General features: G+C 38.0%; 4 protein-coding genes and 3 pseudogenes across 4 annotated transcripts; 2 read left to right on the top strand and 5 right to left on the bottom strand.

Moving 5' to 3' along the window:
* Window positions 1-274: 274 nt before the first annotated feature.
* LOC130684841 (olfactory receptor 10AG1-like) lies at window positions 275-1,240 on the bottom strand. The gene has a single exon (XM_057507087.1). The coding sequence runs from the start codon at window positions 1,238-1,240 to the stop codon at window positions 275-277; it is 966 nt and encodes a 321-aa protein (XP_057363070.1).
* A 13,097-nt stretch (window positions 1,241-14,337) lies between these two features.
* Window positions 14,338-15,330, top strand: LOC130685016 (olfactory receptor 5T1-like). Its single transcript, XM_057508183.1, has one exon. It carries the CDS (start codon window positions 14,338-14,340, stop codon window positions 15,328-15,330), a length of 993 nt encoding a protein of 330 aa, XP_057364166.1.
* Window positions 15,331-17,538: 2,208 nt separating this feature from the next.
* LOC130685015 (olfactory receptor 10AG1-like) lies at window positions 17,539-21,765 on the bottom strand (annotated as a pseudogene).
* A 1,137-nt stretch (window positions 21,766-22,902) lies between these two features.
* LOC130684844 (olfactory receptor 5F1-like) lies at window positions 22,903-23,847 on the bottom strand. The gene has a single exon (XM_057507089.1). The coding sequence runs from the start codon at window positions 23,845-23,847 to the stop codon at window positions 22,903-22,905; it is 945 nt and encodes a 314-aa protein (XP_057363072.1).
* A 14,166-nt stretch (window positions 23,848-38,013) lies between these two features.
* LOC118908072 (olfactory receptor 1052-like) lies at window positions 38,014-38,946 on the top strand. The gene has a single exon (XM_036877135.2). It carries the CDS (start codon window positions 38,140-38,142, stop codon window positions 38,944-38,946), a length of 807 nt encoding a protein of 268 aa, XP_036733030.2. The 5' UTR covers window positions 38,014-38,139.
* An 11,970-nt stretch (window positions 38,947-50,916) lies between these two features.
* On the bottom strand, window positions 50,917-51,794 carry LOC130684849 (olfactory receptor 8H1-like; annotated as a pseudogene).
* Window positions 51,795-61,011: 9,217 nt separating this feature from the next.
* LOC130685014 (olfactory receptor 1102-like) lies at window positions 61,012-64,109 on the bottom strand (annotated as a pseudogene).
* Between the last annotated feature and the right edge of the window lie 7,980 nt (window positions 64,110-72,089).

Here is a 72,089-nt window from a genome sequence, read left to right as displayed (position 1 = left end):
AATTAAGTTTATTATATCAACCCTTATCAAAAGTTCTCACCGAGAGAAAACATCACACACTAAAATTACAGAATTACCAATGAAATGACTTGTTATTGATGACATGCACACAAATGTAAAAATAAAGACATTACAACATTATAGGTAATATACAATTTGGAAAAACTACAAGTGTATAGGCAGAAAAAGAGTATAAAATAAATATTTGTTGACATTTCAGTATCAACAGGAAGGAATCAATTCCTGCAAGTGACTCATTTTGTAAAGAAGTAAATTATTTCTGTAACAATTTTCTCAGGGCCATGGTGACATCCTTGTTCCTTAGACTGTATATCATGGGGTTAAACATGGGAGTCACGATGGTATAGAAGAGAGAAAGCACTTTACCAGTTCCTGCTGAATGGCTGGTCTTGGGTCGTAAATAGGTAATAGTGGCTGATCCATAGAACAACGCTACAACCATGAGATGAGATGAGCAGGTGGAGAAGGCTTTGGCCCGACTTGTGGCTGATGGCAATTTAAGGATTGTGGAGATGATTTTGGTATAGGAGATAAGGATCAACAGAAATGGAACCATAACAAATAATACAGCAACTGTGCATACCATCATTTCATTCAAAAAGGTGTCCCCACAGGCCAGGCTGAGTACTGGGGGGATGTCACAGAAGAAGTGGTGGATTAAATGAGACCCACAAAAGTGCAGAGAGAAAATCTGGCATGTCTGCCCTATCTGGACTGTGATTCCACTGATCCAGGAGCCAACCACCAGCTGGACACACACTTTGTGGTTCATGACTAGAGGATAGTGCAGAGGGTTACAAATGGCCATGTAGCGGTCATAGGCCATCACGGCCAGGAGGAGACACTCTGTGGCTCCCAGCATATGCATAAAGCACATTTGTGTAGCGCAGGCAACTAAAGAAATCGTTCTTCTCTGGGTCCACAGATTCATGAGCATTCTGGGGAGAGTAATTGACACATAGCAGATTTCCAAAAAAGAAAAATTTCCCAGGAAAAAGTACATGGGGGTGTGGAGAGTGGGGTCTAGTTTTGTTACTAGGAGTATGATGCCATTGCTCACCAAGATAATGATGTAGATGACTAAAAACAAGCCAAACAGAAATGACTGGAGAAGGAAAACATCCGCAAAGCCCAAAAGAACAAATCCCATCAGTTCAGTTACATTTTCCTCTACTGGTTTTTCTTGGTGTTTTATCTGTGGAAAGGGGAAATTTAACATGTGCTTTTCACTTGAACCTGCATGGATCAGTGCTATTCCCCAAATTGTATCAGGATATCAGGACTGGTTTTCATAAGCACTGCAATTGTTTCTAATTTAGTAATGTCACTACTCGTGTGTTTCCTACCCTCTTGGGTTACACCCTAAGGATTATCAGTGTTCACACTGTACTGACTGCCGTGCCCCTGTGTGCTGCGTGCACCTCCACCTGATTTGTTGTTCCTTGAAAACAACACTTCAGGTAAGTTACTAAAGTCACTTTTCTGAAAGATTATGATATTGAGATTTAACAAGTGATGGATAATTTGATCATGTGTACATAGATTTTGTGATTGCATGTTGGCATCTAATTTTTTATTTGGAATTCAGTTAGAATCTTAACTTTAATATCTGTGCGATATTAAACAATTGTTTTGATTTTCTAAGTTTGTCTTCTGTATGTTTATAATTAAATGAGATAATATTTGTAAAATCAATTAATTTTGATTAAATATGATAAAAATATATTACATTCTTAAATATTTAATCCTTAAGGTTGTGACATATTTTTTAACAGAACTTTTTTAAATAGAATGATTGACAGACTTCTTGGTAATCATTTCTTTCCATTCTCTCCTTTTACCAGGGCCAGAATTGGTGAAGGTGAGTGAGACCCCATAGGTACCAAACTTCAGGGCTGATTCTGCATTGCACAATCCTGAAAGTCAGTGTCTCCTCAGGCACCTGGACAAAATCTGTCTCAGCCCTGCCTTTCATTTCTCCATTCTGTGGGTTTACAATTTGTCCACAAAGCATAACATAAATATAGTGTCATGCAGAAGGAATACAGTTCTACCAAGATGGACTGGGTTCGAATTATGACTCCACCACCTCTTAGCTGTGTGAACTCCTCCAAGTTCTTAATCTTCCTGTGCCAAGGCTCACTTGACTATAAAAAGGCCAACAGTTGTACTGACCCTGAGAATTTTTATAAGAGTAAATCCATTTGATATATGCAAAACAACTTGAAGAAGTCCCGGCATTTATAAAACTCTCTGTAAAGATAGCTGTTATTGTTGCTATTAAACAGTAAATTTTATTACTCTAAATTTTACTCTCCATTCCAAGTAGTAGGAAAAAAGTACATACTAATTTACTTTTCTTTGTATCACATGGTTGATGTAGAAATGGTGAGATCTTAAAGCAGTCATCAGTGTTATAAAAATACCAGACCCTTAAGCTGAGAGTTCTCCATGAATTCTCTGCCAATATTTTTGTTTATATTTATATTTACTCTGCAATCCAAGAGCACACAGCATTTTACTTCAGTGTGGCCAATTCCGTTTGTATGTCTTTCCTTTCACTCACATTAAGGGATCTGGGAGGTAAGGACTGTGAACATCTTCCTACTTGGGATCAATATAGATCTTAGAAACTGCTTGTACACCTAATATGGTGCTGAATAATTGATTTTGAGAGTACTTAAAACAAAAGACATATTTCAAATGAAATCATCATTCTTAAAAGGGAGAAAAGGATTAATATACAAGAAGATAAAAATCTTATCATTATGTATCACTTTTATCAATGGCATATTTAATATAAATGATTTCACTCTTATTACTTGAATAAAATTACTTCCAGCACTAAAGAAAATTTCAATGCACAAATTTACCTTTTTGGTGATGAAATCTCAATGTGTAATGTGATAGATGTAAGATTTGTGTATTTGTCAAGAGCAGATTAGACAGAGCAGAGATGTACTCTCATAAAATCATATGTCTTTCTTGTAAATGCTTAGGTTCTCCTCAATCAATTAAAGTAAAACTTAGTTTGTAACAGTTTTATTTAATTTCAAGCCTCCACTCTCAGAAAAACCCAAATAATGAAGGAAATGTTTAACAATATTCTAACTCAGTTTGATGTTGCAAGCTATGCAACCCTCAGCTATATTTTTATATCTGATATAAATCAGAAACTTAAGCCTTAAAACGATATTGAATTTACCATTCTTCTCATTATTTTAGAAATCCTTAATTCTATCATTTTTTTTCTTTAAAATCAATATTCTTTGGATTCCCCAGTGTTGTAATCTATTTAATGGATCATTTTATTTTAAATCTCCCATTATAATATCAAGCTGGACACATAAATATAACACTTATGTTATATTATGTTGGCTCAAAATGAAGTTTCCTCTAATCTCTACACCTACATAAAATATTTCAGTTATTAGTTTTCACACATCACTACTTATTATTTCATTGTAAATTTCGTTTAATAGCATCAGAAGTAATAGGAGTTGCTTAAAGAAGGTGTCACATTTGCTACTGTATGTTAAATGCTTATTTTAAATTTAACAATATGATCTACTGCTTACTGTCTGTTTAAAGAGGTTCATATTTACCTTCCTTATTTGGGATGTTGCTGATGTTTTTCACATAGTGGGTTTGATACTTAAATCTCCGTATGTGAAATCACTTCTTTCATCAAACTTATTCAAGCTGGCTTTAAAATATTTTGTTCCTTCTAAACATAAACTGCTCTTTAAATAAAATTAGTTATTTCTACCCCAGGGATCTCCTCCACATGACACATGTAAGTTTTTAATTAAAAGCCTATTTTTGGCACTCTCCTTTTTTTTCTTTAGTAAAGTTTTCAGTTCCTGGAATATTTTCTCTTCAATACTTCTCAACCTCTCCATGGAGTAGAGCACACAATGCACCTCATTTCTTTAGTCATGGATAAGGTGCAGAGCAACATCATTTCAGACCATCAAAAATTGACCCACACCCAAATCTCACCTTATCTATCATGAACTCTTCATAGGAGTCTCTGTTCTATTGGACTGAAATCTTGGACTTGTTTTTCTGATACTCTTCTCTCTCCTAGTAGGTTCCTTAATTACTAGTTAGAGGCTGTCTTGTGTAAAAGTTGAATAAATATTCTAATGACAAATGTTTTATTTTTATGTACAACAATAATATGTTGGTTTTTTCATGACCATCTTAACAATATTATATTTGGCTGTTGAATGTATTAAAATAGGTTTCTAAATTAAAATATTCATACAAATTAAAAATAACATCTTAATAAGGAGAACATTTTCCTGCCCTTTTCAGCATATCACCATATTTTCCTATTTTACAGCTTTAAGATTTGAATATTTTCAGGCTTTATTTATGATAAAATGAGAATCTGAGAAAAGTCCGGCAGAGATAATGGGGAAGGACACGAAGCAAATCATGTGTGGATTCCAGGATTCAATTCTGGGAAAGACAATTTATTCCTACACTCGATTGTTTAAGAATCTTGGCTTCAAATCAGTTTTTCAGGATAAAAATAGGGTGTTGATCCCTGTTATTAAGCAAAAAATGATTTCTAAAGGTTTATGAATATGAAGATAAAAATATTTACAAGATAGGGAGCTCCTGTGGCCATGTGGTGACAGAGTGACTGGGGAAGTTACCTGCACAGGAGCAGGAGCCCTGCGTCGGAGATCGGGGACGCCAGCGAGGAGCGCGTGGTGACAGAGGCCTCGCGGGACCCAGGGGTGACACAGCACAGCCGGGGGCTGAGCGGCCAGCAGGGCCTGAGCTGCTGGGGACGCACATCCCGGAAACAGCTGTGCTGGAAGGGGCTCTGGCCCCTGGTGACGAGCCCCGTGCGGTGCTGGGAGTAAACAGGCATTTCCAGGGCCTCCTCGCAGTAGGAATAGAGTATATGTACGTATACACACATATAGAGAGAGAGTAGAAAAATGAGTAGAAATTTGTACTTAAGCCAAAAAAAGTCCAATACCAATGAGAATTTATCTTGTAATAAAAATAGCCTACCAAATTGGTAAAATATAGACACATAAAATAAATGTTTTGGAGACAATTGGACAGCCTTAAAGTGAAAAATAGTTTTCTTAATACCTTATATTCCAGCAGGAAAACCCAAATGAGACAGAGATTTAAGTATTTTAGAGAGTGAAATGATGAAAGTATTTTAAGAAAAAGTATTTTCCAATTTTGGAGGAAGTAAGGTTTAATTATGACTCAAAATACAGAATGTGGGACACAAAAATTGAAAAAAAAATGTGTAAAAATTAATAATTCTGCATGATAAAAAGAAACAAGTCCCAACAGTAAAGTCAAATAAAATTGATATAATGGGAGAAATCATTACAAATGATACCTCAGGTAAGGTTCTCTTGGCTTGTTCTTAAATATTGAAGAAAAGTCTAAGATATATTTAGAAAAATGGACTCTACAGATGTGGCATTTCACAGAAAAGAGACAAAAATGATCCTGCAAACAGAGACAGATTTTCAACCTCATTTATAAAACAAAAATTAAATTTCAATCTGAAAAATGATTTAGTTCAGAAAAAATTCTGAGACATTATCCTATGCACTATTGACTGGTACCACAATTGTGATGCTTTTTGGATCAATCACTAAAACATGCACAGGTATGAGTTATGTATTAACATGATATTGGAGCAAGTTTGCACTTGCAACAGATTGTGAACCAGCTAAGGGTGAATAATCATGTGGGCTAACTCTCTCTGATGTAATGAGTCTTAATTTGGACATTGTCATCCAATCTTTTAACTCCACAGCAATATGATGCCTCTAAAGTATGAATTTTATTATTTATCCAATTATAAAGCATTTATACAAGGAAGAATGATTTGGTGTCACCATGTGCTTTCTAAATAAATGGAAGTTTTTATTTATTTGTTTAAAGTGTTGAAAATAATATTGTTTTTAAGTATGTCCATTTATAGATGGTTTCATTCATTTATCCAAAATGATTCAGATTTTTGTCGTTAATGATTATTTTTTTGAGGTAAAAGGCAATTCATTTCTATGAATTAGATTCAGGAAGAAATAGAAGCATGGTGTAAAAATAATAAAGAATATTGGAATTTTCATCATATACATATATTCATTAAAAAATGTAGGATACACATATTACATCCTAAAGGTTATTTATCCTATATATTATATGATATGTATATAACATATACATATAAAATTAATGGGCATCCAAATACTATCTTTTAACCTTAACTAAGAGGATATATATGCATCATTAATTTGGCTTGTTTTGCTAACAATATGCTTCATCCCTGTTGTATTCAATTGTGTTTTATTCATTGTTATCATTCCTTAGTCTTCCTTTGTGGCAGATTATCACTATCATTTTCCATTCTAATTTGAGAAGGATTTGCTATTATGAATGATGCAAGCATGAACCTTCTTGGTCATGTGCCCTGACACACGTATGCATGCATGTCTGCCAGTACATGCCTAGGGGTAAGATTCTCTTGATAAGACTGTTAAAATGGTCCTTTCTGGCATGGAATGAGAGCTCCCATTGTGCCACATTCTTTACACAAGTGGTATGGTTAGTCTTGTTCGTTTGTGTTTTTTCTGATGAATCATAGATCTCTTACAGTTTTAATTTCCATTTTACTGATTGCTAATGTGTTACTTTCTTTTGTTTTCTGACCATTCACATCTTCTTTTGTGAAACAACTTTCTAGTTTCTTCTCAATTTTTCCCCCAAGATTTATTTGTTTTTGATTTGGAAGATGTCTTTATATATGATGCATTTAAAGTATTCTGTCAAAAACATTCACTCCAAATACAACTGACCTTTCAATATTGAATTTTCTAATCCATGAACATGTCATAGCAATCCGTTTATTTATTATTCTTCAATTTCCTCAATCATCTAGAGTTTACTGGGTGGACTTCCTGAATATTTCTTATTAGAATTACCTTAAGCCTTTGATATATTTGATCCTATTTACATGGCATATATTTTTAGTGTTAATTTATGTTTGCTTATTTTATAAGGAAATAGGCTGATTTTTGTTTACTGACTGAATTCAGCAAACATGGAAAAGTCATTTATAAAGTCTAGTAATTTCCTTGTACATTCTGAAATAGTGTCTCTGTATACACATATTTATATCTTCTAACAATAGTGGTAAGTGGAAGAATTTTCATTCTCTTCCTTCCCCTCTTTGTAGTCTAATTATCTTTTTTTCTTTTTATGTTTCATTCTTCCTTTTCTTTTAATTTAGTCATATATAAATTTCTATTCTCTGGGTGAGAGCCTTACTGGTGAGATAAATGAGGTGCATATAGTGCAGTTATGATAGGAAAATATCTTTAATCCCTGATTACCCAAACTAAATTAAACACCACCCAAATTTGCAAATACAATCTCATTCACTTGGTTCTATTTGATTTATTCTTTATTTTATATTAAATTATTTTAGTAATGTATTTTTCTAATTTTAATCATTTTCCTCAATAGAATAAAAGTTACACAAAACTGGGGTTTTCTCTTTTTAACACATCATTGTTACCACATCATATAGAAATGTGAGGTTATTTTATACATTCCAGATTAGACTAGTCACCATCTGAATACCCAAGAGTGACCACAGTCAAAAGCACGTGACAGAGGATAATCACACAGCTATTCCTTTCCTGAATTCCTGACCTGTATTTTTATGAGACACAGTAAAGTGATGTTATTCTAAGCTGAAAAGTTTTGGTACAATTCTTAATGCCAAATTGGAGAACTGGGACAGAGGCATTCCATAATGGTTACAAAACCAACATTCTTCATAACTTTTCTTCCATATTCCTCTAGATCAGCACCATATATAGTCATTTGATTGTCGGTTACTCCCATTTAACATTTTATCTTGTGAAATTATTGTTTTAATTCATTTATAAATTTGTTTTTTAAATGATCTTACTAATGGCATGGATTCTACTTAGATAAAATAGCTGGATAAATTAAGGCTATATCAGAATTAAATAGTTGTTAACAAGTGTGACGTTAAAGGAAAGAGATTTTTAAAAAATAATAATAATACAGTATCACTCATCAATTATCAATCTAGTTTAATAGAAAATGTATCCAAATGAGTTGGCAGTATTTTAATGAGAACGATTTAAAGCAAAAAAAACCTTTGATTTTCTTTTTGGTAACTTCTTGCTATTTGCTTATTTAGGCACTATAATGATTTCTTTTTTTCAGATGTTACCTCCCTCAACCAGGAATTCTGGGAAAAATAATACAAAAAATATCTGTAGCACTTTGATTTTAATTTCTATTAACATTCTTTATCAAAATAACTAATAGATAAGTCAAGAAACTGGGGAGAATAGGTGATTCCATATTTGGTCAATATAGTTATATCCACATACTATTTCTTTGAAATAGGATGCATTCATATTTTTTACATTAGTAAAGAATAAGGTATAAAAAACTGGGGATGTCACTATTATGATCCTGCCATTCAGTCAAAGGATTTCTGCAAACATAGAATTAGACTAACAGGTAGAAAAGAACAAAGAAATGAAAAAAATCCTCAACTTGTTCAAATAACTGATTTCAATTTCTCCTAAGTGCTATCTCCATCTCTGGTAGTTTTGAATTTCAGGGGGTGGAAATGAAAGATTCAATACCACTCCCAAAACCCTCCACAAAATCTTTTTGAGAAGGTTCTATTGTTAATCTGTCCCTAGATGAATCGCAGTTTCATTTTTAAATCAGAATGAGGCAACATCAGTGTATTGAATGGGTAAACTTCTAAAAATATAAGCTAGAATCATTCAGAAGTTATTTTCCAATGCCTTATCATACAGTCCTCTTAATTAGCTGTTTTCTGGAAAAGAAAAAAGGACAAAATAGCTAAATAAATGGGGAAAAGAACAAGGATATTCACAATAATTTTTATGGAAATACTCTGGGGTATCAATTATTAAATGAGAGATTTCATTTTTCAGTAAAACAGTCCTTAATCACCAGTGAACTGGTTGGGGGTGGTAGACTAGTTTGCTGCATATGAGATCTGAAGAAAAATGAATTTCTTATTGGCAACACAAGCATTGCGGTTATATCTGAAAGTCCAGCATAAAGCAAGCTCAGGAATGAGTAAAGATAATGTACTCATGTACAGTTTATCCATTCACTGATGGCTGCTGAGGTTATTTCCAGTATTGAAATACAGTAAGTAAAGATGCTGTAAATATTGGCATCAGGATTTGTATTTATAGGTTTTCTGTTGTCTTGAGTGAATAACAAAGGGTGAGAATCCTGGGTCACAGGGAACATGTATGTTTCACTTCACTAGAAACTGTCGGATTGTTTTCTGAAGTGGCTGCATTGTTTTGTTTCTTACAACATGGATGAGAGCTTCGAGGCCCTGTATCCTCGTGAGCACTTTGTATTGTCATTTATTGTTACACTTGTAAAATTCTAGTCATTCTGACGTTTGGTGTCACATTGTAGTTTAAAATTATATTTCTCTAATTACAAATGGTACTGAATGTTCTTTTAGGTGCTTAGTTGTCATCTGTGATGGTTATTCAAGTTTATGTCCATTTTTTATTATTTTTTCTTTTGCTTTTATATTATTGACTTTGGAGCTCTTTACATACTCTGGATATGTGTTCCTTACCGGACAGCTATTTAGGGAAGATTTTCTATCGGTCTGTGACTGTATTGTACATTCCCTCAACAGTGTCTTTCATAAGGCAGAAGGGAGATGTAATTGTGTTAAGGAACAATTTATCATTTTCTTCTCTTGTGTTTCATGAATTTAATGTTTTATATAAATATTTCCTATTAAACCTACTTTTTTCTCTAGAAATGTTATAGAATTTATTAGGTTTTATACCAAGGTTTAAGGTCCATTATAAGGCAAGGTTTATAAATGTGCAAAGAATGAGTCAATGTCTACTTTTCTGTGGCATAAGGCTAGTGTACACATTCAGCATCATTTTTTAAAAAGACTATCCTTTCTCCATGGATTTTCCTTAGAAGTTTTGTCAAAAAATCAATTGGCTCTGTTGTAAATTTATTTCTTAAGATTGCATTCTGTTCCACAGATATCTGTGTTTTCACCAATGCCTCATTCTTTGCAATTTTAGTTTTGTGCTAAATCTTGATCAAATTATGTTAATCCTCCAACACTATTTTCTTTTTCAAAATTGTTTCGACTACCTTATTTCCTTTGCCTTTTCATATGATTGCATAATTATGTTGTCAATTTCTGAAAAAAATGTTTCTTTAATTTTAACTAAGTTGACGTTGAATACATAGATTGGGATTACATTTAATTAGTAGATCCTTTTTTTACAATTGGACTGTCTCCAAATATTACTTTTGTTCCTTCCTCTTTTCCTTCCTTGCTTCCTTCCTCCCTTCCTTCCTTCCTTCCTTCCTTCCTTTCTTCCTTCCTTCCTTCCTTCCTTCCTTCCTTCCTTCCTTCCTTCCTTCCTTCCTTCCTTCCTTCCTTCCTTCCTTCCTTCCTTCCTTCTCTCCTTCCTTCCTTTCTTCACTCAGATTGCATAGCTAATATTCCTTAACTACTAATTTAGAATCTCTGGTTGTAAAGTCCAGGCATCTATGTATAGTTCAGTTTTTTGCAAAAAAATTGTTAAGTACTTAGCCAGGTACAAGTATATGGATTAGCATGTAGGATCCCCAAGACAACAGAAGATCTTATATAACTCAAAAATGTTGACATTTATCTCTGCCACATCTCTAATATCCTAATGTTCCACTACTTAGAATATTAGTTATCTGCATACTGCATCATCTGTCCTGTCAATAATTTCTATTCATGTATTTATATTTTACCTCTCCTATTAAACTCTTAGTGAGCTTAAATATATTTCCCACAGCACTTAGAAGTGTATCACTTTAACAGCCTTTATTAAATGATAAAGAAGTCTGTCATAGATTATGTTATCATATCAGTTCCTTGTGTATAAGTTAACAGTATTCTGTGAAAAGTGAACAGGTTATATTCCCAGGATGAGGAATCTGGATTTCATAGAAGTTAAGTCATCAACTCAATGGCACACAGCTATTTAGTATCAGAGCTGGACTCTGTCTGTCCTGTGTCATTAGATTTCTTTTCCAGTCCTGTGCACATTCTTTTTCCTTGGAGGGATCAATTTATACCAGAAGCCAAAATGCATTCATGTTATTATTTTTTATCATGTAATTCATTGCTCCAGAACTGTTCACCTGTTCATGATGGGGAAAAATGAAATCATTTAGTTACTTTTGTGTCCCAGAAGAGAATTAATGAGTTTTGTCCTTGGAACATCCCTGTGGACATTAAGAAGAGCTTGAGAACTGGTTTAAGAGCCCAAACACTTAATATTCATAGCACACCTTAATGAGTAAGAAGTTCATTTCCACAGGTAAGAGAAAAGATTTTCCATCACTTACAAAATATTTTAGAAGCTATCACTTTCAATCTCAAACTAGATTTTGCTTTAATATTTAAATTTGATATAGAAATTTCTAGTGAACTCACAGTTGCATTACAATTTTAATGAGGGAATTCCATGGAATATGATAAAGATAATAGGAAAGACTGCACATATTTAATTCAATAGAGTTTTAAATGAGAAAAGTGCTTTAATTTTTGTAGTGGAAGAAAACAGAATAATGGCAGAAGAAATAAATGACTATTTAAAATTTTGGAAAATTATTAAATAGAGAGAGAATTAATTATCAACAAGCCATTGGGTATATAGTATTTTGGGATCATACTTGCTTTTTCTCATGGAGGAATATAGATTACTTTTAAAATGATTTTACTACCTATATAATTGATCTAGAAACAATTTCTTTTTGTTCTATGTGTTTTGTTTTAATATAATAGTCTACTTAAGCTTGTGGCTTTAAAACAATTCCAGTGCAAGAGGATGTTATTTTGTATTGATTCTAGGGGATCACAGTTGCAGGATTACAACATGTCACAAGGAGTCTACAATATAGGCAAGTGGAAAGAGCTTAAGGGGTGTGACAGAGACGCCTGGACTTTAATCCTGGCTCTGCCTACAATCTGCTGTGTCAGTTTAGTCAGTATGTAGGTCTAGCTGGTCCTCAGTAGTCCCATCTATGAAAGGATGCTGAATTCGTTAGCTTTTAGGTTGCTACATAGATTACACAACATAAAGTACGCAAAGCTCCTCCCTCTGTAGCCACTTTATGGTTTGTGGTAGCGGCTGTCCCTGCGTCCGTTCTTCTCAAGCTTAGTGCTTGTAAACTGTTCCCGTGGGTGTCTAGCCTGGACGCTTCCTGACTGTATGGGGGCTGGGGAACTGATGGTTGTAGTTTTCCAGAACCATTGTGGTTTGTTAAAAATTTGGGATCTATACTTTTGTCATTCTAGCCTTTTTTTCAAAGTTTAGATGTAAACACAATCATATTTAATTTCCTTGAATATCTATTGACAGAAATGCCTCTTTAAAGGGCTTCTTGGGTGAAGTACTTGAACTCCAGACTTCTGTATTTAATTCTCTTACTAAATATTTTTGGAATTAATACATGGATTCTGACAGACAGAAAATGAAAGCAAGCAATTTTTAAAACATAAATGTATATTTTGATTCTCAATACATTAATACATTTTAATGTTGTTAATTGATGGTTCTATAAGTTATTTAATATAACCATTCAAATTAAACTAGAACTTTTTATAACACATTTGTATGTGTGTATTCTCATGAAAAATGCATGAGTTGTATGAATTAACACAGAAATAAATCAATATGTACCTTAATTATATTTTTTTACTGTATAATTCTCTAAGGACTAAATAAACATTTGTTTTTGCTTGGTAACCCCACATTGAAAAAGCTATTCTATGCATTAAGACAATTTTCCACATGAATCTGGGAGGAACTTTCTGGGAAAATAAGGACACTTGACTGTCTTTTCTTTCTAATGATAGCTTTAAACTGGTTTGCTCATTCTCTCCCTGATGTATGGCTGTTTCAATATAATAAAAATATGGTGTGGTTCACGTTAGGAAACCAAATCATTTTTAGGTCATTGAATTCAGCCCAGTCCTATGCATGGCAGGTTTTTCACTCCTTAAAATGACATGATGAGAAAAAAACAAGGGTCATCATGCTGAAATCTTGCTTCTAAATATGGTAAATGCAATATTTAATTACGTATCGGTGACTGAGGCTTTCTGTCCAGATACTGGTGACTCTTTAACATTCTGGTTGGTTGTTACGCACTTTCCTTTCTTCATATTCTGCTGAATGAGAAACAGTCTGACAGCCCAAGAAAATAGAGCAGGAATAAAATACTTCATTGTGGCTTATATAGTGATTACATTCTTTCAGCACTCACTTTGATAAATAATTTTATCTATTATCAGGTAATATTCAGAATATCTTCATCAGCATCTGTAGTATATCAAAAAATTTACATTTGATTTTGCAGGGGTAATGACTACAAGTGTGGAAAAAAATCTTGAATTGGTATTAAAATTTGAAAAACAGTAGTAAACTATAGGGGCCAAAAATAGGATGACTTACTGTTGTGTGTTTCAGGAAACAAAACTGTAAAACAAAAAATAAAGGTCTGTTTTTGTTTGCATATAAGGTGCTTCTACCTCCAAAATAACATCTATTCACTAGTTCCAGAAGCACCAATGAAATGAAGTAGCCAGAACAGAAGACACGAAAATAATTTGGTTGGGAAAGTCTGCCTTGTATGACTGGTTGAAAGGTAAGTTTAACTTACGCCATTTCTGAGTAATTTGGGAATATTTAAAAATTAAATAGTTTTCACATTGATTTTTATCATTTGCATGCAACCCAGTCATAAGACATAAGTGTATTTGCTCCCACGTTACCAAATGTGAACATTAAGGAAAGACGTTTCATGCACACTATAGGAAATCTAGGGTTAGTACTCTAGGCATGTACCTTTTCGTATCATATTTAGGGACTTAAAAATTCCTATACTCATTTGTCTTTCTGAACCTTAAAATGATGTAATATAAAAACAAGAAGCAGTAAATTTAACAGAAAATAAATTGGCAATTAAGCCACATAACTTGGCACTGTTTTCACATGACAAATTTAGCCAACAAATGAATGAAATAATTTCTTATCTATTTATGCAGGATAACGCATCCACTTGGACCCAACTCATCATTGTCTTTTCCTTCACTGCCAAGGATTTTAATATGTTCTTCTAAGAAAAAAACATAATGATGTGATTGGGTGGATTGTATTTTTATTCTGTTTTTAAAACCTATAAATAAAAACTGAAATGTCAGGGTCAACATCAGATTTAGACTCACCCGGGACTCAGTTGAAAAATGTGACCAAAGTCACCACATTTATACTGATGGGCTTCACAGATGACTTTGAGGTGCAAGTCTTCTTATTTTTACTATTTCTAGCAATCTATCTTTTTACTCTGATAGGAAATATGGGAATGGTTATTTTAGTCATTGGGGATTCCCGCCTTCACAACCCGATGTACTATTTTTTAAGTGTGTTATCATTCCTGGATGCCTGCTATTCTTCAGTTATCACTCCAAAAATGTTGGTCAATTTCTTATCAGAGAATAAATCCATTTCATTCCTTGGATGTGCAGCACAAATGTTCCTCTTTATTACTTTTGGAACCACGGAATGCTTTATCTTGGCAGCAATGGCATATGATCGCTATGTGGCAATCTACAACCCTCTCTTGTATTCAGTGAGCATGTCACCCAGAGTCTATGTGCCACTCATCATTTTCTGCTATGTTGGTGGCATTCTGCATGGTATTTTGCACACAGTGGCCACATTTAGCCTCTCCTTCTGTGCATCCAATGAAATCAGACATGTCTTCTGTGACATCCCTCCTCTCCTTGCTCTTTCTTGCTCTGACACTCACATAAACCAGCTTTTAGTCTTCTACTTTGCAGGCTCTATTGAGATATCCACTATCCTGATAGTCCTGATCTCTTATGGTTTCATTCTGGTAGCCATTCTGAGGATGCATTCTGCTGAAGGGAGGCGAAAAGTCTTTTCTACGTGTGGCTCTCACTTAACTGGAGTGTCCATTTTTCATGAAACAGTTCTCTTCATGTATGTGAGACCAAATTTCAGCTACGCTTTGGACCAGGACATGGTAGTGTCCGTTTTTTACACCATTGTGATTCCGATGCTGAATCCCATCATCTATAGTTTGAGGAACAAAGATGTAAAAGAGGCAATGAAAAGAGTGTTTGGGAAAAATTGGTTTGTTGATAAAGTGCACTTTTCACAATAAACATTAAGTTATCCTATCAAAAAGTTGATTCAAGTGCTTTGTTTTAATGTGTTTGCATCTTTCTATTCCTCTTGGGTATTTTAAAATAAAGATCATAGTAAACCCACCACATATACAGTTTCTACACATGCAGTTTCTACACATGCATAAACCATGTCATCTGTTTGCTTCTTACTAAGATATGTTTATCTCCACAAATACAGATGTAATTGCACATACACACCATCTATGCATACACACACACACACATATATATATATATATGTGTGTGTGTGTGTGTATGTGTATATATATATATATGATGTTACTGGTTGTATTAGTTTACTGGGACTGCCATTACAAAATACCATAGATTGGTTGCTTTAATAACAGAAATTTATTTTCTCACTGTTCTAGAATCTAGAAGTCTGAGATCAAGGTGATGGCAGGTCTGATTTCCTCCGAGACTTCTCTCCTTCACTTGTAGATGGCGATATTCACACTCTGACTTTAACTGAACTTTTTATTCAGTTTCAGTGTCCTGATGTCTTCTTCTTATAAAGTCAATAGCCATACTGGATAAGACCCACTCTGAAGACCACATTTTAAGTTAATTATTTTCTAAAAGACGTTATCTCCAAATACAGCTACATTCTGGGGTTTGGAGAGTTAAGACTTCAACATACAATTTTGGGGTTATTTGTACACACAAACTCACAGAGGCATATATACATGTAATCTTTACATTGAAATGTATAGTTTTATCTTTCATCTCCATATATCTAAAATTGGATAAGCTCCCAGAGTTGGGATTGTAACTTTATACTTATATCTGACGAGCTTGAGCAAACAGCACCTCATCCACAGCAAAACCACAGTTCGCACCATCCCAACCCACTCTCCATGGAATCAGTAGCAACTGATGCAGGCCGAAGCTCTTTGCTCCTGGATCTCTGCATCTGCAGAAACCTCATTCCAGCCTGTGATCCAGAGACCAGAGATAAAGTGCTCCTGGTGTCATCGCCCTGCTGTTTGTGAGGCTGCCTTTCTCCCCCCTTATTATTTCACCTGAGCACAGACATTAAACATATTTTATTTTCTCACAGAATACAGAGACTAGCCATTAAAATTTATCAAGTTATACTTAAACTCAAGGATGACAAAAAACAAGCACAATTGAGAGAGTGACAGATGGTGGCTGGAAGGTTGGGCCCTTCCCACAATAAGCCCCAGCCCAGCTTTCTGGGTGTCCCTACAGGCCTGGTCCTGACCCAGCTTTGCCTCTACTTTCCTTTGAACCCCACCCCTCTGTGATGCCCTTGCAGATGATGCCACCTCTCATGCCCAGGCCAAGATCAAAGGATCAGAAGAGAGTCTCATGGGGGTGGAAATATTTCCATTGTAAGAGAAGACAGGTCCTAATGTCCAAGTGCTATTCACGTTTACTAATATCCCAGTGGCCAAAGGTGATCACATGGCTAAATCAAGAGTCAATGTGGGAAGGTATGACAAAAAAATGGACCCAAATAGGAATGCTTTATTGGGGGCCATTATCATAGGTGTAACATGGCCTTTCTAATGACTCCATAATTTTCCATTATATTTGTGGACTGTAGTTATTGAACTATTCCTCAATATGAGTATTAATTTTTATAATTCTTTTGCTTAGAAAAATAGTGCTGCAATAAACATTATATTACAGATCCATGATTTTTTTCATCATTCTTATACATATATCCATATGGATTTAGGCTTTTGTTTCTATGAGGGAATCATTTAGCAATGACTGCAGCATTGAAGAATGCTAAGGTAATGTCTGGAAGGGCTTCAAAAAAAGAACGGAAAAATGGTATGTTTTCAATTGAGGAATATACTATATATCTGCATACTACATATATATGTTCATATACTCTAAATATAATCTTGCTTAGTTACACGTTCTATTTACTAGTTTACATGGGGAGGAAACTGATCTTTAAAAGTAGTACATTATTAAGTAGGTGTTCACAATTGATATAACTTTGAGAACATAACGTTCTACTAAAGGAAATTACACTATTAGCTTGTTAAAAACTTTAGGACAATATTGAAAAAAGTAGATTTCAAATATAGCTACATATATATTAAATATATAAAACTATAATTTCTGATAGTTCAAATGTCTGACAATGCTGGTAATTTGGGAAGAAATTTTCTTAGAGCCCCTCTATCAACTTTGTGCTTCCGACTTTATATCATAGGATTGAACATTGGGGTCAGAATGGCATAGAAATGAGAGAGGTCTGTCTGTCCTTCATACTGATAAAATTCTGGTTTTACATAGGAGACAGTAGCTGATCCATAGAATAAAACCGCAACTATGAGGTGGGAAAAGTGGGTGTAAAAGGCTTTGGTCCATCTTGGGTTTGGTGCCAACTTCGGGATGGTAGAAATAATTCTGCTATAGGACCTGAGTATCAACAGAAACAGAACAGTGACAAACAATACAGTAAATAGACCACCATTCACAAAGATGCCTCCACAAGTCAGCTTGAATAATAGGGAGATGTCACAGAAGAAGTGGTTGGTTTAATTAGAACCACAAAAGGGCAGAGAGAAAATCTGTCATGTCTGCCTTATCTGGACCGGGATTCCATTGGTCTAGGAGCCAACCACCAGCTGGACACACATTCTGTGGTTCCTGACTAGAGGACAGTGCAGAGGGTTACATGTGGCCACATAACAGTCACAGGCCATCACGGCCAAGAGGAGACACTCTGTGGTTCCCAGCACAAGGAAAAACCACATTTTTGTAGCACAGGCAAAAAAGAATAGTTCCTTTCTGGTTCCAAAGATCCATGAGCATTCTGGGAAAAGTGACAGATACATAACAGATTTCTAGGAAGGAAAAACTGCTGAGGAAAAAGCACACAGGGGTCTGAAGAGTGGGATCTACTCTTGTTATTGTAATTATGATGCCCTTCTCCAATAGGATAAACATATAGATAACTGAGAATACCTCAAAAAAAAAGCCAGTGAAATTAGGGGATATTAGAAAAGCCCAAGAGAACAAATTCCATTGTTATGGTGAGATTTCTTTCTGTAATTTTCAAATTATTTTCTCTCTGTGGATTTACAGTTCTTGACTGCATTGTCCTTTTTTATAATTGGATGGGGACATGAGCTCTGGTCTGTATAATTTCTCAAGTACTACACTTGTATTCTGTGCCTCCAGAAGATTTGTTGTAAAACCAGGAGCTATGAAACCGATCTGCAAAAAAAATCAGTTCAATAAATAACAGTTAAATGCTTTATAATATAAGATTTCTATTCTGGTTAGACAAATAAATCCATACAGCTAGATATTTTTATTTAACTTACGGTGTAAAAAGAGAGAATGCTATTTCTTCCAGTCAAAGCACCAACTCAATTAATTATCAGTTAACTGACCAACTGCATTTTTTTTCCCCAGTAAATCTAGTCCAAAATACAATATCTGGCCTATGAAACCAATGACTATTCATGTCCTTTCAATACTTGACATTACATCTTGTGATTCCTTCTATAAAGAATATAGCTCAGATTGCTGCCTAATGTGTTGCTCCACATAAGACTTTGAGTAAATTAAAGTAGAAATTACCATTAGAATTGGTTATTTTCCATGAGGTTAGAGAGGGTGATTAAAAATACAATGAGAATATAAGGGCCAAATGTTTTATTTTCCAAGTCATACGGTGCCAGTAAATCTCATTCTAACGTATTGAATTAAAATTGATCTTATTGCTTAAAAAACAAAACTGCTTAGCATACAACTATTTTTAATTATAATAATATTTGTTCATAGTGCTTTCTTTTAATCCCAAATTAAACATTGCTAGGAAAAATAGTTTAATAAATATGTGTCCAAGTCCTGCTTCTTGTATAGTCTGATTTCCCTGGGTAACATAAACAATAATGGGACATGGGCAAAAAAATTGAACCAAGTATTCTTTTCAGGAAATTATAATTTGGAAGAAATAAATGCTTCATATTTTTCCCAGCAGGAGATTCCCTAATGAAAGTGATTCTTTTTCTTTATGACAACATTTATTATTAGTGTAGCAAAATGTGCTGAATTAATTTGAATGCAATATACCATTTTTTGCTTATAGTTTTCTTATATTCATTTCTTAAAATGAATGAAATTTAAAAGTATTGTTAATGACTGAAAAATTTGGAATTTATTTATTTCAAATGCTTCAAACACATTGTTTAAATTTTTACCTCACAAAGTCAGATACCTACATGTGCTGTCTTAAATAATGAATGCATTTTTGACCAACATATACTAATAATTTCTGTTGTTTGATCTTATTTATTCCGTCTTGGTCCTGAAATGAAAAATCATCTTGAATTGAAATAAAATATCAATGCATCAATAGTTATATATACAGTTGACCTGGACATTTGAGGAAGGATAAAGATAGCCCAAAGCAAGTTATCATATGCATAGTGTTAAGGGCACATCCAGAGAGAAACACTTACTTAAAAATGGGGTTTTGGAGATTATGTAAGTGATCAGTACCAGACAATCATATTTTGGAAATTGCTCTGCGTATTGTTTAAAGAAATCTCAGGAAGAGTAATCTTGCACCCAGATGAAAAATGACCATTGCTGGAAAATATCTTTGGCATTGACCAACGTAATGGCTTTTCTTCTATAAAGCAAAAGATATTCTCTTCATGTAGGCAGTATGTACTGGTATGAATATTATACTCAGAATGCAACATCTGAGGATGACCTACCAGTGCAAATGTTGGAATTTCCAGATTCTACCGTCCTTAATTGTTAGAAATCTGGGGTGTGGGCAGGAGCAGCACACATTCTCTTTGTTGTCGTTCTCACTGCTTTCTATCAATACAGGTAAAATTCTTTCTAAATTACTTGATGATAATACAGCTGTACCTCTTCTCATCACTGTGGTCAAACCTATCTTGATAGTTTAGAGTTACATCATCTCCCAACAGTATCGAGTCCCATCACTATCCAAGACCTGTTTCAAATGTTGCCTTCATGAGAAGTGTTCAAAAAGGAAATAATCACAACTTCCTGACTTGCCTTGACCTGTTCAGCTGGAAGATTTGGAAAGCCTTCCTGAATTCAAATGCAACAAATTATTATTGCTTCTTCCCATTGCTCTGTGGAGTCAGCAGAGGTAAAACTGCCAGCAAATTAACATTTTATGTCTCTAAAAGCTATCAGTATTTTGAAGCTCATGCACTCACCTTCATAGGGGACTCACCTGTACCATGCCTGCTTTCCTCACTCAAGGAGTCAAGCAGAACCTAAGAAGTCCATCTTTCTTGATTGTATAACTTGATGAGGCCCGTCCCCTGGGCCACACAACGGTTTCAGCACTTTCCATAGCCTTTCTATGACTATTCCTATGTGTCTTCATCAAATAAGATTTCCCATAAGGGATGTCAAATACAAAATTCTAAATTTATACATTTTAAAAAGAAATAAAATTTTTGTGATGTTCCATCTCTCTCTCTCTGTCTCTCTCTCTCTCTGTCTCTTTTAGGGGGTTGTTTATTTGGCTCTATGTGTTTCTTGAGTATTTTTTCTTTAATTTCTCCCAACTTGTTTGTTGTTTGTCCAACTTTGTGACAATCATAGGTTTTGTAAATTAGTCTCTCTTTGTCTTTACCCAATTACTGATGAAAATATGGACCAAAACAAAGCTTAAAGGCACAAAATTACAACTTCTTGTATTAATTTTAATAAATAAATTACTCAAAACTATTGGTAAAGCAAAACATTGGTTGATATCTGTATATTTGAGGAACATTAAACATACAAGGGAATTAAAAGACTGGGAAAATTGGAAAAACAGAAAGCAATAGAGATGATATAAAAAGAGGAAAAGAACATTACACTCATAATGGAAGATTTAATAAATATTCAGGTTCTAAAGGAAGAAAAAAATTATAAAATTACGCTCAATAAAGTACAATCAAAATTCACATAAGAAGCATATATTCAATGACTAAAAAAGCACCATTAGTGATAAAAGACTCCCCAGTTTAGAAATATTTGTAGACTTTATAAATGAGATTAATTAAATGTAGAAAAGCTGAATTAGAGAGAAGAGATCATGGCTTAATATATGATATATCTAAAAATCAAAATCTCAGAATAACTGGATTTCATCTGCCAAACATTATTCTTATTCCTAAATTTTACCAGATATTATATCATTTAATGACAGGAATGTATCTGTGAAATATCTTGGTCCCATATATGACCCCATCAAACACAGGTGACAGGGAAGGCAGAAGAGTCCAACCAAAGCACCTCCAGCTGAGAACAGCCTGATCCTCTGCTGCAGGGCCTCCTGGGCCAGGCCCCAGTGTGGATTGTGGGGGGAGAACAAGGCCCACAGGTGCACGTGCACCACGGCCTTCATGAACATCCTTCAGGCCGAGGTCAGCCATGTGGATCTTCGAGAGGCACTGGATAGTCCAGCTGGATGACCTCTTTGTGACAGGCCAAGGTCGGCTGTGCCACATCCCAGATGCCTGGGACAGCACAGCATCCATCAGGTGCAACCCCAATAGTACCGGCAAGGAAGGGCAGCCCCGGGGAGCTTCACTCCAGAACCGCAAGAGTGACCGCCTCCTCAATAAGCCCGGGCTCCCACCTATTGTCCTCGAGTTTTACAAACCCACTGCCTGTCTACCTCCACATTAATAATGCTTAGTTTTAATAATGAGATTAATTTTAATTGATTTTCATTGGAAATTGATATAAGATTTCTACAGACTGGGAATCTGCGAGCTTATTGTAATGAATATGTGTCAGATTCACCCACTGAACAATGATAAAGCTCCTTTGGAACTATAGGCTGATTAAACTCTTGGCAGCAACTGGAAGTACGTGCCTATGGTTTTGTGTGTATGTGTCCACCTGGGAGAGAGAGGTTGGGAAAGCATTGGAGAAGGATAGAAGGAGAGCTGTTGTAATTGGCCCATTGTAATCAAGAGCAGTTTTGTTGATAACATGCTTACACAAAGTCACACATATGTTTGGAGGATAGAGGAAATAAGTTTGGGATTTTACAGTTATAATTAAAACAATAGTCCTGAAACTTAATTTATGCATCTCCCAGCACAAATTTTATTTCAATAAATTAAAATGGAAATAAATGTAAATTTAAAGAGTTTTGACATAGGTGATCTATAACGATCTCTGACTAATCATAAATGGTGAAAAAGAATTTGTAAGGAAAAAATAATGGGAAGATTACAAATATTGCATATATGGCTAGTTTTATGTGATATTATGATTTTTGTCTCTAGAATTGAATTGCTTTCTTTCCCTAACCAACATTTCATTACAAATCAGCCACATATTTGAAGACACAGTGAATATAGACAATGATTAGATGAAAGTTCAATGACCTTATATAAACTCGATTTTTTAAGTGTACCTTACACCTTATTGGATATATATGCTTAAGTGTTAACACGATGTGATTAATGAGAAAATTCTCCAATGAAAACGTTAAGCTTAAACCAACCTTTGAAAGTTCATTAAATACTCTGTTTAGTTCAGAAAATTAACCAAACAAGTCACAAAAGTGAAGGGATCCGTTTCTTGGTAATTACATTCCATAAAGCCTTCTTTACCTCCTTATTCCTGAGGCTGTAGATGAGAGGATTCAACGTGGGAATCACCACCGTGTAGAACACGGAGGCCACTTTGTCCTGATCCAGGGCGTAGCTGGAACTAGGTCTCAGGTAAGTGTAGATGGAGGTGGCATAGAACAGAATCACAGCGGTCAGGTGGGAGGCACAGGTTGACAGTGCTTTGCGCCTGCCCTCCCCTGAACGCAGACGGAAGATGGAGGAGAGAATGTAGGAGTAGGAGGCGAGGATGACCAGCAGAGCCCCGACCATATTCACACCAGCAAATGCGGAAAAGATGCTCTCATTCAGGTGTGTGTCAGAACACGAGAGCTTAAAAAGTGGAGGGCTGTCACAGAAGAAGTGATGGATGACATTGGAACCGCAGAACGGCAATCTGCTGATGTAGCTCGTGTTCACCATGGAGTTCAAAAGTCCTGCTGCGAAAGCCCCTGCTGCCATCTGAAGACAGACTGTTCTGGACATGATCAGGGAGTAAAGGAGTGGGTTGCAAATGGCCACGTAACGGTCATAGGCCATTAGCCCAAAGAGGATGCATTCAGTAGTGCCCAATGCGATAAAGAAGTACATCTGCACAAAGCAGCCAGCAAAGGAGATGGTTTTCTGCTCTGATAATAAACCTACCAGCATCTTTGGGGTGATGGTTGATGAATAGCAAACATCCACAAAGGACAGGTTAGCCAGGAAGAAATACATGGGAGTGTGAAGTCGGGCATCGGTCCTGATTAAGAGGATCATCCCCACATTCCCCCAAACTGTAAGCATGTAAATCACCAAGAAGAGCAGGAAGAGGACAATCTGCAGCTGCATTGTGTCTGCTAATCCCAACAGGATGAACTCAGTCAGCGAAGTGTAATTTTCTCTGGTCATTTGTGACAAATGCAGTTTTTTAAACTTGCAAATATATTCCTCTCCCGTGTTTATAAGAAATAATAGAATCGTTAATGAAGGAATAATAAATCGTTATTCAGACATGGGGAAAGAAACCAGTTTAGGATATTATAACACCAAATACAGTACATAGTAAGAGGAAAATCAGTGGACAAGCGGAAAGAAACTTAAGTTGATTAATCAATTCTCTGTATTGACTCTGGATTGCAGGTTTTCAAATCACTGGTATAAGTCTACAGATTCCACTTCTGTTTCTTCAAATGCACCATATTTTGTTCTATTCTTTCTCTACTGGCCCACATCCAAATTGCAAAGGATAGAAATATCCTGGCTGAAGCCTCTCCCATTCTCTGAACAGTACGTGAGTTTAACTCAACTGAACTTCGTTTTCTTCCCAACAACCATTCTGTATATCCTTCAGCTCCAAAATTCATACACTGCCTCCCAGTAATCACTCTTGTACACCCCAAGCAGCAATAGTGACCAAAATTTTGACATCACATTTTTAAGAATGATTTTACAGTGTTTTGAAAGTGAACAAAACAATTGTTCTCCTTCCAAAGTACACTATCAAATTAATGTCATGTGGTAGCAGAGACATCATCTTTCCACCTCAGAGAAGAACAGCTCAAAATCCTTATAATGTCCTTCCCAGTGTCTTACCTGTCTCTATTCTTTTCTTTGGTTTGTCTTAGGGTTTCTAAGTTGGAGCTTAAAAATAAGGAAAAAAATTCATTTTTTAGATGAATGTAAATACAATGGGAACCTGAACTACTTAATGGTAAATATCTGAGACACCTTCTGACTACATGCATGTTACTGCTCTTTTATTTTGTCTTTCTTAAAGAAGATGGGGTAACCATAGTGACTAGATAAAGGTTTTAATTGGTAGTCAATCCTCCAAAGGCGGAAACTCCAGTCTCAAAAGAAAACAAAATGTGATCACATGCAGAAATATGGAATCAAACAATATGGAGGCTTGCATCATAAAGTCATTCCTAGCCTCTATGTCACTACAAAGTCTTCAAAGTGAAAAAAATTAAGTGGCTATTTTATTGCCTGTCTGTATTTTTAGCTTATTCCAACTTGGTTTATAGCCCAATACCAAATTATTATTTTTCCCATTGGTAATGTGCCTGTGTGTATGTGGGTGGGGAGTCTTCTAGTAACCCCAATGATCCTATTATTGAGCAGGTAGATTATTTCTGCATCTAAAGAATAATCTGTAGCATCGTGCAAGATACCACTTAGAAACTTGACCCATACAGATCCCATCATCATGCAATGAAAAACTACCCCCATCTGACACCTACCAAATATACATTTAGTTACTAATGTATGAGACTCAATTAATATTTTAAGAAATGGAAAAACTTAAAATAATTCATAGCTAAGCGACCAGAAATGTGAAGAAAGACATGAGGAGATCAGCACAAAGAGTTATCAAATAAGCAAGAGAAGAAATGTTATGAAGAAAAAAGCTATCAATACTTGAAACATAAAGAATACAAGAATAGGAGGCAGAGCCAAGATTGCGGCGTGAGTAGAGCAGTGGAAATCTCCTCCAAAACCACATATATTTTTGAAAATACAACAAAGACAACTCTTCCTAAAAGAGAGACCAAAAGACACAGGACAACATCCAGATCACATCCACACCTGCGAGAACCCAGAGCCTCGTGAAGGGGGTAAGATACAAGCCCTGGCCTGGAGGGACCCGAGCGCCCCACACCCCAGGGAGAGGGAAACCAGGACGGCTAAATAGCCAGACTTAGCCATCCACACCAGAGTGCAGACACAGTGCATGCATGGGGTCCTGGATACTGGGGAACAAGGATAGTAAGACCTGTGAGTGGGTTCCTGCAGCTGGCGCATTGGGGGCAAAGAAAAGCAAGAGCTTTTTGGAAGTCTTAAAGGGACAGGGACCTCACAACCGGATGGAAGTGTCCTGGGACACTTAGTCCAGCAGCAGGGAATCTGGGAGTCTCTGGGCACTCTAACCTCCTGGGCAGCAGGGAGCACAGAGGCCCCTCATGGAGATAAATAGCCTCCTGGCCATTCGCCCTCCAACGCGGCTCCACCACTTTGGAGCAGCAACCTGAGCCAGGCCACGCCCACAGCAACAGCGGAGATAAACTCCATAGCGGCCGGGTAAGAATCAGAAGGCCCATCTGTGCCAAGCTGCCCAGCACAAGTCACTAGAAGTGGCTGTTCTCCCAGGAGAGGAAGGCCACAAACCAACAAGAAGGGAAGTTCTTCCAGCCGTCACTCATCCCAGCTCTGCAAACTATCTCTATCACCATGAAAAGGCAAAATTTCAGGCAGACCAAGATAACAGAGACAATACCTGAGAAGGCGACAGACCTAACAAGTCTTCCTGAAAAATAAATCAAAATTAAAATCATAAACATACTGATGGAGATGCAGAGAAATATACAAGAGCTAAGGGATGAAGCCGGAGGGAAAATACAGACATCGGGAGGGAGATTACAGATGTCTAGAAGGAGATTACAGAAGTGAAACAAACTGGAAGGATTTATAAGCAGAATGGAAAAGATGCAAGAGGCCATTGATGGAATAGAAACCAGAGAACAGGAACGCATAAAAGGTGACACAGAGAGAGATAAAAGGATCTCCAGAAATGAAACAATATTAAGAGAACTGTGTGACCAATCCAAAAGGAACAATATATGTATTATAGAGATACCGGAAGAATAAGAGAGAGAAAAAGGGATAGAAAGTGTCTTTGAAGAAATAATTGCTGAAAACTTCCCCAAACTGGGAGAGGAAATAATCGAACAGACCACGGAAATACACAGAACCCCCAACAGAAAGGATCCAAGGAGGACAACACCAAGACACATAATAATTAAAATGGCAAAGATCAAGGACAAGGAAAGAGTTTTAAAGGCAGCTAGAGAGAAAAAGGTCACCTATAAAGGAAAACCCATCAGGCTAACATCAGACTTCTCAACAGAAACCCTACAGGCCAGAAGACAATGGCATGATATATTTAAAGCAATGAAACAGAAGGGCCTTGAACCAAGGATACTGTATCCAGCACGACTATCATTTAAATATGATAGTGGGATTAAACAATTCCGAGACAAACAAAAGTTGAGGGAATTTGGTTCCCACAAACCAGCTCTACAGGACATCTTACAGGGACTGCTCTAGATGGGAGCACTCCTAGGAAGAACACAGACCAAAACACCCAAAATATGAAGAATGGAGGAGGAGGAATAAGAAGGGAGAGAAGAAAAGAATCTCCAAACAGTGTATATAACAGCTCAATAAGTGAGCTAAGTTGGGCTGTAGGATACTAAAGAGGATAACCTTGAACCTTTGGTAACCATGAATTTAAAGCCTGCAATGGCAATAAGTACATACCTTTCAATAGTCACCCTAAATGTTAATGGACTGAAGGCACCAATCAAAAGACACAGAGTAATAGAATGGATAAAAAAGCAAGACCCATCTATATGCTGCTTACAAGAAACTCACCTCAAACCCAAAGACATGTACAAACAAAAAGTCAAGGGATAAAAAAACATATTTCAGGCAAACAACAGCGAGAGGAAAGCAGGGGTTGCAGTACTAATATCAGACAAAATAGACTTCAAAACAAAGAAAGTAACAAGAGTCACCGTTAAGAGAAATTAAAGGGGACATGAACAAATGGAAACTTAACCCATGCTTGTGGCTAGGAACAATTAATATCGTCAAAATGGCCATCCTGCCCAAAGCAATATTCAGATTTGATGCAATCCCTATGAAACTACCAGCAACATTCTTCAATGAGCTGGAAAAAATAATTCAAAAATTCATATGGAAACACCAAAGACCCCGAATAGCCAAAGCAATCCTGAGAAAGAAGAATAAAGTGGTGGGGATCTCACTCCCCCACTTCAAGCTCTACTATAAAGCCATAGTAATCAAGACAATTTGGTACTGGCACAAGAGAAGAGCCACAGACCAATGGAACAGACTAGAGAATCCAGACATTAACCCAGACATATATGGTCAATTAATATTTGATAAAGGAGCCATGGACATACAATGGCGAAATGACAGTCTCTTCAACAGATGGTGCTGGCAAAACCGGACAGCTACATGTAGGAGAATGAAACTGGAACATTGTCTAACCCCATATACAAAAGTAAACTCAAAATGGATCAAAGACCTGAATGTAAGTCATGAAACCATTAAACTCTTGGAAGAAAACATAGGCAAAAACCTCTTACACATAAACATGAGTGACCTCTTCTTGAACATATCTCCCGGGCAAGGAAAACAACAGCAAAAATGAGTAAGTGGGACTATATTAAGCTGAAAAGCTTTGTACAGCAAAAGACACCATCAATAGAACAAAAAGGATCCCTACAGTATTGGAGAATATATTTGAAAATGACACATCCGATAAAGGCTTGACGTCCAGAATATATAAAGAGCTCACACGCCTCAACAAACAAAAAACAAATAACCCAATTAAAAAATGGGCAGAGGAACTGAACAGACAGTTCTCCGAAAAAGAAATACAGATGGCCAACAGACACATGAAAAAATGCTCCACATCGCTAATTATCAGAGAAATGCAAATTAAAACTACAATGAGGTATCACCTCAAAACAGTAAGGATGGCTGCCATCCAAAAGACAAACAACAACAAATGTTGGCGAGGCTGTGGAGAAAGGGGAACCCTCCTACACTGCTGGAGGGAATGTAAGTTAGTTCAACCATTGTGGAAAGCAGTATGGAGGTACATCAAAATGCTCAAAACAGACTTACCATTTGACCCAGGAATTGCACTCCTAGGAATTTACCCTAAGAATGCAGCAATCAAGTATGAGAAAGATAAGTGCACTCTTATGTTTATCGCAGCACTATTTACAATAGCCAAGAATTGGAAGCAACCTAAATGTCCATCGATAGATGAATGGATAAAGAAGATGTGGTACATATACACAATGGAATATTATTCAGCCATAAGAAGAAAACAAATCCTACCATTCGCAACAACATGGATGGTGCTAGAAGGTATTATGCTCAGTGAAATAAGGCACGTGGGAAAGAGAAATACCAAATGATTTCACTCATCTCTGGAGTATAAGAATAAAGGAAAAACTGAAGGAACAAAACAGCAGCAGAATCACAGAACCCAAGAATGGACTAACAGGTACCAAAGGGAAAGGGACTGGGGAGGATGGGTGGGTAGGGAGGGATAAGGGGGCTAAGAAGAAAGGGGGTATTATGATTAGCATGCATAATGTGGGGTGTGGGAGAAAGGGGAGAGCTGTGCAACACAGAGAGAACAAGTAGTGATTCTACAACATTTTTCTATGGTGATGGACAGTGATTGTAATGGGATTTGTGGGGGGGACTTGATATAGGGGAGAGAATAGTAAATATAATATTCTTCATGTAATTGTAGATAAATTAAAACCAAAAGAAAGAGTAAGAAAAGGGGGATTACTCCCTGATAGGATAAAACTAACTGCAATGCAACGATTAATGCATACTTTACATATCCTTAATTTTGATCTTTTAAAGGGTGTCAGATTATCAGCTATGGAAGAACATTTTTCTGATGATATTCCTTTCTCTTAAAAAAAAAAGCAGTTCCTGTGTGGTGATCTCCAATGGGTTCTTCACAATGGTATAACGGTCATATCAAAGTGTGGGCAAAGGGTTTGTTTGTGTTTGTACAGAGGATCAAAGCCTAATTTGGTACCCAGAAAACGAATTAAGATACGATATGAAGAAGAATTTCCAACATCAACATCCTCTGGAAGAGTCATTCCAGAAGATGATCATCAAAAAATTTCAACAAAGATCCTGGTGCTGTTGCAGTTGTAGCTGCATTCATCCCACCGGTTCCTGGACTTGCCATTGGAATGAGGAAGGATATATCTAAGCTGGCCTGTGCATACAGTAAAACAACAAATTGGACTGGATCTATACTCTCGGAATTCAACCAAGAATTAGGAGAAGTGCAAGTTGCAGTGCTCCAAAATCTTACAACTACAGACTATTTACTGTTAAAAGAACATATGGGATGTGAACAGTTCCCAGGAATGTGTTGTTTTAATTTGTCTGATTTTTCTCAAACTATTCAAATTCAGTTAGACAATATCCATCATATCATTGATAAGTTTTCACAAATGCCTAGGGTGCCTAATTGGTTTTCTTGGTTTCAGTGGAGATGGCTGGTAATTGTAGGTCTGCTTTAGTTATGTAGCTGTATTCCTATTATGTTAATGTGTGTATGCAATTTAATTAGTAGTTTAAAACCTATACATGGTTATGTTACTCTGCAAGAATATATGTCAAAAAAATGATCAATCTTCCCATGTTTTCTTCCATCTGCTACTTCTATAGCTTTTCTTCTTCCTTCCTAATTACAACCCTTTAGTAGAATTCGTGCCTCATATCAAAAATTACTGAGTATCCTAATTCTTCCAAGTGGTAAAGATACCTCAAGGCAAATGCTGGGCATAGAAGCCACAGGGCATAAATCTGCAAAGAAGTAAAAAGCTAACCTTTTCAAAGAATATTACTTCTCTCTCACTAAGCAACTTTACATTTCCCTGTATGGCCCCGGAAGATGACTGGTTAGCCAGAGACGGTTAAGATTCCTCAAGGGAGGAACAACCTAAGACAGGCACAGTCGCAGGGGGGTCATCAGGTGAGAAATTGGGGATCAACAGAGGTGAGGCTGAGAACCTCATGCCCCGTGTTTTGAGAGAAATCTTCCGCATTCGTGGATGTTTTGTCACCCTTATCTAGCTTGGATTAATACTTAATCTATAGGCACAAACCTGATCATCTACATTTGCCCTCTTAAAGCACTAAATTATGTTTTCTACCTTTATCTTGCATGTACTTACCACTTCAGCATTTTATTTTAAAAATAATAATAATAATAATAATAAGGGAGAAATGTGGGATTCACATATAAATCAAGTATAAAAATCAAATGAATAATCATATCTGACTTGATTGTTTATAGTTCATAATGCGTGATCAAAGCCAAAAGTTTGTGATATGTCTGCCCTTGCACTGTTCACCATGTAAGAACTTGTTCACCATGTAAGAACTTGTTCATTATGCTTCAGAAGATTGGAGACTGTTGAGAATTAGGCTTGGGGTTGATTAATGAATGTGCATTGAGTCCCCTATACAAAATTTTATTGTTGTTAACAACCATTTGATCAATAAATATGAGAGATGCCCTCTCAGAAAAATATCTATATATAAGAATAAAAAGGGACATCGAATTTATTGAACAGAAGATTGTAATTGAAAATCTTAGAAGAAGTTTCATTCAGGAAGAAGCAGGATGAACTTCATACTTGTCATTGGTTAGATCCTTGGAGTGAACTCTAGGCTCAAGCTCTCCACTGAGGAGGATGAAGGAGCCATGTTGTCCTTTTTGGGAGCAGTCGTGCCCACTGCTGAATTTCACTGTCCCGTTGATTTAATCCATTTGCACATTAGGCTACATGAGCACATTCATTTATTACTTCTCCCCTTGTTTGCATTTTCTCTGCCTGAAACTGAGTGGGAAAGTCAGGTCACCCCAGTTCCAAAGGGTAGTTCTACAAGGAGATTTGACTTAGATTCATGCAAGAAAATGGTTCAGCAATGGAATGGGCAATTCTACTGGGCTTCCATTCATGGCACGTGTTCTATCATGGTTTTCTGGAAATACTTAGGATGATTAAATTTTCAAAACTCAGTTCCTATTGTTTAACAAATTGTGTCTTTGTTTCTTTAGTTTACTAGAGTGTAAATGAGGACCATTTAATATGTTTTGGAAGGGTAAAGGCTTCAATAAATCGAATCAAAAAACTTAAAACATTTTCGTATTAACCAAACATATACCTGGTCAAACATGTATCTTGGAATTGAGTCCTATTAATTTCATGTGACTGCCTTTCACTTAGGAAATACTTAAAGGATGCACAAACATGAAGCTTTTGTATCTCTTTTCCCCTTATTTATGAGGACATCCAAGAAAATCAAGATTAGGCACCACAAACTTATTTTTTTTAATATTGAATTATTTTTGTGAGGTGTTTCCCTTTACAGCATTCTCTTTATGGAGAAGATTTTTTCTCCTGTTTGTTTACTCAGAAAAGTCATATACTGTTCTTTCACTTGCTAATTAAGAATCTGTCTAAGTTATGACAAAAATAGGGATCAGTTACCAGACTATAAGATGGATAACAGTTGACTGAGATAAGATTGATATCATGTATTTACTCAAGGATAAAATATTCTTAGGTGATGATCAACTAACATGTAGCTGGTATATTTACCTCTTGCATATGTGTGATACAGTCCAAAAGTCGGGAATCCCAATTGTTTCTTCTAATCCAGATCCTTAGCATTTGGCTTTCTTGTCTACAAGTACTCCAGATGTTTCAAAGGGAGAAATAAAGTTAATAAATCATTTATTTCTCACAAGCAGTCATCCCATCTCTCTCTTGACAGGCCTGCAGCAGAAGAGGACTCCACCCAAACTCTCTGGTCCAGATAAGCCCTCCACGCCCTTGTAATTACCTGTTGATTTGGAGATGGACACTTCTCTCCATACCTTGGAAATTCCTATTGATATGGAGGTGCACTAAAGCCAGGCAAGAGATTCTGGAAATACTGTAATTTTACCCACAGGCCACCCCTTCAGTAATCTTGCCTCACAATCTACACATTCCCCATGTTCCACAATGGCCCCTGGGTTAGAAAACTGGGGCATGAAATCATGATAATCCTTAAATCAGAGGCTTCAGCTTAATTTCCTATGCATATTAAGTCCATAGCTCACCTATTCCACAGGCAGTCAGTAGCTGAACAGGTCAGAGTTCAGAGCAATCATCACACAGCAGCCTCAACACCAGGCGGCTGGTCCAGGCCATAAAATCTGTAAAAGAAAATAACCTTAAGGGCAATAAATACATGTTTTAATGACACCAGCATAGGCAAATCTTGTCCATCAGATAGGATACATGCCAGAGAGTGGTCCTGTGCTTGAACAGTGGCAGGAATGGGGTTTCATCCTGGTCTACTATACCAGACATTCAGCCCTCTCCCTGTGGGAGTTACAGATGGGTCAATATATAGGTCCCAATATATAGGCAAGTACATGCACTGGACATAAAGATAAAACAAACCTTCCCCATAAGATGCTCTTACCTCCCAGATGTCTTGGGCATACGACTGTAATCTTTGGGGGACCCTCTACGGTTACTCCAAGAATACACACAAGGCCCGCTTCCAGGCCTTTTCCCCTGGTGCCAGAAGGGCCAGCCATCACTGGTCCATGTGTTGAAATGTCGAGGGCCACATCCACTCAACAGTGTCTCCAGGGTTTAAAGCAGTTGGGGCTGGCAGCACGATGTTGCTTTGCTGGCCATATCCTGCCTTCAGTAACTCCTCTTTGATTTGCACAAACAGTTGTATAGGAGAGGCAGCAATGTATGTGAGCATATTCACAGGGCTCAAGGCTCCTTTCTGAATGGGCTTCTCATTCAAACTCCACAGCACTGTCCATAAGTGAACTGACCAAACCCATAAACTACTGGTGTCCTACTTCAGGCCAGATTTCAACAAACCATTGTACCTCTCTATCATGCCTGCCCCGGTAGGGTTACCCAATAAGATGCTCTTACCTCCCAGAGATGCTCAGTACATGAAACTTCCACTTCATTCCTAGTTGCTGCACCCATTCTTGTAATGCATGTCCACTAAAGATGTTGCCTTGATTACTCTCAATCACCAGTGGCCAGCCAGAGATTGCAAAGAGATTCTCTAGGCCCCTCTTGGTGTTTTGCTGATCTGCACAATGTGCAGAAAAAGAAACCAACAGGCCAGTAGCTGTGTCCACACAAGTCATGGCATACCAATATCCTTCCAATATGGACAGAGGCCCAATATAGTCTATCTGCCACCTGAGGAGGGGTATTGGCCCCTTTACTATTGTCCCTTGTTACCACTAAGGTCACTAGAGCATGTATGAATGTCCCTTTTTACAGGAAAGAAGGCAATCTCAGTTTTTCATCACTAGAACATTGGATCACTTGTCTGAGTAGTATGTATGTGATTGGAACTCATGTCTTCAGTTCCTGCAATTGCATTTATTATTTGTGTTGTTACTTTCTCCCAGGATTTTTGAATTTTGGAGAACATATCTGTTTTGAAAATTGTTTTACTTATAAAAGGAAGTATGTTTTATCAGAGTGAAAGCAGAGGCATCTCCTGAACAATGCTTGAGAGGACCTGCAGTTGGATGATTATTTCCAATCTCAAGAGACCAGAAAGGATGCTAATGATCCAGCCTGTGGAAATCTGAGGATCACATCGACACAATGAGCTACAGTTCCCAGAGGAAAGAAACCACACATTGAAGAATCTCTACCTTCAGCAGTAAATCCTCTATGAGAGAAAACCTGGTCTTCTTCACTAGATATTCTGCCTGCTCTGGACTTTGCTTAGTTGTAAGTATGTTTAGGAAATGGGAAGTAGGTTTATTTTAAACTTTCAATAATTCCTAGCTCCCCACACTAAAATAATCTGTTATCAGCTGTATGATTTCAGTATTGGCCAAATGGCCAGAAAACAATTTCCCAACCTGTGGTTTATATTTCCTATAAAGGATTTTTCTCATTTTATGGGAAAAAGGTAATATCTACATAGTACCTATATTCAATATTTGTGTGTGTGTGTGTGTGTGTTGAGTGTGCTTGTCTGTATATTCATGGTGTTATATATTTGGTTTATGTAGTAACTTAAGTTTACTTGAACACTTATGGAAAATTCTTTGAAATAGAATATCTGAGAATTGTATTTTTGAAATATCACAAGGAAAATCCTTTTTTTCTAATCTTGTCTACTAATAGTCTCTTGAAATATATACTAGGTCTGATTTTATCTTTTGATTCCAATAACAATATTTAGAGAATTATTTTCTATTTTACTTGAGTCAGTCACTACATCCTTTCTGTGACAAAATGAGAGCATACACACAGACACTCGATCTCAGAGCTCAAGACTGGCTGTTTTTGGTGTAAGCTGCTAGCTACATCTTCCCATTACAGCTCTAATGAAAATGAATTAAACAGTCTTCAAATCACTGCCTATTATTTTTAAATTAGAATATTTAAGCTATAGTTTTTGGTCTTTCTGTGTGTTGCGGTTGTTGATTTTGTTTTTGAACTTTTTACTTATGATTAATACTTTGTTAAGTTTTACTTTTTGTCTTTGATTTCTTGCTTCTTTTGTTATATAAACCATTTTTAATCCATGCACACTTTAAACTATTAAATTTGTATCATTTTAACTTATAAATCAATGTATATATTTATGAAGTGATAGGATTATGAATTTATAAATGTGATCTATAATATTTCATGTAACATTTATGCATATATTTGCAAATAATATTCTATAATATGAATAATAAATGACATATATTTACATAAAATATTTTATGATAAATTTATTTATAAATAGTATATCTACATGAGTATATTTTGTCTGTAAAACTTCATGAAAGCATATGGTGATATATTTCACTTTGGATAAACAACTATGTACCTATACTATGGAGAGTCTATTATTTTCAAAACCATGAAACCTTCTGACAGGTATTTGGTTGGATTCCCTGTTTTACCGTAATGAAAAAATGCTTTTAATTTTTTCCCAATATCCTTCAAACCAGCTGTGTCATTGATCACTGATGAGTATAAATCAGATGACTGTGATGGAGTTTCATATTTTTTTAACACCCTAACATTTCAAGCTATTGATCTGAAAGCTGGAAAAAATGAATTTGAGGATGTCATTATGTTATAAAAATGTTATTTTCAATATTTATTTTCCTAAGAAATCACTCACACTGTTAGTGTTCTAAGCAGCCTCTTATTTTATCAGGAAGACAACACTGAATGGTCCCAGAAGCCCTGCTTTTGGAGACAGAATGAATCTGTGTCCCAGTTGTAATTCTGACAGCACGAGAGGAAATGATACCTTGACCCTTGGTGTTACTTTTCTCTATAGATTGTCCTCTGCTGCAAGTTCAATAGATAAAGAGGTTGCTAGAGGCTTGCTGGGACCTTACTGCGGTCCCATTTGGTTTCCTCCCTCCCTCCCTGCTCTCCCGCACACAGTTACTGTTCCTCTGCATCCTGGTGCGGAGACATGTCCACGGGTCTCATGTGTCAGTTCATCGTTACACCCACAGTGTGAGACCTTATGCTAGTTGAACTGGCGGAAACTCTATTTTTAAACTCTTTCTCTATGTGATAAATGGAAAAATCATACACACTCTGTCATACCAGTTCCTTTTCATGGTTTGTTGTAGACAGGCAAAATACATAGTAAAGCAAAGGCAGAGCTATATTGGAACTGAAGCCATGCCAGGTCTGATATACTCAGTAATGTGATGTTCTCTTTCCAGTAAAAAAGCCTTGCAGAAGAAAAAGGTTACCATCAATAAACATACAGAAATGGCCGTTCATCGCCAAAGACTTTTTGCCTTAGTTTCTGTTTGGGTTGAACTTATTTCTAGGTTATGAAATTCCAATTCTATATTATACAATCTAGTTGTATTAACACAAAACAAAAATCCTTTTTATTTTCAACAACTCATTTCTTTCCCTTGGAAACAGCTAGACTTAGATTCACACATACTTCACAAGGCCACTGATCTAAAATATAGACAGAATCTAATTTATAATCTCAGTTGATGAGGGATGAGGTTACACTCATAGAATGAACTTTTTGCTTTCATTTAGCAGTACCTTGAAGGCTGCATCCCAAACTTACCCAAATGCTGACCTTAGTAGACGTCAAGTCCCAAGAGAGCACAACTCATATACCCTTCTTGTGATCTCTGATGCCTAACACAGTGCCTGGCATAGAAGGAATGATTGTTGTGATAAGCCACCAATATGTGTAGCTTGTTACAGTAGCAAAAGGAAGCTAATCAGCCCACTATAGAGTGCCTACTGTCTCTTCCTATTTACTCTCCCCTTCTTTATTTACTTCATAACACTTGTCATGATTGTATATAGTCTCTTAATATGTGTTTGCTTATTTCCCTAATAAAATGTGAGCTTGTTGAAAGCAAGATAAATTTTCTTGTTCACTGTTTTTTCTCTGCCAAGTGTGGCATTTGGCACAGAGTTATAAGTAATATATATGTTAATTACGTATGAAAGTATACATGAATGAATTAGTATCAATATATAACCATGAATATTGTTGAGTTAATATAATAACATGTTCAAAAACAAGTGAAACCAAGGGGCAGCCTACATTTTTCAATGCAGAACATTTCTGATAGGTGTAGTTTTGGTACATCGTACTCACATCTTGCTTCTGTACATCAGGATTTGGGGTTTTAATGCTGACATAAAACAGAGATGCAAAGGTGAAGTTATAAAAAGATGTGAAAGGGAAGGGTTTTCAAGTGAAATTGCACTGTTGTTTTTTGATTTGCCTTAATATTAAATAGTAAACAAACACATTGCTCTACCTCCTTTTTGTAATTCAAGTGTCTTGGGGGACATAGTCATTGATTTCCAACTGGGGAATCAGAGCAGAAGGTGAGACAAAAAGTTCAGATGTTTGATTTGGAAAGGATGGGGGGTTCATATTATGAAAGCATCATGAGTTACCTGGGGGTGTAAAAGTAGGAACAGGTTGGCCATAGGATGAGGATACATTTTTATCACTGGGAGCTACAGTTCATAACTCACATAAACAGGGGGCTTGCATACATCAGAATGGTCAGACGTTTGGTGTAAGGCAAGTCTGGGTTGACTGTCAGTTTAACCAAGTAATTAATACTTTTTTTGATCTGAGGGAATTTTCTTATCCCAGTTATCATGATATACAAACTGAGAAGTGCGGGATAAAATAGTCTCCAGTTCCACAAATTCGAGTCACTATAGATGGATTGCCAAAACTCATATGACCCACTGCTAAAGTTCATTTCCTTTCTTCATCTAACTACAGGGTGAAATTAAATGCTCCATTCTATTACTGTACCAGATCGTGGAAGGAATCCTATTTCGCTTTTTCATCTGAGTGATATCATCCTGTTCTGCGATGAAAGATTGCTATAAGCCTGAATGCCTGGCAGGGTGGAATCATACAGTTGTGAAGGAATTCCTTCTGGTAGGTTTAACTGAAAATCCTAATTTGCAGATCCCTCTCTTTTTGCTCTTCACCCTTATTTATTCCATCACTCTGCTAGGCAATGGGGGGATGATTATCTTGATCAAGTTAAATTCTCAACTTCATACTCCAATGTACTTCTTCCTTAGCAACCTCTCTTTTTGTGATATCTGCTACTCAACTGTATATGCTCCTAAAATGTTGGTCAACTTTTTATCAGAGCAAAGGGTCATCACATTTGTTGGCTGTATTCTACAGAGTTTCCTTTTTGCAGTGTATGTAACCACGGAGTGCATCCTCCTGTCTGTGATGGCTTATGACCGCTATGTGGCGATAGCTAATCCCTTGTTGTATACAGTCATAATGACCCAGAGGATTTGTATTCAGATGATGCTGGCATCTTACTTGGCTGGGCTCATTAACTCTCTGATACACACAGTAGGTTTGCTCAAATTAGACTTCTGTGGTCCTAACATCGTGAATCATTTTTTCTGTGATGTTCCCCCTCTTCTGAGGCTGTCTTGCTCTGATGCCCATAACAACGAGATGCTGCTTTTGATATTTTCCACTGTCATTGCAACATTCACTTTCACTGTCGTCATGGCCTCTTACATTCGCATCGCTGCTGCCATCCAGACAATCCGCTCAGCCGCGGGGAGGTGCAAAGCTTTCTCCACTTGTGCCTCCCACCTGACTGCTGTGACCTTGTTCTACGGGTCTGTGACCTTTAGTTACATCCAGCCAAGTTCTAAGTATTCCCTGGAACAGGAGAAAGTCTCTGCTGTGTTCTATACATTGGTGATCCCCATGCTAAACCCACTGATTTATAGCCTGAGGAATAAGGATGTGAAAGATGCAGCAAAGAGATCACTAGGGTGGAAGACAACCTTTATTTGACTCAATCTTGCATAAGGCTTTGCTTACCTCATATTAACCAGCAAGTAGATAGACTTTCCTTATAACTGCATCACAGGTACAATCATAGAACTCTAATCAAGATACTCCCATGAAATTTGAGAAATGAGTGTTGAATTTGCCATGAAGACTGGAAATCACTCTATTTCACCATTTTTTTAAGGTTGAATAATAAACTTTTTATTTATTTATTTTAATTAAGGTATCATTAATATACAATCTTATGAAGGTTTCACATGAACAACATTGTGGTTTCAACATTAACCTGTATTATCAAGTCCCCCCCACACCCCATTGCAATCACCGTCCATCAGCATAGTAAGATTCACCATCCATTCTTCTCAGATTTAATACTTTCATACTCTCAAGGTGATATAAATTTTTTTTTCTAGCAAATTCTCATGCTAGACTCTGATAAAACTCACTGTGGATTTAAAAGAATCTGATATCATCTCAGCTCAGAAGAATACTGTAGAAATAGGTATTTATGAAATGCATTGTTATCTCAGAAACATTGAAGTGGTCCCTTGGCATGATTGTCTTAGATTTTGCCATCATTTTATGGTAAAAATGTCATCTTTCAAATAAAATAGTCTTGTAAGTGAATAAGTTATTTAAATAACATTTTAGAAAATGTATTTAGGACATATAACTCTCCTCAGTTATGGCTCATTTATTCAACACACTTTTACAGGCCACCTTTATTGTGACAGTTTCTTTAAGAGTTCCAAATCTAAAAGGTTTAAACTATAGAGTAACAATTGCTTGTTAGATGAACAGACAGTGGAAGAATATAGTAAATGGGAAGAAATTTTTTTGACTATTTAAAGATAAGAAAATATATGGATATGGTTCTGCATGGACTCTTTAAGTAAAAACAGTAGAAAATAAGTGTGGCAAGGTATTTACACCATGTATGAAGATGCTTTAATGCCAATATAACACTCTTTAAGTCTCTCTCAGTAGCAATAATGAAACCTTAAATGAAATGTAAATGGTATGCTTTAGGAAAATTCCCAGGATGTTAGTATTGCCACATATTGGAAAATCAAAGAAAAATTTGAGAAAGATTTTTCTGAAGCTGTTAAATAAAGAAAAATATTATTCTGAGAGAAGCAGGAAGGGCTATAAGTGAGTAACATAGTAAAGGAGACATAGTCAAGGGTAGTCATGAAAATCACCAACAGGATTGAGAAATGATTCAGTTTTGGGGGGGGGAAAGAAGAAAGGGTTCACATGACTGTACGGTTTTCAGCCTGTGTCCGTAGTAAGATAAATTGGTTAGGAGACATAAATGAAATGCAAGAACATGCATGTGGTTAGAATTTTTGAAGGAAGAGCTTTCTAGGAAGAGAGCAGAGCCAAGAATAATGTGGAAGAACTGGGAGGTTTCCTGGAGTGTTCCAGAAGCAACAAAATGATCAAAAGTGAAGCAAAGATGGGAAGGACTGATAAAGTAGGCAACATTGCCAAATAGGAAAAGGGATCCTGATGATGTGGGCATCTGCAGGGGTTCTGAATCTAAGGGCAGAGAAGGGCATAGGACGGAAGTCAGACCGGAGAATGAAATGGTCTGATTTACGATGAACAAGCTCACTCTGGCTGCTGTACTGAAGATAACTAGCCCCACAGAATGGCAGAAGTGACGGACGAGCCCTGGCAGGAGGCTGCACGTCCATTCAGCTGGGCACTGATGGCACGTGAGGCCAGAACTCTCACAATGAAGCTTGTGAGAAGCACACATTCAAGATTCATTTTGAAGATCACCAGCAGGAGGTGAGGCAGAGAGAAGATAGAGATTACTTCAATATTTGTTTCAACAGAGAAGCAAACAAAAGATGACAGCACATCAGAAAACCTACAATATATGTAAAAAGTAAAAATCTCAATATATATTGATGGATGGTGTGTATTAATATTGTAATATGGACAAGATACAAAAATTTGTTAAACCAAATTTTGTCACTTGAAAGAGAAAATGAATATACCACTTGTAAGTTTCACAGATAGGTAGAAGGATTAGATAGAAAGATAATGGGTATATAGATGATAGGTATGTAGAAAACATATAGACACACATTAGATGTATTGAGTTTAATGTGATTTTAATATCTGTTAGATATTGAAACTGCAAGATAAAAAACAAAATGACGTATAATTCTGATAAGATCAAGGATCTCAAACATATAAATAACACAAAATAAAAAAAATGCAAAATACACTTAGGCAGCACACAGGACAGACCTTTCAGACTATTGTGAGAAAAATGAATGTATTACCTAACATTAGATCAAACTTTTGGGGAGTTTGAATAAGTGAAAACAATTTTTATTATTATTATAAATGAATATTGCTATAAATAAATGTATTTGTAAAGGGGTATACATTGGTATACTCATTTATACTTACAGTAAGAATAGAGATTGCAAGAGAGATTAATATAGTATTAAAGTAAATATCACAATTATAATTAGTGTTTGTAGCTAAGGGGTATATGAGAGACCCTTTATATATTCTTGTAAATTCTTATCTTTCCTAAATCTCTTCTATAAGTCTGAAAAGTCTCAAAATGAAAGTTAGGAAAACATGGGGAAAGTGCTTATAAAATGACATGAGCACTTTTACTTCTGGATGGATACAATAGCTTGTGATCCACACAATATGAAAAAATAACAAGAAAATCAAGGTAAGATACAGACATTATCTCTTGAATAAAGTTCGCTATCTCTTGAGCAACCACTAAGGAAGGATAAGAGGATTGGCTTAGAATTCAGACAGGTGTAAACTCGGACATGTGAGCTGACTTTTGCTCACTGATTCAGGGCCCCCGGAAAATGCAGGCTTAGCAGGCACAGGAGGGTCTGCAAGGAATTCAGAGGAATCAGCAGTGCTGGTGGCAGATGCTCTGCAGGTTACACCACACATGCTTGTATTTCTTCTCAGGCATTCCCATATTTTGACCTGAGCAGGCTTGGCGTTCAAGTAAATAAATAAACAGGTAGAGGTGTTGGGAAGGAATTCAGTTCAGAGACACAGGGAAGTCACAGTGAAAGGTGAGGAAGTAATTCATTAAAGGGAGATAAGAAGGGACTGGCAGCTGCCTTATAGGCATCAGAGAGCAAGGAAGGATAGAGGGACAAAAAGGAAGCTCATTCACCTCCTGCTTGGCATAGGGCTAATCCCTTGCCAACTCCTGAAGCCAGGGTCACCATGCGTCCAGTGTCCTCTTGAATCTGCATGGTGTGGGAACTAAGTCCCTACCACCCCTGGATTTCGGGGAGCCTTAGAACACTGGATGGAGTGAGATTACATTCTGAGAACTTCCCAAAGACAAAGAAAGGAGATTTTCAGGAAGACTACCAAGGAGCATGATTATACAGCTGCTGTCCTGTCCAGGTCACCCAGGTGATGGGAACTTGCAAGCCCAAATCAGAGCTCTCAGTAGCCCCTCCCTACTTATCAGGAGTAGAACAAAGACAGAATGAAGACTTGTGCTTAAGTCTTGAGAATAGGATGAAATAGCAGAGACAAAAAAAATCTTACCACTGGAAGAACCCAGACACAAAACATAAGGAGTTGAGCAGTAAGAAGTCTTTATTTAAGGCAGAAGGTACACACTCAAAGAAAGGGGAGTGCAGGCAACCTCAGAGAGGAGGCACCCTTAAGGGTTTAGGGTTTGGGGTTTTATGGGACCTTTGGGATAGGAGTCTGCATAAGGCATAATGTAGGCAGGTGATTCATAATTCCTTTGAAGTTTTGTTTTAAAATTAGGGTTATTTAGTTGACTGTGTTGGTCCAGATCTTGGCATTCTTTATCCACATAGCTTCAGTTTTACTTCAAAGGTCTATCTCCTGTCCTGGTTGCAAAGTTACTTAATTGATTAAGGGGCTGGAAGAAGAGGAAGAATAGCATATAGATTGTTAAAGAATAAACCGGGCATCTTTCACGGGCTAAGTAGATTTTACAGTGGCATGACCCATGTCCCCATTCCCTGCAGAGAAGTCCTTGACTGACCATAATTGGCCTTGGAGGCCTAATCTACTTGTTACAATGAAGTCATGGGCTGTGCTCTGATGCTTTTCTTTATCTATAATTGCTTTTTCATCTGGGGAGTGTCTGAACATTCCAAGTCACTCCAGGCCTTTGAAACTTCAGCTAATTAGTGAATTAACTCTGTGAATCCTTTCTAGCTCTGTGGTTATATCTGGTTAACTCTTTGAGTCCCTGTTAGTGGGCTTTGCTGTCTTAATACCCTCTGCACCCCACTCATGTCTGTCCTTCTGCCTATAACAACACTACCAAATCATAATACTCAATATAAAGCTACAGCAATTAAGACAATGTGATATTAGCTTAAGGATAAACATGCCAACAAACACAAAAGAATGATAAGCACATGTATAATTACTTGTTTTACAGCAGAGTAACTAATACAAAGATGATATCTTTTGGTTTGCATTTTTTTTTTTTTACAAATGGTGCTAGAGGAATTGGATATCTACAGAGAAAACAATGAACATAACTTTTAACTCACACCATGCGTGAAGACTGATTTATGATGGATGATAGAATTATATGTGTGTGAAAAATAAAAGAATAGAGCCACTAGAAATAAACATAAGTCTATATCTTCATGACATCCAAATGGGCAAAAACTTCTTAACAAGGACACAGAAATAGTAAAAATAAAAAGAACAATGGAAGAATTGGGTTTTGTTTGGATTGAGGATTTCTGTCTCTGGAAATGTACCATTAAGAAATTAAAAGGGCAAGCCACAGAATATGGAAAGATATTGATAATGTGTGTATCTGACAGAGAGCTCATTTCCAGGAATCATATTATTGATTGCTGCCTATCTATAAGAATAATACAAATAAGACAGGTAAATATGGAAAAAATAGAAAAGAAATTTTGTAGTGAAAGACATTAAAAGCCAATAAATACATGCAAAAATGTTCAATTTCATTGCTCATACATTTTTGACAGGGTTATGAAAATGGCACAACCACTTTGGAGAACTGTTTGCAGCAAGCTGACTATGTATACTTCCTGTGACAGTATTTCCACTTAGTATGAGTGTGTATGTCCACAAACTGAAACCAAAAAAGTGACCCATAACTGTTCATGTAGTCACAAAATGGGAGGCTAAGCAGCACTTTTTTTTTTGGTATAATTAATCTACAATTACATGAGGAACATAGTTTAGTAGACTCTCCCCCCACCAAGTGCCCCCAGCATATCCCATTACAGTCACTGTCCATCAGCGTTGTAAGATGCTGTAGTATCACTACTTGTCTTTTCTGTGTTGTACTGCCTTCCCCGTGCCCCTCCCCCTACATTATGTGTGCCAATATTAATGCCCCTTTTACCCCCTTGTCCCTCCCTTCCCACCCATCCTCCCCAGCCCCTTCCCCTTGGGTAACTGTTAGTCCATTCTTGGGTTCTGTGCGTCTGCTGCTGTTTGGTTCCTTCAGTTTTTTTTCTTTGTTCTTATACTCTACAGATGAGTGAAATCATTTGATACTTGTCTTTCTCGGCCTGACTTATTTCACTGAGCATAATACCCTCTAGCTCCATCCATGCTGTTGCAAAGCAGCACTTTTTAAAAAAAGTTATTGATATACAATAATGTAAGTGAATCTCACTAATGTTATGTTCCATAGAAGACAGACACAAAAAAGTGTCTCTTTGTATGATCCCATCTGTGTAGATTTGACAACAGATAATGCTAAGTTATGATATTAAGGCCATGAAAGGGCATTTTGTAATGCTAGAATATCTGCACCATGGTTTGTGTGTTGGTTATACTTATGTATGTAAACATAAAATTTAAGTAAGTTGCACACTTAGTATCAGGGCACTTTATAATGTGTGTGTGTATGTGTGTGAGTGTTATGTTCTCAGAGGAAAAGATGACTGGAATTTCAATCAAGAAAGTATGGAAGCAAAGGGAAGGGTTAATTTGAGATTTGCAGATAATTATAAGAAGTGATTGAATTTTGATTATATAACAATCATAGTGTTTTATTGGGATGTTTAAAATAAATAAAAGATAAATGCTTCCCACCAGCAATAAAAATTTTCATTTTAGTCCTTGCTCTATAATTTCCTAGGAGAAAAAAAAAAGACCATTGGTCTGAGAAATTTCATCTCTTTCTATTTCTTACATAATTCTATATATATAGACTAGAAATTAATTATGTAGTTTAAAACATACAGTCATTTCTCACCACTAAGGGCTTCTTGATGGCAGCAATGGCATATGATCGCTATATAGCCATTGTGAAACCTTCACTTTGTACAGTGGCAATGACTAAATGTTTTGTTTTCTCCTGATCACTGCATCCTGTGTAGGAGGCTTAATCAACTCACTGACACACATAAATCATTGAATACTAATCAAAGTAGATGGGCAATCATATTTAAAATGTATATTGAAAGGAATTTATGATCAACCTGATGAGATGTTGTTAAAAGAAAATGTGCATGTTGATAATATTCCTCTCTCTCCAACAAGCTTTTATGCTTTCTGAGAAGAGTTTTATTCATATATGTGCTCTCCACAACACCTAGCAAATGTATCACTGATGAAAATATGAATAAAATGTCCTTGCTTCTTTTTTTTGCTTGGGGAAGCACAGTGATAAAATCATTAAGGTTGAGGATTCTAAATTTCTGTTGTTTGTATCATTCTTAGGTATTTGGACAGTTGTGTGTATACTGACATTAAAAAAATATTACATTAGTTGAAAATCCTATTTGTAGGATTTTTTCAAAAGCATTTATTATTGTAGATTTAAGATGACACAGGAATGAAGAGACATATTCCTTTTTAAATATTTTTTTTCCCTAATAGTAAGGATCTGGAGACAAGTTTGGATAAATTATGCTTTGTACATATGACTTCAACTAATTGGAGGAAACTGGTTAGATACTATCATGTATCCTACATCACAATCAAACCTCCCATAGAGAATCAGTCTTCAGATTTGGGTGTGGCTGCAGGTAACTCATGTGAAGGGATCTGTGTGTGCATATGTGTATATTTGATTTCAGGATTTTTAATTATCTTCTTTGATGTTTATTAGTTGGCTCTGACCCCTGCAAACTTCATTTAACAATGTAATATTTCACATTATAAACTATTCTGTGACAATTTACGAAAACTACTGTAATATAAGAGGAAAGAACGTGCCATCCTTTTCATACTCAAAACAAAAAATAGTAAACTATTGGATTTGCCCAAGGTTATGATTAAATGTCCATATGTATTCTCTGATATGCTCTTCATCCGTGTCTCTGGTATCACTCCCCTCCTTCTCTCTTCTAGCTGCTCTTTCTGTACCTTCCCTCTAGACTCTGTAATATGCATCTCTCCATAGTGGGTCAGGCATGTCTGTGCCTCGGCTTCAGGGTGTCTTCCTGACAGACCCTCCCAGAACTCTTGCTCTTGACCCGTGCATGTGATGTTTGGGACTATGTCCCAGAAGTGATCATAATGTGTGAAATTTGCCAGACATCTCATTTTTTATATCATGGTGAAGACAGGCATTCAATTTTAAATATGTTTGATGTTTGAGACTTCAAAATAAAAACTCTGAGGGTTTTTTTTCAGTTTGTTAAAGCTGTGGTGCCCTTGTAAAGTTCTTGTTAATCAGTTGTATTCCTCAAGTTTGTGTCTATTTCACTACCTTTAGGATACCTTCTGCATTAAAATTAAAAATACGATTATTTTTCCTAACTAGTTCTATTTTAAGAAATATTGCCAAAATTCCTGAAGAAGCAAATTAGTGAACATAAAACAGATTGAATCAAATTGGCTTCTTGATATCAGATAGAGCCAGATTCACACTTATGCTCATTCACAAAGGTTAGAGACACATTTAGGAATGCCTTCCAGAGAACTGCGCAGATTATAGTAGGAATTTGCACAAGATATATGCCTTTCAAATTTGGGTGGTAAAGGTAAGGGTAGATAAACTATCTAAAAATAGCTTAAAAACAACAATTAAAAAAAAGTATTTCCCTGTAAAGGAAGCCATAGAAATATTTGTATTATGAAATATAAATGTATTAGAGAAAAATATAATAATTTTATATTTTTAAGTGTAATAAATTCCTCTACAAAGATAGACTATCAGAATGATCCAAAATACAAATTCTAGTGTATTATATTTTTTTGCAGTTTTTACCAAACCAAAGTGATGCAAAACATTAGGAAAAGAAACTCATTTTATAGAACCTTGTCTTTACTATTTGTCTTGCCTGAAATTCACTTCCTCCAAATACGGCTCTCCCCTTCACCTCTTTCAGTGTAACCCTATCACTGAAGGATTTCCCTGAAAAAATATTTATGAGAGGAAGTTGAAGCGTCCCCGTCAGCCCCTCCACTGTGATTGTCTCCACAGCCCCTATCTCCTGTGACATACAGATTCTTCTTGCCTGTTTCCTGTTATTCCTCCCCTCAACATAGAATGAGTCTCTTAGTGCATAGTCCTTGTTACTTCTCAAATTGCAGCCTGCCCATCCCACAGCAGAAGGCCTTTGCACTGGTGCCCCCTGTCTGAAATATTCTACTACAATGTGCTTCAATGACTAGCTCTTCCCTTCTTCAAATCTTGGCTCAAATGCCAATTTTTCATTTAGGCTACCTTGAGCATATCATCTCTGATCACTCCTCATGTCCCTCGTCCACAACCCCTAAGCTGTTTCACATTTTATTTCCTTTTCTACACAACTTTCACCTTCTTACATGTTGTATCACTAATTTGTGTTATTCTGTTTCAACCTGCTGAGAATTTATAATCTAAACATACTATAATTGATAAGGTTAGACTTTATCAATTTTGATACCCACTTTTCATATCCACATTTGAATCTTTTTGTTCTGAGCATCTATGAGGTGTTTATATAAGTTGATTACAATGAAGCCATAAATGTCTATAAATTCATAATGTATAGAAGTCACATTTTCTGACTGCAGTGCAATTTAAAATTCGTATTTGAAAGACAAAACTACATCTCTTAGCTTGAACATTAAAAACATAATCCTAAATTATTCTTAGTTAATAAGAAATAAAAAATTTAACTCAAAATTATTTATATGATGTTTCACAATAGGAAGGTTAATAGTGCTGCTGGGCAGCTGCATCTGGGCAGGTTTTCTCTGCTCACTCGGTGACGACTCAGCCTAGAAAGGTGAGGTTTCTTGGCTCTGATTGAGAAAGAATACTCAACCAGGACAAGTGTAGGTAAGGAAGAGATTCATTAAAGCAAGAGTAGAATCAAATGGCAGCAGCCCTGCAGGCAGTAGAGAGCAAGGAAGAACAGAGGGAGTAAAGTTCATTAAAGTCTCGCTCGGCATAGGGCAAATCCCTTGTCCACTCCTAAAGCCTAGGTTACCTGGCATCCAGGGATCAAAGCCACAGGATCCTAAAGGTACTTTGATGTGTATGTTTTGGGGGGAAGGGTTTTCTCTTAGAAAAATCTTCAAAAGTGTTTTTAAATATACATCTCATAAAACTCAAAGATTCAGTATTCCAGGATCATTTCAGGCTTGTACATTCAAGTCAGGATTTCAAATTGATAAGTCAAGGGTGGCCTAAATAACCCCCTATCTACTAGGTTAATTGATTTATTCTTTGAAATCCACCACTAAGACAAAAGTTGGGAGCTCAGTCCAATATGAAAACCACACTTTTCTCTCACATTGGATGCGTACAAAATACTGGATGAATATTCTTCAAACAATGCAGGATGAAAAAGGGAACAACATCTGGGAGAAAATAGTGTAACAACATAGAGGCAAGCTAAGTCCAGGATTATCTTGTGAAAAAAAAGCCATTCACAAACCAAAGTTTGCTAAACTCTGCAACTTATTACTAAGGATATTTTTTTCTTTGTTGAGCTGCTCTGTTTACAGGACAGCTGTACCCTGACTATTACAGCTTTTCTCTCTAAATGATACTATTATGTGATAAACTGGTTCTTTCATGACAGAGTTATTCTTTCTGTAAATAGGACTGTGCCAATATGTTTGAGAAAATTTAGCTAGTACTGCCAAAATCACACTGTCCTCTATTCGTGGAGAATGTCTGCCAGCAAATATACCTCCCAACAGCCCCTCATGTTTTTCTTAATGCCTTCTTTAATATAATAATGGACTCTATTTTTTTCAACTCTGATGAAAGTGGTATTCTTAGAATGGTGATGCATAATGTGAACTACAGAGTTGGACTATCTAGTTTCAAATGTGAGGCTGTTCTTTAATCAGTGGAGGGACCATGAGCCAGGTACTGAATCTCTGTGTCCCAGTTCCATCAACTGTAAAATTCTTCTTTCAGATACATTTATTAAGGCACTGTTGTAGGTGCTGGGGATACATGAAAACAAAGTAAAAATCCTGTGTTCATAAAGCTCACATGATGAGGAGTAGGGGCAGAGAGGAAACAGAAGACACAAGTCAAATATACAAAATGTTAGGTGGGATTACCTGTAAAGGAAACAAACAGGGAAAAGCATTTAGTTCAGTAATTTATTTTCAAAAGCCATAAGAAACCTACAGAAATAAGGATAAAGGCAATGATTTTTAAATATACACAGAACTTCAGCAAAAGCAGTTTACTGACCCTTGTAGACACAACAGAAAAATAAGAAAAATACAGAAATAGAAAATAACAGAAAAAATAGAAAATATAGATATAGAAAAAGATACAAAAATAATTTTAAAAACGTGTTAAATCTTCAGTCTGTAACCACTGAAGAGGTATTTCTGCTTGGAGATGTTTACGTTGTTGAATTTTAACATTTCAGTCAAAAGCATGGCAAGATGAGTCCTGATATTTCCCAGGTACCAAGAACACATTCATCTCAAGTTTCAACAACAAAAGAATTCTCAAAGGTTAAACTTATAAGTGAACGCAGAAAACTCCAAAAAACGTACATAGAAAATGACAGAAATGTTCATTACATTTATAAGACATGCATATACATACATCATTACAGATCTAGAAGAACATGTACTAAACTAATAACTGTGAAGGCATTTCTATTTCTCTGAGTTTTCTCATATTTTTCATATCTCTCCAATATGAACGTGTATTATTCTAAATCCAAAACTGTGAAGAGCTAGTTTTTCCTAAGCTATTGTGTTTGTCAGTCAAATGAACATAAAAGGAAATTACAAAATGCAAGTGAATGTTCGTTAATAAAAAAAACATTGTGCATTGTGCATCTGTAAGAATGTACCGCTAGTGATAGTGGCCAGGATGTATTAATATTGCCTTAAATGCTTTACATCTCTTATCTGATTAAATCTTTAAAATAACTATGCGGACATGGAATTACTATTTATTTTGTCCAGTTTAGGAAACTCAGGCTTAAATTTCAGGAGTAATTAAGGGTGATAGAACTAAATGAATGGAAGGTCTAGAATTTTAATCCTGCAATACTTGGATCCAAAGTAAGTGCCTGTCATCACCCTACTATTTCTCTTCTATATAATAAATGAAACAATTTTCTGAAGGTGTTAATTATAGTACTAAAAATGAAGCTTTTACCTTAATACAATTCTATGAAGTTAGACTATGTGTGAGATTTTGTATGATATACTTTATAAGACAACAATTCTGTTTTTTTTCTTTGGAGCATCAGTTGCCTTTTAAAACACATCTACATAGACCATATTTTTAACACATATTTCATGGATTCCAATTACAGTGTAGGTTTGTAAAGGCAAATTCCTGGAAAGTCCAAGAATTTACTGGTCAAGTAAAGGATGACTTCATAGAAAAACAAATTAAAGGATTCAGTGTTTGTGGAGAAAAAACAAGGAAATAGAGCAAAGGAAAGAAACAATGTCTTAAAAGTTTAGCATCATTGTTCTCTTAATTGCCTGGAGTCCTCTCTCTTCTGCATGATTCTAATGAGAGCAATTTTCACTTCTTTGTTCCTAAGACTGTAAATGAGTGGGTTCAGCATGGGGATCACAATTGTGTAAAACACAGAAGCCACTTGATCCTTTCCCAAAGAGTAGGACTTACTTGGTTTTAAATAAGTGAATATTGTAGTCCCATAAAAGATGGTGACTCCCAGGAGATGGGAGGCACAAGTAGAGAAGGCTTTCCTCTTCCCTGCATTGGAAGTAATTTTCAGGGTGGTAGACAGAATGGACACATAGGACACAGACATTGTGATAAGAGACGCCATTAGAGTGGAACCAGCACCAATGAATATCATCATTTGGATGTCATGCGTGTCAGTGCAAGACAGGGCTAAAACTGGGGATACATCACAGAAAAAGTGATGGACTAAATTGGAGTGACAGAAATGCAATCTGCTCACATAAAGCACATTGACTGTGGCATTCATAAATCCAGTGAAGTAGGACCCCAAGATGAGGGAGCAGCAGAGCGTTGTGGACATAAGGACGGGGTAGCGGAGGGGGTCACAGATGGCTACGTAGCGATCATAGGCCATTGAAGAGAGAAGAAAACATTCTGTGGCTCCCAAGAAAACAAAAAAGTACATCTGGGTGAAGCAGCTCACATAGGAAACATACTTGGCGGAAGTCAGTAAGTTCTCTAAGGTTTTAGGTGTGATGATGTTTGAATAAGTGAGGTCAAGAAATGACAGGTGACTGAGGAAGAAATACATGGGGGTGTGAAGCCGGACATCCAGGCGGATCACCAGCACCATGCCTGCGTTCCCCAGCACTGTGATCAGGTACATCAGCAGGAACAGCAGAAAGAGGACCAGCTGGACCTCCGGGGAATCCGTCAGCCCCAGAAGGATGAAGTCTGTCACCTGCGTGGTATTCCTTCTGCCCATAATGGTCAGCTGGTTTGAACTGCTGAGAAGTCGGCATTGATACTTAGGAGCAGTGACTTCTGAGAGGCCTGTGTCTGTATGAATATCATGGCACATTTATATCAGTGTCATGTTGCTAGAAAGCGATAATAATGAGTGATTTAAAGAATATGACTAATAAAAAAATCTTAATTTCATGGCCAAATATAGAAATGTGCATAAACTGACACTTAGTATGACATGATAATAGCTTACATATGGCATAATTAGAATGAACCTGACCGTGTTGTAAAGGCTTCCTTTTAGTAATGTATTTAGTTCACATGAGAATATAATGCCATAGATGTCACCATTAACCATGTTATTTAGATGAAAAAAGGGTCCAGTTTAAGAAACTAATCCAGAGTCAGAACTATTAAATGCTGGCCATGAGTCTACCAAGATAGATAGGCTTCAGAAAGCATTTTCATAATGTATTCCTTTTTACATACAATTTCAGTAAATGTGAGAAAATATACTATAGATATAATAAACAAAGAGAGGAAAACAATTTTAGGGCATTATTTACCTACCTTTTGTTTCCAGTATACATGGCACTTAATATACATAACAAAGAAATTTCAAGCTAGGTGAATTTACAAGGATGTATTAAAAGTATGGACCATATAAATTAATATTAATTGCAAAGCATAAGATGTTTTCCTTTCTTGACCACTCAAAATCAATACTAATACTAATACTGTATTTCTAAAATATGAACATTAATTGTAGTTCCCAATTCCATCAACTCTATTTCTGATTCCGCAAATCCTGGCATTACTGCTGGTATGGTCTAAATGATATGGGTATGCATACCCCTGGTATGATAATGTCCCATTTTATTTTACCTTAACTTAAAGCCATCTTGACTTAAGAATAATACTTACTGTGAGCCAGAGTTGGTGGGAAAAAAACCTCAATCCAATATTATTTCTCTAGAAAATTGTCAATCTCAAATATTGCTCACAAATTAAATTTGTTTTCCTTGGAAGAAGTTCTGTTTAATTTTTAGTGTGTTCATTCTGTTTTATTCTGAGGTAAAAATAAATCAACCTAGAACTTTTGTTCAGGTCCTGGTCAAATGGAAAATTTGATCTAAAAGAATGTCAGGGAGCTCCTGTGAATATAAGTGGAGCGGAGTATCCTTGCCTCTCACATTGGTCATTCCAGGGCCCCTCATTTACTGAGGATTGATGATCATGCAAAGTTTGATCTTCCAGGGGAACCAGTTTCCAAGGAAGATGGATTGGCCTGTTTTGCTTGGCGTGTTTCCAAGGACACAAGTTGAAGGACTAATTGCAGCTCCCTTAGGTTTCCAGGAACTTGTTGCCTTTTCCCTTAGAGGCCACATGGTGGAGAGCCTGGGGGTTTGTCCTCCTTTGTGATTTTTGACTAGAATGGTGGAGAAGCTATTTCTGGAGAAATACCTCCTTACTCTGACTGAAACCATCGGGAATAGAATGATCCATTTTTTTTTTTACAATGAAACACTTTTATTTCTAAAAGGGGGAAGTTATTATAGAAGTAAACATGTCCATTAGGAGAAAATTAGAATATAACAAAACTCAAAGAACAAAATGAAAACAAATCAAAACTTGTAACATTTTGATGTATCTCTCCTGATTATTTATTTTGTTCATATAATGCTTGTTTGTGTACCTATAGATTTGCATAATTATTAAAATTATGTCATATATACAGTATCTAATCCTCATTTCATGACTGCAGGTAAAACTGCAATATTTGCAGCATCTCTCTCCTGGGCTTACTGCAGCTCCATATCAATACGTACTTCAAGGAGTGGAGAGAAATAGTCCCTATAGTGTCAGTAGGTGATTACAAAGCAGGTGGAGAGTGAGCACGCAGCAGGATGGGAGAGGTTTGCTGGGGCCTTAGCAGCCCAGTCGCAAGAGACACAGTCGAGCAGGAGAAGACAAGCGCTTGTCAGCAATAAATGGGTTTCTCCCACTTTACTTCTCCCTTTGATTGATTTCAGCGTCAAAGGTTTATTTGCCCCAGGCTGGGAACATATTTCCCCCTGGGGTTACAATGACCAAATGATCTTTCTGTTCTCCTTTTATAGATAAAAAAGAATAAGATAAAATACAGAACAAGCACATGAAAAGAGTCAGCCCTGTTGCACCCGCATGGCTCTGTGGGTGGATGAGGTGACTGCCAGAGCAAACCGAGGAGCTTGCACCACATTTTCCTTGTAATGCCTCAAAAGATCTACTTATCATTTGATGAACTTTTCTGGGGGAAGGTAGTGATGGGGCTCCTGTCAATGCTTATACTGAAATTATGGTTTTTATCAAATGCTAATGTAACAAGGGTCATGGTATTTCAATAAATTTTAGTCTATTTATTTAGACTACTTAGACTAAATATTTAGTCTGTTTCTCCAGTAATAGAATCTCCACCATTCTAGTCAAGAATTTAGGGCCTCACAAAGGAGGACCAAACCCCCAGGCTCTCCATCGGGTGGCCTTTAAGGGAAAAGGCAACCAGTTCCTGAAAACCTAAGGGAGCTGCAATTAGCCCTTGAACCTGTATCCTTGGAAACATGCCAAGCAAAACAGGCCAAGCCATCTTCCTTGGAAACTGGTCCTAGGGATGAATCAATGTTGCCTGATCATCAACCCCCAGAACATAAGGGCTCTGGAATTACCAGCATGAAAGGCATGGTTATTCCACTCCACTTATGTTCACAGTAGCTCCCTGACATTCTTTTGGATCAAATGTTCCATTTGGCCAAGACTTATAAAAGTGTTCTGGGTTCATTTCTTTCTACCTCGGAATAAAACAACATGAATGTCCTATAATTTAAACAGAAGTTCTCTCAAGGAAAACTCCAGAAGGTTTAGACTCAAATGGTTTTCAGATTTAATTTGTGAGCAACATGTGAGGTTGACAAATTTCTAGACAGATAATATGGAATTTGGAATAAGGATTTTTTCCTATCAAATATGGCTCACAGTAAGTATTATTCTCAAGATGAGGGCTTTGATCAAGGTCAAATAAAATGCGTATCTTATAAGAAGATTATGCATATCCTTATCATTTACAGCTTATCAGGAAAAAAGCCAGGGTTTGTGGACCAGAAATAGAGAGTTGATGGAATCAGGATCTACAAGTAATGTGCGTATTATAAAATACAGTATTTAAAAGACATGATTTTGAATGCCCAAGTTGGGAAAACATTGTATCTTATGAAATTGATATTAATATGTGGCCTATAGGTTTGATACACTCCAGTAAACTCATATAACTTGAAATTTATTTGCCATGTATATTAACTGTCATGTATATTGGAAACAAAATGATGAGAAATAATGCACTATCATTGTTTATTGTATCTCTAGCCTATTTTCTCACATTTGCTGAACTTAAAGGTAAATAGGATGACAGTATTAGGAAAATGCTTTCAGGAGTCAATATATCTTGGTAGAATCACAGCCAAGATTTAATAGCACATTATTATCACTTTCTAACAACATGACACTAAACTAAATATGTCATGTCATTCATATAGATGAAAGCCTATCTGAAGTCATTGCTGCTAAGTATCAATGCTGACTTCTCAGCAGTTCCAACCAGCTGACCACTATGGGCAGAAGGAATACCACGCAGGTGACAGACTTCATCCTTCTGGGGCTGACGGATTCCCCGGAGGTCCAGCTGGTTCTCTTTCTGCTGTTCCTGCTGATGTACCTGATCACAGTGCTGGGGAACGCAGGCATGGTGCTGGTGATCCGCCTGGACGTCCAGCTGCACACCCCCATGTATTTCTTCCTCAGTCACCTGTCATTTCTCGACCTCACTTATTCAAACATCATCACACCTAAAACCTTAGGGAACTTACTGACTTCCACCAAGTATATTTCCTACATGAGTTACTTCACCCAGATGTACTTTTTTGTATTCTTGAGTGCCACTGAATGTTTTCTTCTCTCCTCAATGTCCTATGATCGCTATGTAGCCATCTGCAACCCCCCCCTCCACTGCCCCATCATTATGTCCACAAGGCTCTGCTGTGCCCTTATCTTGGGGTTCTACTTCATTGGATTTATGAATGCCACTGTCAATGTGCTTTCTGTGAGCAGATTGCATTTTCTGACCAATGTAATCCATCACTTTTTCTGTGACACATCCCCAATTGTAGCCTGTTTTGCACTGACACATATGACATCGATATGATGATATTCATTGGTGCTGGTTCCACTCTAATGGTGTCTCTTATCACAATATCTGCATCCTATGTGTCTATTCTGTCTACCATCCTGAAAATTACTTCCACTTCAGGGAAGCAGAAAGTCTTCTCTACTTGTGCGTCCAGTCTCCTGGGAGTCACCATCTTTTACGGCACTATGATGTTCACTTACTTAAAACCAATTAAGTCCTACTCTTTGGGAAAGGATCAAGTAGCTTGTGTTTTACAAAATCGTTATTCCCCATGCTGAATCCACACATTTACAGTCTTAGGAACAAAGAAGTGAAAATTGCTCTCATTAGAATCATATGGAAGAGAGAGGCCTCCAGGCCATTAAAATAATAGTGATGCTAAACTTGTAAGACATTTTTTTCTTCCCTTTATATGTTTCCTTGTTTTCTCACCAAAAGCAATTGAATCCTTTAATTTGTTTTTCTGTTGAGTCATCCTTTACTAAATATCATCTTGGACATTTCTGGGAATACGTCTTTACAAAATCTACACTGTAATCGGAATCCATGAAATTATGTTTTAAACATACAGTCTAAATATATGTTTTTAAGGGCAAATGACTCTCAAAAGTATTAATTGTCATGATTTATAGTATATCCTACAAGGTCTCACACATATTCTAATTTCTGGGAATTTAAGCAAATAAACTTCATTTTAGCAAAATGATAACAATTTCAGAAGTTGGTTCATATATTTTTTAGAGAAAAAATGGCAGAGTGAAGACAAACACTTGCTTTGGTTCCAAACATTCCAGGATTTAGGTTCTAGGTCTGCTACCTTTTTAGCTGTAAAACCCTTAATAACTTCTGAAATTTAAGCCTGAGTTTTCTCAACTGCACAAAATAAATAGTAATTCCAGGTCCACAGAGTGATTGTAAAGATTAAATCAAATAATGGATCTAAAGCATTTGAGGCACTACTAATAAATACTGGCCACAATCATCAGAAGATTTATATTTCTGCAAAATTTTTAATGCACAAGATTTTTTCTTAAAGAATATCACTTGCCTTTTGTAAATTCTTTTTGATGTTTGTATATGACAAAGATCAATTTAATTGACAAATGCACAATGATTATATTTAAAAGAATATTCACTTGCATTTTGTAAATTGGTTTGGTCATTTGGACATGTGCGAGATTAATTTCATTGATGAATGCACAATACTTCTGGAGAATGTAGCACTTCATAATTTCAGATTTAGAATGGTATTTGTTAGCATTGGAGACACCTGGAAAATATTGAAAAAATTAAGGATTAGAAATGCCTTCACAGTAACTAGTGATTTAGTATATGTTCTTCTAGACCTATAATGATGTGTGTACGTTCATGTCTTACAAATATAAGGAGCATTTATTTTCTATGTAAGTTTTTGCAGCTTTCTGCATACACTTACAAGTTCATGCCAATTTGATAATTCCTTTGTTGTTGAAACCTGAGGTGAATGTGTTCTTGGTACATGGGAAATACCAGGATCCATCTTGCCATGCTTTGTACCTGAAATGTTGTAAATTCATCAATTTAAAAATCTCTATAGAGAAATATCTCTTTGGTGGTTACCAACTAAATATTTTACAACCTTATTTTTCCATTGGATCAACAAGCTTCAGTAAAACTGCTTTTGTTGAAATTCTATATATGTTTAAAAATCATTGCCTTTTTCCTAATTTCTATGGGTTTGTTATGGCCATTACAAATAAATGCTTGAAATATATGCTTGACTCATTTCTTTCAAAATTTTTAACAAAGATGAGTTTTAAAACTAAGACTTAACAATGAATTCAGATTTTGTGGCAACTTGTAAACTTTAGTTAAGTAAATGCTATTATTCCCCTTAAAATTTTTCCTCTATAATCTGGAATTGCAGTTTCAATTTTCTCTGCTTTTCAAATTTGTTGAAGAACATATTTTTCTGCTTTCCAAGTCTTTGATTTTTGTTTGTTTGATCTTTTGTAACCAGTTAGATTTCTTCAAGCAATGATGCAATAAAATTTATATTTTTAAAATATTGGTTTTTTCTTCGCAAAACTATATCTGACTACTCTTTAAATACTTTTTAAATATTTAAAGTGCAAAAGTGAAAATTCTCCTTTAGGAGTTAAAAGTTTAGTTTTCCACTAATCCAAAACTGTCAATAAAGACTCATTTCTTTTAAGAATGGATTATATTCTACCTCATGTATTTTTAAATTTCCCTGATTATATGTCAATGTCATTTCAAAATATTATGAATTATTTTTCCTTTGGTGTCCATATTATTTAGTGTCTATATAGCTAATGCTATTTGTTGGTGCTGGAAATTAAAGTAAATATTTGATCAATATGTATTGTCGAATAATGCATTTTTTTTGGCTATCTTCTTGTATACACATTGTGTCATTTTAAGCATTTTCAGGCTCTTCATTCTTTATGACTATGATTTCAGCTTGCTTTCATTCATGTCTATTTCTATGATAGGAAATATATTATTTTGGTTAATGTTGGCAAAGATAGTCAACAGATCCATGAATTTAAGGAAATAGTGAGGTAAATGGTAATTAAATTTAATCAAATTCTATTTACAGTAAGACAAGGCAAATAAAATTAACTTTTAATTATATTAAGTTAATCTATATACTTCATACTATAATTTAGAAAGCATGTATGTAATGTTATTTTTAGCTGTATGAGGATCAATATGAAAGGTGTGAACTACCTGCTTTTGGCCTGTAATTTCCCTATTATATTAGTGAGTATAATATTTCATGTATGATGTAGTCTGTTGTAATTTAGGATATACACTTCTTGATTATGGTGCAAAACCCAAGTGCCCTTTCATATAAACCTGAAAATAAATTAAGACTAGAATAGAGCATGACTAAAATATGAACAGCCGTGTTTACTTCCAAACAATTGATAGATACGGTAATGCCATATTTTATAGGGTGCTTACCAAGTTCCAGGTAATAGTCAAAGGGCTTTAGATATATAATAAACATAGTTTATCTTCACGAGATAACATCAATGTAGTACTAGCGATGCCTACATGATAATCCCACATCATGGAAAGCGATCTTTCTCCTTCTTCAGACAGACATGGTCCTGGGTTTCTCCCTCTATCACACATGCCTCATATCCAGCCAATTGGCATGCTGTGCTAAATACAGAATCTCTTCGGAGTCTGACTACTTCTCAGCTCTTTCTCTGCTGCCACCCTGGCCCTGGATCCATCATCTCAGTCTTAGAATTAGCACTGCAGTTTCCTGGCTTGTCTCTCTGTGTGACCTTGTCCCTCTGACTCTAATTTCAGTGGAAGAGCTGGAGTGGTGCTGGCATGCAGTGCGCTGGAGCCTGTCGCTTTCTTCACACATCCTGCAAGACTTCTCAGGACACTGAATAAAAACTAAGCCTTTAGTAGAGTTCACTGGTCCAAAACAACCTCACATTTGAAACTAGTCAGTCCAACTCTAGAGTTCACATTCTTCATCATCATTCTAAGAATACTACTATTATTACAGTTGAAAAAATAGAGTCCCTTATTATATTAAAGAAGGCATTAAGAAAAACACTAAGGGCTTTTGAAACATTTATTTGCTGGTAGACGTTTTCCAATGTTGCTGACAGAGGACAGTCTGATCTTCGCAATACTAGCTAAATTTTCTCAAAAATATAGGTACAGTGCAACTTACAGAGAGAATAACTCTGTAAAAGAGAAAACAATTTATCAGATGCTGGTATTGCGCTGGAGAGAAAATCTTTAGTAGTCAGAGTACAGGCTATCCTGTAAACAGAGCTGCTCAACAAATAATAAAATATCCTTGGTTATAAGTTGCACAGTTTAGGTAACTTATGTTTGTGAATGGCTCTTTTTTTCACAAGGTAATGCTGGTACCCAGGTTGCTTTATATTGTTGAATTGTTTTCTCCCAGATGTTTTTCTCTTTTGCATTCTCCATTGCTGAAGAAGATTCATCTAGCACTTTGTGCACATCCACTGTGAAAGAAAGTTGAGGTTTTCATGTTGGAAAAACAATTGCCAAATTTGTCTTACAGATGGCCTTTAAAGAATAATTGAAATTATTTAGTAGATAGGACTATTCCAACCACCCTTATTTCATCAGTTTGAAATGCTGATTTGAATGGTAGAAACCTAAAATGATTCCAGAATACTGAAAATCTTTTGATTTTTCTAAGAGATGTACATTAAGGAACACTTTTGATAAAGATAGTTCATTCCAACAGAAAATTCTTCCCCCAAAATCATAAACATCAAAGCACCTTTAAGAACATGTCGGTTGGAAACCTTGATTTTTTTTATAACATAAAATTTAGTCTACCACATGAATAGTTATGTGTTTCTGAAAATAAGTTTTCTCTTTTTAGATGAAATTTGCATATACATTCTGGCCTCAAACATTTTCATTTTCAAATAGAAAAGTGGAAATCCAAGTTATATAAACTAATAGCAGTGTGTGTATAACTGAATATTGAATATGGATCAGTATAAGCATAGTCAGAGGTACAAACATGATACAATTTAAATTTTGTAAAATGCTGCACTGAGGGACTGATTAATGATTTATTGTATAACGTGTATAAAAACTTAATAAAACAAAGTCATTTCCTTTTCTAGATCTAATGATTGAACAATAAAATGACACCCAACATTCTTTTTAGTTTCATTCAATGCTTAAATTTTACCTTCTTATGAAATAGTATCCCTTAAAATATTTTTCATTGCATCCTTTAATCTTTGATCCTGAGAATGGAAGGTTGTGGATACAGGAAGCAAAATTTTGAGTGGGTCCCTAGGAGTAACAGTGAGAAGTGCCACCACCATTTCTACCCCTTGATCCTGGACCCATGGGCCCCGGCTCTGGGAGAAACAGCCCCGTACACTGGATGCTGACTCAGAGCATTGCAGCCTTTAGTCATGGTCTTTACTTAAAAATGTTCAAGAAGAATAAAAAGACATTAACAAACTAAAGCAAACCATTTATATCATAACTTCTTGATATTGACACAATGTACATCATTCTTAAATTGTTTCTGTTTAATGTTTAGTGTAAAAAATAGAACTAGTTGATAAACCAATTTTTCTGACACACTCTTATCATTGCCTTTTTTTACATCTTTGTTCCTCAAGCTGTAGATGATGGGATTTAGCAAGGGAATCACAATGGTGTGAAATACTGACACCATCGTGTCATGGTCTGAAGCACGGTTGGAACTTGGTCTCACATACATGAAGAGGATCATTCCCTGATAAATTATCTCTCCAGTTAGGTGAGAGCCACATGTAGAAAAGTCTTTTTGTCTCCCTTCAACAGAATGAATGCTCAGAATCGCTAACAGAATGAAGCCATAGCAGATCAGCACAATCAGGGTAGTGACTGTCTCAGTGTCCACCCCCCAAAGTAGAAGAGCAGAAGCTGGCTTGTGTGAGTGTCAGAGCAAGAAATAGCCAGAAGACAAGGGATGTCACAGAAGACATGTCTGATTTTATTAGATGCTCAGAAGGAGTGGCTAAATGTGTCCACTGGGTGTACAGAAGCATGCAGGATGCCACCAACACAGGAAGCAATGATATGGGACACACAGACTCAGGGAGACATGCTCATTGCATACAGGAGATGGGTGCAGATTGCTACATAGGAATCATATACCATTGCAGCAACCTCTGCGGATCCACAAGTAACAAGGAGAAGCATCTGTGCTGCACATCCAAGGAACCAAATGGTTTTATTCTTTGACACAAAATCTGCTGACATATCTGAGGTAATTACTGAGGAGAAGCAGGCACCGATAGGTCAGAGCACACTAAGATAGGTGAAAGCACACTGAGAAAAGAGTACATGGTTTTTTGGAGTCAGGAATCCCCACTGACCTATAAAGCCAAAGCCAGGTTTCCCTACATAGCAAAGAGGTACATGGCTAAAAACAGGATGAATCAAATTGTCTGCAATTCAAGCTCATCTGTGAAGCCCTTCAGTATATACATGGTGACTCCAAACACATTCTGAATGTTGCCACCTCATGAAGGAAAATTGAAGATCTTCATAAAGTATATAAAATGTCGGTGCAACTGGTCTTACTATTTTGGTGTTGAAAGGAAGGAGCGACACACAGCAGCAATTCACCAGAGAATTCTACTTTATTAGGGAAAGGTGCTGGGTTATATAGGAAGGGACATGAGCTGATTGAGGTGTCACTGCTACAGGGCTGGTGGCTATTGGCTACGTGCTGGGATTGGGAGGGGGGCGAGGGGTGATTGGGCTTCAGGTGGCGCCGGCGGGAACCAAGGACCAGGAAGAGAAGCAGGAAGTTTGCCATCTTATGAGTGGGGGCCCTTCATTCCCCCCTTTCTCCTCTATGGGGTTGTGGACGTTGCTTTCTCTCTGACTGCTTCCTGCTGAACGGGGGCAGAGAAGGGAGTGAGGGCTTGAGGACTGGGAGGAAAGGGTTGATAGGACTCCCCACAGTAAGGACGAGTAGATGAGGACTTCTTCAGGTTGGAAATCAATGAAGGTTCCCTGTAACCATAGGTCGAGGACTTGTTGATTCCAATGGTGCCAAGAGGATACGGGTGCCAGAAGCCAGGCGTCTGCGGCCATTGTTTCCAGGAACAGTTTCCAGTGGAGAGAAGGGTCCGTCTCAGCCTGTGGTGAGGAGGTTACGTGAGGGTGAGGGATCTTCTGTGGCTAAAAGCTGGTAGTTCCTGAGTAAAAGCTGGTTGAAAGTTTGATTAGAGATTTTACCAACTTGGGTTTTGATAAACTTTATTATACAAGGCAAGAAGAGACAGGCGAGGAGAATGATTATTATGGGGCCTGCAATGGGCCACAGCCAGGTGAGGAAGGGGTTTGTTAGTATTGAAGAGAATGGGTTGGAATTGGAAGCAGAGTGGAGGCTGGAGGCAAGGTCAGTGAGTTTGGTAATGTCAGTTTCTACAATGCCAGATTCGTTGATGTAATAGCAGCACTCTTCCTGAAGGAAGACGCAGGTGCCGCCCTTTTTGGCTGTAGGCAGATCTAAGGCCCACCGGTTTTGAAGGGTGACCTTAGCTAGCAAAGTGACCTGTCTTTGGAGAGAGGCCAGGGAATAGGCGGTGGATGTCAGGGCTCCCTCAAGTTTGGCGTTGAGATCTCTAATTGCCTATAGAGAGTGACCCAAGGCTCCCCCTGAAAATCCTGCCCCAATGGCTGAGGTGGCTAGGGAAATACAGACCATAATGGGAAGGAAAGCAGCCCTTCTTGTGCGCAAGGGCAAGGGAGGTTGGTGCTCAAGGAATTCTGCCATGCTGTAAAGTGTAAGCTGTGGGATTAGGGTGATGAGAATGCAGGGTGTGCTGGAGTTGGGAGGCAGTGAGTTGAAAAGACTGCCATTACACCAAAAGAAGTGTCCCGGTTGCGTAAAAGTCTTAGAGCCGGAGGTAGGGGTGTAGATAGAGAGACAGTGAAGTGTGCTGGAGGTGGGAGGGGTTGGGCCTACACAGTGGTGGATGGTGAGATTGTTTGCGTATTCTGGTTCCCATAGGGGTATGTCTGCCAGGGGACGGAAGGGTTGTCCTGCATGAAAGGAGTAATTGGAAATGTTAAGGGGCACGGCAGCTAGCAGTGGGCGCTGTAGTGATGCGCACAAGAAACAATTGGTGGTGTTAAGGGTGTGGTTGAGAAAGATGGTGGTGTCCTGAATAAGCTGTAACCAAGAGTAGGAGGAATTGGAAGAGGGGCGGGGATAAGAAAATGAAGAGGCGCCTTCAAGAGTTTGGATAATGACTTTTTCGTAATGTCCGATATCTGATGCAACTTGAGAGATCTGGGAATGAGAGGGAACATACTCTCGAGAGATATGAAGGGTACCGTGGGGGGGTCGAGGACCCCCCGTAGTAAACTGAGGTTGTGACTCCGGCAGCTCATTGAGAGTCCCAGGGATCTGGGATTGATAAGGAGAATGAGCTGTTAGGATATTTTATGAAATGGTTGGAGGAGTAATACTGTGGGTACCAGGAGTTACCCATGTAGTGAATGGCGCAGGACCAGTAGGGACATCCCCGTAGGTGTCTGGCCATCGCCTGCAACAGGCTTGCTTTTGGTCATAGCGGAAGCAGAGGTAGGGAGAATAAAGGTATCTGCTAGTGAACACTTCGGTGGAGGGATGAAAGTGGAGGTATAAAGGCTCGGAGCAGCCTTTCAGAGGGCAGTCTGATGTGGCAATGTGGGCAGTAATTTTTGTTTGATGCTCTGTGTAAGTCTGTCTGACTTTGAATCACCATACAAAGGAGGCTGGGATGGTGGGGAAGACAATAGGAATGAGGAAAAAAAGCGAGAGAGCAGTAAAGGAGGAAAAAGTCATGATTCAGGTATGGATGGCAAAGGGGGTGAACGGGAGATGTGGAGATTCAAGGGATCAGAGGGATGAGGCGTGGTAGAGTAGACAGCGTCTTGGGCTGTATCTGAAGGACTCTGGGTTGTGACTGATGGGTCTTGGGTGTCCAGAGAAGGTGGGTCTTGGGTGTTTGGTTTCAACCTGGAGATATGAATCCAAGAAGTGACAGAGTTATCAGGCAGTGAGAGCTTGGCGGCCGAGGGGGTGCAGAGAATAACTGGGTGTGGACCTTCCCATTTTGGGGTGAGAGAGGGCTGATCCTCTGGTGGCTTATAAAACACTAGTTGGCCGGGCTGTAAGACAGGAGGATTTTGGGAGGCGGATGGATCAGGAAGGAGCCAATCCTGATATTTCCACAATTCGGTGCGGAGGAGAGAGAGTAGCGGAAGGGCCATATTGGGAGGAATCGGTCCTTTGTGGGAAGGGAGCCCTGGGGGTAGAATTGGGTGGCCGTACATGATCTCAAAGGGTGACAAGAAGGAAGGTTTCTTTGGGAGGGCCCGAATGCGGACTAGAGCTGAGGGAAGTAAGCGAACCCAGTCAAGGTGTAGTGCTAGAGATAGTTTGGTCAGGATGTCTTTTAGAGTCCTTTTGGCTCTTTCTACTTTTCCCGAAGCCTGTGGTCGATAAGGACAGTGTAGATGCCAGGGGAGTGAGAGGGACTTGGAGAGGTTCTGAATGATTTGGGCAATGAAATCAGGGCCGTTATCTGATTGGAGGGAAGTGGGCATCCCAAACCTAGGAAAGATCTGGGTGAGGAGGATAGAGGCAACTGCGGATGCTCGTTTGTTAGTGATGGGGAAAGCCTCGACACATCCTGAAAATATATCTACTAACACGAGTAGGTATCTGGTACGCCATATGGGGGGCATGTTAGTGAAGTCTATTTGCCAATCTGCAGCGGGAACATTACCCCGTGCTTGATGAGCCGGGAAGGGTCGGGCCTTGAGGGGGGTATTAGGGTTAGTGCGTTGGCAAATGGTGCACCTGCGGGTGATTTGGTTAAGTAGGGTTTTGTCTTCAGGAGAGAGAGAAAAAAAGGATTATAAAAAATGGATCAAGGATTGTGGGCTAGGATGGAACAGATTGTGTAAGAAGCGGAAGAGGGACTCTTTGTCCTGGGTACAGAGGGTGTCTTGTGATAAGGCTAAAATCTCAAGGGCAGACGGATAGTTGTCTGGTGCATCTTCTGATAGGGCAATCGACCGGGCTACTCTGTCAGCTTTGTTCTTACCTCTTCTAATGGGGGAGTCATCTTTTTATGTGATTTGCAGTGGACAATGCCCAGTCGGTGTGGGAGTTGTGAAGCCTCTAGAAGTTTAGTAATTAAGGCTGAATTAGTGATGGAATTTCCTTTTGTGGTGAGGAGGCCTCATTCTTTCCATACTGCCGCGTGAGACAAGAGAATGTGGAATATGTATTTGGAGTCAGTGTACAGTGTGAGAGATGTGTCCCGGGCCAGAGTGCAAGCTCTTGTGGCTGCAATGAGTTCGGCCTGTTGATTGGTTGTACTGGGGGGTAGGGCTCGTGCCTCGATGACGTCTTTGAGGGAGACTACTGCGTATCCTGCATAATGGGTGCCCTCATGTTTAAAGGAGGACCCATCAGTAAACCAGATGAGGTCGGAGTGTGAGAGGGCTACTTTGGAGATCGTGGAGTGGCATGGAAGGAAGTTGTGAAGGGCTTCCAGGCAATCAGGCGAGGGAGTATGAGGAGAGTAGGGTAGAGGAATAAGAGTGGCCAGATTCAAGGGCTGGCAGGGGAGGAAATAAATTTCTGGATTTTGAAGGAAAGAGGACAGTAAGGTCAGTAGTCTGGAGGGAGGGAGAGTCTGTAAACTTTTATAGGTTAAGAGATCCTTTAGGTGATGTGGGGACAGAATGGTAAGGGGCGCCTCGAATGTCAGTTTCTGAGCTTCCTTCTGCAAGAGCTGTCCAGCGGCTAATGCACGTAGGCAGGGGGCCCATCCCTGAAATGTGGGGCCTAATTGCTTGGAAAGATAAGCTACTGGGGCAAAGGATGGGCCATAATGTTGGCCTAGGACTCCTAGAGCTTGAATGGACCTCTCATGAATGTATAATGAGAAGGGCTTTGACAAATGAGGAAGATGGAGAGCTGGGGCTTCCACAAGGGCTTGACGGAGCTTAATGAAAGAGTGTTGGGGTGAGGAGGATAATGGTTCTTCAGGGGGGCCCTTGCTGAGGTCATATAAGGGTCTTGCCAACAGGGAGAAGTTAGGGATCCACACTCTAAAATACCCAGCCAGGCCTAGAAGGGAAAGGATTTCTGTCTTCGTTTTGGGAACAGGCAGGTCACAGAGGAGCTCTTTTCTGTCTAAGGTAATGGACTTTCTTTGTTGAGATAGAAGGAATCCAAGGTAAGTGACAGAAGGGGAAGAGATTTGAGCTTTGACGGGGGATACCCAGTACCCTCTGGAAGCTAGAAGGTTAAGTAGGGAGGCAGTGTCAAGTTGAGACTGTTCCCACGAGGGACTGCAGAGTAGAAGATTATCCACGTATTGTAATAAGGTGGACTTGGAGTGATCATGATGAAACTGTTTGAGGTCCTGAGCTAGGACCTGTTCAAAAATATGGGGACTATCTCAGAAGCCTTGTGTAAAAACTGTCCAAGTGAGTTGTTCAGAATGTCTTGTGTATGGGTCTGTCCAGGTGAAGATGAAAAAATCTTGGGAGGAGGGATCCAGAGGGATAAAAAAAAATGCGTCCTTGAGATCTAGGACTGAGAAGTGGGAGGCCGAGGCAGGGATCCACGATGAAAGGGTGTATGGATTTGGAACTAAGGGAGTGATAGGGACAACGGCCATGTTGACGAGGCGAAGGTCTTGGACAAGGCGGAAAGATCCGTTGGATTTTTAACAGCTAATATGGGGGTATTAAATGGGGAGTGAGTGGGTCTGAGGTAATTTTTGTTTAAAAGATCTTGAATGATGGGTTGGAGGCTTATGAGGGCTGAAGTGGTTAGGGGGAATTGGGCCTGACAGATATACTGAGAGGGGTCACGTAATTTGATAGAGGCAGGAGGACATAGAGCCACGGAGGGGCTTGTAATGTCCCAGACCTTGGGATCTACAGGGTGTATGAGGGCGGAACTGGAGCTTTCATTGGGTATAGGGGGGTCGTCGGCTATGAGGGCCATCAGAAAGGGAGTACTGGAGGCTGTGGGAGTGGATATAGCTATGGAAATGTGGAGGAGAGAGAGGATGTCCGTCTTAGTAAAGGGATGGGACACTGGGGCATAACCAGGAAGGAGTGGGAGAAAGGTATGGGATTGTCTTGGATTGTGCAAAAAGGGGGGGTGGGGATAATGGGAAAATCTGTTTACCTCCTACCCCAACTATAGGAGTAATGGCAGGCGTGGTAGGGCCCCGGTATTCCCGCAAGACTGAGAAGGTGGCTCCTGTGTCTAGGAGGAAGGAGATGGGGCGACCGTCTACTATTAAAGTAACCCTGGGCTCCTTTTTGGTGATGGAAATGGTCAGGCGAGAAGCCCCTGGGCCCCATCAATCTTCTTCTGTCAGCCCCACTACAGTGGGTTTAGGATGGGGGTTGTTCGTCCAGCCTCCCCTTCGAGTGGTTGGGCAATCAGACCCCCAGTGGCCCTTTTTGTAGCATCTGGGGCATGGGGTGGTAGGAGATCTGGGGGAGGGGCACGCCCTTGACCAATGTCCTTCTTTTCTGTGCTTGAAACAAGTTCCTGGGGGGGGCTTGTTTGTAGAGGGGCGCCCAGTTTGTGGTTTTATCAGCTGGGCCAACATTTGGAAATTGGCCTGATCAGCCTTTTCTTTACGGCGTTCTTTCTCCTCCTCCTGGTTATGGAAGACTTTAAAGGCCACTGTTAGGATCTCAGTCTGTGGGGTAGCAGGGCCCTGTTCTAACTTTTTGAGTTTAGCTTTAATGTCGGGGTAGTTTTGAGCCAGGAAGTATGTCATAAGGACGTGTCTCCCGTCAGGCGTTTCTGAGTCTAGGCTGGTAACTGTAATAGGGCTTGAGTGAGTCTCTCTAAGAACTTGGAAGGAGTTTCCTCCCTCCTTTGAATTATGTCTTGGAGCTTTTGAAAATTGACTACTTTACGAGCTGCCTTTTTCAGACCTGCTATTAAGCAGCAGGCGAAGATATCTCGAGAGCGGAGACCCACGTCTGTGTTATAATCCCAGTGTGGGTCTTGTTCAGGGACAGCGGTGGGGCCAGGGGGGTAGGTGGGGTCAGTCCTGTGGGTTTCAGTAGTGTGTGTTTTGGCGAAGTCCCAAACTCGTCTAAGCTCTTCAGGAAGGAGGGTGTTGGCCAGGAGCATGAAAATGTCATGATGTGTGAGGCTGTATGACTGGAGGGTCCATTGAAACTCCCTGATATATGTTGTGGGATCAGTGGAAAAGGAACCTAGGTGTTTCTCAAGTTGGGCTAAATCTCCTAAGGAGAAAGGGATGTGAACGCACACGATGCCTTCAGATCCTGCTACCTCCCAAAGGGGGGCGATAATTTTGGGAGGCCCTCGGGACTGAGTCTGAGGGGGACTGAAGGGTTCTGGTTCAGTCTGTGGGGGAGAAACAGGTGATGGGGGCAAAGATGGAGGAGGCTCCTGGGACTTAGTTAGAGGGGGGCTGAAAGGCTCAGGCTCGATCTGCGTGGGGGGGAAGGTGAGGGGGACGAAGGCGGAGGGGGTGAGGTGGGGGTGGAGATGGTGGTGGAGGAAGGGGGAGGGGCTGTTGTAGGAGAGGGGGGGAAAGGGAGAGGACGGGAGGCTTCTGCGGGGGAGGAGGCAGCAGTGATGGCAGTGGAGGGTGGAGGGGTTGTAGGAGGGGGAGGGGCCGAAGGAGGAAGCCTGTATGGCGGAGGTTCATCAGCTGGGTCAAAGGTAATCGAGGAGGGACTGGGAGTGTGTGGAGGGGAGGGAGGCTGCCTGCAGGCTAGGAGAACTTGGGGCGGGGAACAGGTGGTGCAGAGGCTGGGATTTTGAGCTAGGAGGTGAAAAGCTTCGATATAGGGAATCTCCTTCCATTTTTTCAGGCGCTGGCAGTAGTTAAAGAGATCGCGAGTGATGTCAGGATCAAGAGTTCCCCTTGCGAGCCATTGGTTGTTATTGTCTAGTGGGTATGGTGGCCAATCTTGGGAGCAGTATTTACGGAGAAGTTTTGGTTTTATATCAGGCGTCAGGGAGAGGGTGGCTAGATGCTTGAGCAGGCATTCAGGAGGTGAGCTTTCAGGGAGGGATGAGGAGGCTCCCATGGCTAAAGGACAGAGAAGGAGACAAACAGGGGAAGATGAACGGAGATCCTCGGACTGGGAGCAGTCGGCAAGGAGACAAAGGGCGTCCCCAATGATCCTTGGGGGTCTGCGGAAACTCGTATATGAGTCAGAGTTTCTTAGGAAGTGTGGGTCGTCACCCAGACTTCTCTAAGAAAGCAGAGTGCCGGAGTCCGAGCTACCTAGTGGTAGGAATTTTCAGCGGGAGGAATGGAAGGAGGGGGGGGGAAGGGAGCGTTCTCATCTACAAAAGAGTCACCTCGTTTATGGCTGTCAGAGGAGGGGCCTGAGGGTCCGCCACAGCCGTGAAGGCCTAAGGCGGGGAGAGCTCCCTCCTCGTCGGGGAAGAGTGGCCCGCTCTGGGGGAAAACTTACCTAAAGGCCACAGAGGAGTGGTGAGTGTGAGGAGCCAGCGCCGGAAAAAGAGGACGAGGACAAGCTGCTGCTGGTGTCGGGGGGAAGACGGGGCCCAGTTGGGGTGTCCCGTCTCCTGGGTTTCGGCACCAATGAAAGAAAGGAGTGACACACAGCAGCAATTCACCGGAGAATTCCGCTTTATTGGGGAAAGGTGCTGGGTTATATAGGAAGGGGCATGGGGTGATTGTGGTGTCACTTCTACGGGGCTGGTGGCTATTGGCTGGGTGCTGGGATTAGGGGGGCGAGGGGTGATTGGGCTTCAGGTGGCGCTGGCGGGAACCGAGGAACTGGAAGAGAAGCAGGAAGTTCGCCATCTTATGGGTGGGGGCCCTTCAGGTGTGCTTGCATTTTATATTATTTTACCTTATTTTATAGAGTGTAAAAGGAGAACAGAAAGGCTTGTTAGTTATGAAATGAGGATTGGGTATTGAATATACAGTATGATAATAATTATGCAAATCTATAGGCACACAAATAAGCTCTATACTAACAAAAGAAAATGATTGGAAGAAATTCATCAAAATGTTACAAGTCTTGATTTGTTTTCATTTTGTTCTTTGAGTTTTCTTATATTCTAATTTTCTCCTGATGTACATAATTACTCTTATGATAGTATCACCCTTTAAAATGTAATATGGTTCATTGTGAAAAATGGATCATCGCATTCCACATGGTTTCAGCCACAGAGTAAAGAGATATTTGTCCAGAAATAGCTTCTCCACCATTCCAGTCAAAAACTGAAGGCATCACCAAGGAGGACAAACACCCCAGGCCCTCCACCATGTGACCTTTAAGGGAAGAGGTGACCAGTTCCTGGAACCCTAAAGGAGCTGCAATTAGTCCTTGAACTTGTGTTCCTGGAAGCATGCCATGCAAAACAGGCCAAGCAATGTTCCTCGGAAACAGGTCCCCAAGGATGAACAGATGTTGCACGATCATCAGCTCCCATGCACGAGGGGCCATGGAATTAAAAGCATAGGAGGCAAGGCTGCTGTGCACTCCTTATATTCACAGGAGCTCCCTGAGGTTCTTTTAGATCATATTTGCCATTTGACCAGGACCTGAGCAAACGTTCTAGGTTGATTTCTTTACACCTCAGAATAAAACAAAATGAATACATTACAATTTAAAAAGAACATTTCTCAAAAAAAAAAAAACAAGCATTATGCTACAGAAGTTTTGGATTCAAATGGTTTTCAAATGTAATTTGTGAGACATATGTGAGGTTGACAAATTTCTAAACAGGTAATAATGGAATAAGGATTTTTTTCCGACCAAGCCTGGCTCACAGTAAGTATTATTCTCGAGAGTAGAGGGTTTTAGTTAAGATCAAATAAAATGGGGATGTTATGAGCAGAGTACTTGAATTCATGGAACCAGAAATAGAGTGTTGAAGGAATCAGGGTCTACAGGTAATGTACATATTTTAGAAATATGGTATTTAGAAGAAATTTGATTTTGAGTGGTCAAGTTGGGAAAACTTCATATCTTTTGAAATTAACAATAACATGTGGTCCTTAGTTTTAATACATCCTGCTAAGTCAACTAGATTTAAATTTATTTGTCATGCATACTAAGTTTCATTTATACTGAAAACAAAAGAAAGGTAAATAATACCCCCAAATTGTTGTTCTATCATTGTTTATATCTGTGGCATCCTGTCCCACATTTGCTGAAATTAAATGTAAACAGAAATACAGTATTATGAAAATGCTTTCTGAAGTCAATCTGTCTTGGTAAAAACACAACCAACATTTAATAGCTTTGACTCTGGATTGGTTACTTAAACTGGACCCTTTTTCTCATCTACACAATGTGGCTAATGGTGGTCACATATGGCATAATGTTGTCATGTGGAGTAAATGCATTACTCAGGGGAAGCATTTACAAGAGTGTCAAGCTCATTTTAAATATGCCATGTGTTAGCTATTATTATGATTTATCTAAATGTTAATTTATACCGATTCCTGTATCTGGCCATGAACATAAAATTTTTCATATTCTCTAACCTAC

The sequence above is a fragment of the Manis pentadactyla genome, chromosome 9 (assembly GCF_030020395.1).
Source record: "Manis pentadactyla isolate mManPen7 chromosome 9, mManPen7.hap1, whole genome shotgun sequence".
Taxonomy (NCBI): Eukaryota; Metazoa; Chordata; class Mammalia; order Pholidota; family Manidae; genus Manis; species Manis pentadactyla.
This window is presented reverse-complemented; position numbering and strand designations above follow the sequence as displayed.

What these genes read in the sequence shown, in the direction of transcription:
- LOC118908072 (XM_036877135.2), top strand. Translation starts at nt 38,140, where the DNA reads ATGATTATCTTGATCAAGTTAAATTCTCAACTTCATACTCCAATGTAC.
- LOC130684844 (XM_057507089.1), bottom strand. Translation starts at nt 23,847, where the DNA reads ATGACCAGAGAAAATTACACTTCGCTGACTGAGTTCATCCTGTTGGGA.
- LOC130684841 (XM_057507087.1), bottom strand. Translation starts at nt 1,240, where the DNA reads ATGTTAAATTTCCCCTTTCCACAGATAAAACACCAAGAAAAACCAGTA.
- LOC130685016 (XM_057508183.1), top strand. Translation starts at nt 14,338, where the DNA reads ATGTCAGGGTCAACATCAGATTTAGACTCACCCGGGACTCAGTTGAAA.